This window comes from Glycine soja, chromosome 12 (assembly GCF_004193775.1).
Source record: "Glycine soja cultivar W05 chromosome 12, ASM419377v2, whole genome shotgun sequence".
Classification (NCBI taxonomy): domain Eukaryota; kingdom Viridiplantae; phylum Streptophyta; class Magnoliopsida; order Fabales; family Fabaceae; genus Glycine; species Glycine soja.
Window position 1 is genome coordinate 35,706,267 of NC_041013.1, and position 72,089 is coordinate 35,778,355.

General features: G+C 36.5%; 1 non-coding gene across 1 annotated transcript; it reads right to left on the reverse strand.

Annotated features, from left to right (window-relative positions):
• Positions 1-26,865: 26,865 nt before the first annotated feature.
• Positions 26,866-26,972, reverse strand: LOC114380644. The gene has a single exon (XR_003659818.1). It is a non-coding gene; the product is annotated as a small nucleolar RNA R71 (small nucleolar RNA).
• Between the last annotated feature and the right edge of the window lie 45,117 nt (positions 26,973-72,089).

Sequence of the window (72,089 nt, forward strand, 5' to 3'; positions counted from 1 at the left end):
CTCCTTTGGAAAGCGCACCCGTGAGTGGGGCCCTATCCACAGAGGCCATTGCCTCCCTCGCCCAATATTATGATCAGCCGTTGAGATGCTTTACCTTTGGGGACTTCCAGCTGTAACCCATGGTGGAAGAATTTGAAGAGATCCTAGGATGTCCTCTAGGGGGAAGGAGACCATACCTCTTCTCAGGGTTCTATCCCTCATTAGCTAGAATTTCAAAGATAGTCCAAATCTCGACGTAGGAATTAGACCATGGAAAGCAAGTCAGAAACGGGGAGGTTGGAATACCGAGAAAATGTTTGGAGGCAAAAGCAAGAACCTTGGCAGGTAGAGGCGAATGGGCCCCGTTCATAGACATTCTTGCACTGTTGATCTTCGGAGGAGTCCTCTTTCCAAATGTGGATGGGTTGGTGGGTTTAGCAGCGATCGACGCTTTTCTCGCCTATCATGACCACAAGGAAAGCCCAGTCGTCGCTATGTTAGTATATGACACCTTCGACCGAAGATGAGAGAAGAGCAGTACGAGGATTGTTTGTTGTACTCCAACTCTTTATGTATGGTTGGTTTCGCACCTTTTTCGCCAAGAGGTGAGGCATGCTTGCCCGCTAGAAAGCCACCGTTCATGCACAGAGAAAGGAGGGGCAAATTGGGACCGACTCTTAGCAAACAAAGAAGGAACGTCTGTCAACTGGTTCCCTCGATGGAAAGAAGGAAGAACCGGGGTTCTTATTTCGTGCAGAGGATTTCCGAATGCTCCCTTGATGGAGACATCAGATACAATCCCGTTCTTTCTATAAGGCAACTTGGCTACCCTATGAGAGGGGCACCACTAGAGGAAGAGCTCGTGCCTGTCATTTCACGAGGTTTCAATAAGACCAACGTGGAGACACTTCAGAAGGTCTGCAAGGCATGGGAGGTGGTGCAAAAGAAGGACGAAGAACTCAGGGGCAGTAACAATGGGCCCATCGGTGGCTACCGAAGGTGGTTGAAAGCCCACGTGCAAGGTTTGGATTGGCTCCCGAGTTTGAGAACCGCTAAAAGGGAGGAAGTTGAGGCACCAAAAGAAGACGAAGAGATGCAGGCCCTTAGGGCAGAACTCGAGCAAGCCCAAACAGTCAAAGAAAGGTTCAAATCAGCAGCTCTTAAAATCCGAAAGGAGAATGCCGAACTAAGAGATATAAATATAGCTACCACCAAGGCCTTGGAACAAGAGACCAAGAAGGCTCGTAGGAAAGAGCACAGTTGGAACAAGTTCCGAGGGGCTCTGTGGGGCAACAACAACGAGCTTAAGCTCCGGAGAGAGGAAAGAGACCAATCATGAGTACATAGAATGGTCTTAAAGGAGGAGTTAGCTGCTTGCTCAAGATCCAAGAAGAGTTTGGCCCAACACTTAGAAGCCACGGAGCAAAGCATGCTAGCTATAATAGGGCAGTACAAAAAAAAGTTAAACCAATCTTTGACCCATGAGAAAAAGCTAGTAGAGGACTTCGCACAAGCATACGCCGAGATGGAAGCAAGAGGGAGGGTGATTGATGCATTGCATCAAGAAGCGACCATGTGGATGGATAGGTTCGCCTTGACCTTAAATGAAAGTCAAGACCTCCCGCGACTACTAGCCAAAGCAAGGGCCATTGCCGAAGTGTGTTCAGCCCCAGAGAAAATTCACGGGCTAATCAATTACTATCAACACATGATAGATTTAATGGCCCATATAATTAGAAACCGTTAGGTTCTATTGTAACACTTTTGTAAAATCTTGGCTAGATGAAAACTTTTGTTCCTTTTTATAAAAAAAGAAGTTCTGAAACTCATCACGTTGTCTAAAAAGGCCTTGAGGTGGATCTAAGTGCTCTGATCATTCATTAGCATATTCATGATTTGGTGGCATGCTCACCACTGTTTGTTTCTTTAGGGAACTCACCATAACTAAAAAAGCGCAAAGGAACCCCTATAACACCCGATCCAAAAGTAAGATGGATAACGAAGAGGGAGTGCAAGAACAGATGAAGGCCGACATGTCGGCTTTAAAAGATCAGATGGCTTCTATCACGGAAGCCATGCTAAAAATTCAAAAATCAATAGAAGACAATGCTACGGCAGCCACTTCCAATACAGCTAGGGAAGCGGAACCGGTGCTACAGCCCGCAATAAACTTGGGCCGGGATAGAAGCGCGATGGGTTTCAATCGGAGGTATAGTCCTCAAGCCTACCTTTATGGTTTGCCTCTAGACTTCACTCCCCGTACCGCTCCAGACGATTTGAGCCAAGCCCTTACCTTCGAGGGGCAACTCCCCCCTCATGCCGACTATCATCTGCAGGAAGATGATGAAGGAGATGCCCATTTAGGCCCTCTACTTCCCCCAAGGGAATCGACCCCCCATGAGTTGCCCCAACCAAACATAATCCGCCATGCCCCGTCTCAATCCGCCCCTGTTAAGGAACTCATTCCCATTTCAAAAGACAAGGGAAAGATCGATCTACTTGAAGAGAGGTTGAGAGCAGTGGAAGGCCTCGGCAACTATCCTTTCTCAGATTTAGCCGATCTGTGTCTGGTACCTGACATCATCATTCCTCCCAAGTTTAAGGTACCAGATTTTGATAAGTACAAAGGGACGACATGTCCAAAGAGTCATCTTCGGATGTATTGCTGAAGGATGGGGGCATATTCCATGGATGAAAAGCTGTTAATACACTTCTTTCAAGACAGCTTAGCCAGAGCAGCAGTGGCGTGGTACACAAACCAGGAAGCCTCTCAGGTTCGGTCGTGGAAAGACTTGGCAACTGCTTTCAGTAGGTAGTACCAATAAAACACAGATATGGCTCCCGATCGGAACCAACTTCAGAGCATAAGTAAACGGGAACATGAGTCCATCAAGGAATCTGCTCAAAGGTGGAGAGACCTAGCAGCCCAAGTCATCCCACCTATGACTGAGAGGGAAATGATCACGATTATGGTAGATACGCTACCTACATTCTACTACGAGAAGCTGATAGGATATATGCCGGCCAACTTTGCAGACCTCGTCTTCGCCGGAGAAAGAATCGAGTCAGGACTGAGAAAAGGCAAGTTTGAATACGCCTCCAACGCTGGCCCCAACAGCAATAGAAGAGCCCCAGTGGTGGGCACACGGAAAAAGGAAGGGGATACCCACGCGGTCACCACCGCCCCAACGTGGATGAAAACGCCCCAAAATGCTCAAAACTCATACCAACACAACCACCCGAACTTTTCGATCTGAGCCGGAAGTTCCGTCCCAACTCAAGTAGAAGGTCCTGCCACAACAGAAAAAACGTCTGCACAACACGCGGCTCCAGCCACACCCCGGCCAGCCAATAATATGACTCCTGGCACAAGCTATGATAATTCACGACACTCCCCAAGAGACCAGTTCTCCCCTATTCCCATGGCATATTCTGAGTTATGGCCCTCATTATTGGAAAACCATTTGGTGGTGGCCATACCCAGAAAGGTCTTCCAGTCCCCATACCCCAAGTGGTACAACTTAAATGCCACGCGTGCATACCATAGTGGAGCCCTCGGACACAACATGGATTCTTGCCTGCCATTCTAGTATAAGGTACAACACCTAATAAATGCCGTCTGGCTATCATTTCAAGAAGAGGGCTCCAACGTTAAGACCAATCCACTAGCCAGTCATGGAGGAGCTAGCGTAAACGCCATCGATGGGGTGGAAGCGGTACTCCTATTTGAGGTAGAGGTCCCTTCCCAGAGGATACTAGCGGAATCGGGCCTAGAAGAATCAGAGTGGGCTCAAACACGCTACGACCAACTCAACCTTATTGAAGGTAAGCGTTTGACGGCCATGAGCCATGGGCGCCTGTATCAACAAAGGATAAAGAACGCGTTCGACAAGAAGGTGTGCCCGCGTAAGTTCAACGAGGGGGACCTTGTGCTGAAAAAGATATCCCACGCTATTAAAGATAATCGAGGAAAGTGGACCCCAAACTACGAAGGGCCTTTTGTTGTGAAAAAGGCTTTTTCTGGAGGGGCTCTGGTGCTCACCAACATGGATGGCGAGGAGCTACCCTCACGCATGAACTCCGATGTTGTCAAGCGATACTACGCTTAGGATCTGGGGCAATTGAGGAAATCACTGCATGTTCTTTTATTTTTGTGTTCTCCTTGGTTTCCCCCAGGGATTCCTGTCCGCTGTAATTTTCTCCTCACAGTTCTTTAAAAGAAGAGAACATGGGTTTGAGGCTTCAGTCCTCACTTTGGTTTTAAACCATGTGCAGTTTGTGATAACCTGAGCCTTTTCGCTCAGTTCATGGAGTGCCCCAAGCACTTAATTAAAACTGAACCTAACCAGCTTTCGCTAAAAAGATTGTTGCATTTGAAAACACTCATGTATATGCATACGCATGCATATTTTTTTATAACAGGGGCAGAATCGTCTTAGGCAGTGGTCAGATTCCGAGACAAAGCTGAAGGCAAAAACCAATCAAGGTAAAATGGTAATGCGGTCACAGTTTGCCGTGCAATGTCGTTTCCTATGTTCAGGTACTTAGGGACAGACGCAAGTAGAGGCTAGGGTCATGACCGATAGATCGTCGTCCCTTGCCCAGCTCTGGACAAACAGAAAGCGCCGCTGCAAGGCAACCTAGTATCCTTTAAACTCCCAGCAATTATTATTGTTGTGTCTTTAAAATGTTGGATGTTTAATCTACCCTGAGGGGGGTTCGAGTAAGAGAACGCCGACCCATAGGAAGCCACACTTATTTGATACCCAAAAAAAAATGCAGGTTAGCTCGCCTGGACGAGCAACCCCATCACAAAATGGGTTAAAAAAGGGGACGGGGAAGGTTTCTGCACCCAAAAACTCTCCCCCCTCATTCAAGAAACAAAGGCTCACGTGATTCACAAGTTTTGCAGCCCTTAGGTCACCATTTTTCGCGTTTTTGATTCCATTTTGCTCTATTATTCATCTCCAACAAGTAAGTACCTCATTCTTGGGCTCTCTAGCTTTCCATTAATGTATTTTGGTGCTCTAAGTTGCATGTATTTGCTCAAAAAACGTGAGGGATTTATCCTTGGATTGTTTCCAGTTTTTGATGAATTAAGGGGTTGTAGGGGATGGCCTTAGGCCTAGGTTGTATTCTGGAGTAAGGGGGCATGCCACATTGCCCCCATTCCTTTGATTTTCATGCTTAAACATGCGCCCACCAAGTGTTCGGTGAAATGCCTCAATGGCATTTACGCATTATTTTGTGAAACTTAGCTTGTGAAACAAATTGTGCACATATGGCTGCCATTGTGAGTGTGTGGGCAGTTTTGTAGAAGCTAGACTAAAGTGCCAAAAGCATGACTTATGCCTAGGAATCTAAGTTTTTGGTTTTGAATGTAAAAAAATGCATGAATATTAGAACATGTTTGAGAAGTTTTTGACTAGAATTTGAATTTGCTGCCTCATGAGGAATACCTTGCACCTAGGTAGCATGAAAAATACCTTTCAATAGTATGTATATATGTGAATATATAGCATGAAAATGCATTGCAAAGTGTGTAAATATATAGCATGAAAATGCCTTACAAAGTGTGTGAATATATAGCATGAAAATGCCTTGCAAAGTGTGTGAATATATAGCAAAAAAATGCCTTTCAAAATTTGTATATGTTGGATAGGTAGCGTAAAAATGCCTTTCAAAATATGTATATTTGTGAGTAGGTAGGAGCTTTTCAAAAAATGTGCATATATGTGGGATGTAGCAAGAAAATGCTTGTCAAAAACATACATGGATGTGTGTCATAAAATGCCTTTCACCAAAAAAAATTTATGTGTGCGTGTGTAAATGCATGTATATAGATATGTGCCATAAAATAGCACATGCCCCAATGTGATTATTTTGTAAAGCGCATGTTGACACTCGCGCCATATAAGTGTTGTTTGGCTCTTGTTCGTAATGATTGGTATTTTCTTGTAAACTAACTTTCCAAATGTTAGTCCTCGCAGGAAATGGCTCCGAAAAAGCTTTCCGCGAAGAGATCTAGGAGGGACGTCGCGGCTGAAGGGACCAGTGCCACCCCCGAGTTTGATAGTCACCGTTTCCGGAGCGCCGTGCACCAGCAGCGCTTCGAGGCCATCAAAGGATGGTCGTTCCACCGAGAGAGACGCGTCCAGCTCAGGGACGATGAGTACACCGATTTTCAGGAGGAGATAGCTCGCAGACATTGGATGTCGCTGGCTACTCCCATGACTAAGTTTGACCCTGAGGTAGTCCTGGAGTTTTACGCTAATGCTTGGCTCACAGAGGAGGGAGTGTGGGACATGCGTTCATGGATGAGGGGTCAGTGGATTCCCTTTGACGCTGATGCCCTCAGCCAGTTCTTGGGTGACCCGCTAGTGTTAGAGGAAGGCCAGGAGTGCGAGTTTAGTCAAAGGAGGGACAGGGCCGATGGGTTTGACGAAGAGGCCATTGCCCAGCTATTATGCATACCGGGTCAGGATTTTGTTCAGACCGCTGCAGGGAGGCGGGTGCGGATCATGCGCACCAGCATGACCACCTTGACCCAGATGTGGATGACATTGCCGCTCAGCAATGTCTTGCCTAGTGATCATAACTCTGACCTTCCTCTGCCGAAGTGTCAGCTGGTGTATGTCATCCTGACACGGATGAGCATCCATGTGGCTCAGTTAATTGTTGACGCCATCTATTTATTTGCAGGTATGCCACCCACCAGGCACCCTCTAGACCCGGATAAGTCTAACCGGGCCCTAGGGTTTCCAGCATTGATCACAAGCCACTGCCAGTCATTCGGGGTTCCCATCATACCTAGTAAGGTGATACGACCGCCGATCACCTGGACCTTCATTGAGAAGTATTGCATGCCTAGGCAGGCGCAGGGTGATGCACCACAGGCCGCAGACACACCGCCACCACCTCATCAGGCTGATCCTGCTGGGTCATTAGGCATGGAGCGGTATCTACAGCAATTGGTTCGCCAGCAGGCGGCCAACCACCGGGGGTAGGTGCAGATACATGAGTGTCTCTACCTGCTCAGCCTTAGTCAGCAGGGCCAGGGTTTCGTTCCTTTTGCATGCCCTACTCCAGATCAGTTTAGGGCTGAGGTCGCATGGCCCGGATATTGGCCCGAGGCCCAGGCAGAGGAGGCGCCTGCAGGATCCCCGGGCGATGCAGAGGAGGCCCGCATGGATGAAGAGATGACGGATTTTCTCAATTTCTTGGGAGGGAGCGGAGCCACATGACCATGGGATCCCCAGATTCATATTATTTTTATGTTTTATCCTTTATCATTTACATGTTATTTTATTTCTATGACTTGAGGGACTAACGTTTGTTTTTGTTGTTTCGATTGTCATTTGTTTTGTGCATACATTTTGTTTGGATTGTTGCGTTAGTGCTTACTTCGTTATTGTTGATAATGTTTGTTGAAATTCCGGAACCGTGTAGAGTTTTCATTTAGGAACCTCGTCCTAAAATAAAACGAACAAACATCATGATAACACCAAGAATAGAAAAAAGAAAAAAGTGTTGTGAACAAATGTCATATCTGTATATAAAGAAAGGAAAAGCGTTTTTGTATATAAAAAGTGTATGAAAAGGTTTTGTGTGTATAAATAATGTGTGAAAAATTCTTGTGTGTGAGCAATGAGTGTATATAAAGAAAAATTTTGTATAAAAAATGAGTGTATGTTGAAAAAGGGAAAAGAAATCTTTGAAAAGGAATAGAGGTTTTATATAGACCATGTTGATATAAAGAGAAAGAGTTTTTTTTAATGCGTGTGTATACAGAAAAAGTTTTTCGTGTATAGGAATGTAGGTGTACAGAGAGAAAGCTTTTCTCATAGATAGCGATGGATGTATAGTTTTTGCAAACATGCATAAGAAAAATGAAACAAAAAGGAAAGAGAAAGAAAGACCTTGAAGGTCGGCATGTTATGGTCATAGGAAGCACAGATCATTCATAGAGAGCAAACATATCTTTTGGAAACAAGAAACTGATGCTAAGAGTTTATTTTCCAAAATAACCGAGATAAGAACGGATGGATTCCTTGAACCAATGAAAGAACATAATTTGGAAACGTTGGGTCTACTTGCATAAATCCCAAGCCTTAGTATCATAATCCCATAAACTGGATGCTTGAGTACCCACCTAGCTGTATGCATGACTAATTTTGCATGTTGTTTCCAAATCATCATTGTTACGCGTGCCTCGTGGAAATGATATGGAAGTTTAACCCGAAACCGACACCCTACACATGAATTTGTTTCGCCCCAAATATCGAAATCGGGCATGCACAATGAAAAGACCATGTTGAGACATAACCTTAAGCTACTTTGAACCTCGGCCTATGAAGAGAATCCTCATCATTTCCCCCGAAGAGGAGGACAGAAAAATCTCCACGAGGGAGAGCGCATAACGAATGCTAAAACTCGAATTCCTAATCAAAGATCAAAAAAGGAGGAGAGAAAGAAATGGAGAGAAAGAAACAAAAAGGAAGAAATGAAAGGAAAGAAAAGAAAAGAAAAAGAAGGATTCCCGATCGAAGATCGGAAGAAATTAAAAAGGAAGGGATCGGAGGAAAACAGAATAATTCCCGATCAATAAAGGAAACCAGGAAAGAGAACAGAAGATCTTCGGACCAGATAAATTTTCGGCGAGGTAAAAGACCGACGGCAAAGGGAAAACCCATTTTTTTAAGTGGTTCTTCCTTTGGGATTGCCATTCAAGGTCCCTCCCGACTGGCGATGTCCTGCCCCACATAAACAAAGAGGAAAAGACCGAAACACCCAGCTTCCTTTCCAAAAACACCACCCTTGAGAAAATCCTATTGACCCGTGATCGCGCGTGTAATCTTTTGGTTCGATAGGAAATCATGTGCAAAATAAAGTCATGGTGCAACTATGGTTTGGAATTAGGGTAAAACACTTACCTGTGTGAGTTTTTTATACACCATGAGTGATTTTATTCCCAGTTTCGGTTTGACCCGACATTTCCCCTGAATGTTCATTTAAAAGCTAAACGTTGACATCCTACCCTTCATTTTCGGTTACAAGGAAAACTATTTTGGCATATGCATATTGTTTCTCTAAAATATGGTGCTCTTGTGAATGATTTATTTTTCCTTACTAAAGCATGTTTGCCTTTTAGGTGAAAGAACCCGGTGAACCATTCGGTCCCACCATCATATCTTAGTCGGAGCCCCATGAATTGATTGCCATTCATGCATCCTCCACCATCGAGTCCGGAGCCCCAAGAATTGATTGTCTACCGCTGTTCGTGCATCCTCCACCATCAAATCTTAGTCGGAGCCCCATGAATAGATTGTCATTCATGCATCCTCGACCATCGAGTCCGGAGCCCCAAGAATTGATTGCCTACCGCTGTTCGTGCATCCTCCACCATCAAATCTTATTCGGAGCCCCATGAATTGATTGTCATTCATGCATCCTCCACCATCGAGTTCGGAGCCCCACAAATTGATTGCCTAGCGCTATTCGTGCATCCTCCACCATCAAATCTTATTCAGAGCCCCATGAATTGATTGCCATTCATGTATCCTCCACCATCAAGTCCGGAGCCCCACAAATTGATTGCCTAGCGTTGTTCGTGCATCCTCCACCATCTTATTCGGAGCCCCATGAATTGATTGTCATTCATGTATCCTCCGTTATCAAGTATGGAGCCTCTAGTGAGGGGAAAATATGATTTTTTTTGTTATTTTCCCTATCAGTTCCTTCACCAAACATGTGTATACGTATATATCATGTTATTTTTGTTTTTTTGTTTGTTTTGTTTTGTGTTGTGCAGAGAAAGAAGAAGGAGAGGCGGGAGTCACTTATTTCAAATCGTTTTGGGTTGGGACTATTGTGATTGAGATCAATTAAATTCCCATGATGGGCAAAGGATGGCCTTCAGGGGTCATCATAGATTAATTACGGAAAAGGAATAAGACAGATGAAATCAGTGTTTTATCTTTGCTTTCCTCCTATCTCCGATAAAAGGTAAGTAAAGAGGGGCAACTGTCATACCCTAATTTCGTCCGGGGACCATTGTTTGATGGCATGCAACCTTTGCTTGACCGCTTCGAGGTACTAGGCACCCATTGTTACACAATACGTGAAGTTCCATAATGTGCCAGAAGTCAAAAGAGAGCATTGTTGCACGATCCGTGAAGTTCCGTAACATTCCAGAAATCAAAAGGAAGCATTGTTACACAATCCGTGAGGTTACGTAACATTCCGAAAGCCAAAAAAGGGATGATTACATAATCCGTAAGGTTCCGTAACATTACGGAAGGAAAACAAGTATCGTTACGGAATTCATAAAATCCCGTAACGTACGGAAAAAGAATCAGTAAAAAAAGGCAGGGGTGTATTTAGTAAACAAGGGGGTGCAAATAGCAATCAGGCAGGATGTTCCTCTCTTTTCCCTATAAATAGGGAGAGGAGGGAAGAACAAAAACGTTCAACCCTCCTGGTATCTAAGGATCACTTGAAATTAGTGAAAAAAAATCGTTTCCGTGAAGAAAATTCAAGCCGAGGCGCTTCCGTAACACGTCCGAAACATTTCCGTGGGTGATTCCGTGAAGATTTTTCGCCGTCTTTCATTCGTTCTTCGTCGTTCTTCGGTCTTCAACCGGTAAGTTCCCGAAATCGAACTTTTCAATTCATTCTATGTACCCTTGGTGGTCCCCACTTGTTTTGCGTACTTTTATTTTCATTTCATTTACTTTCTGTACCCCCTCTTGACGTGCTTTAGTCATTAATTTAAGTCATTTTCTCGCCTAATCAAAATATAAAATAAATTTCCACAGATCATTTGAATTGTAATATCTGTTAATTTCTGTTAAAATGAAATGCGACCGTTCGGTCGTGCCGTAACCACGTTGGAAACCAAAAAAGAGGTAAAATAATAATATAATAATCAAAAAATACCTTTTAGTAAAATAAAACAAAAAAATCAATCGGACGTTTCTCTTTGGGATTTTTCTTTCTTAATTGAATTGACTAATAACTAAAGTGAAACTAAGGCTAAAATCAACTCACAAAATCTAGCTTTGTCCTCAAAAATCACTGAAAAAACGTTTTAAGGTCCAACGCTGATGTGCCATCATTTTCTTCTATTTTCTAAACCCTTTTTGCACCATTTTAATTATTGATTGGTCTTAATTGTCAATTAATTAGGCAGTTTTATTATTTGGGCCCATTCAGCTAATTTGATGTTTTTAATCTAATTTCAGGAATTAATGAAGCATTGGGCTTGAATCTAGCATTGGGCTTGAATCTAGAATTGGGCTTGGACTTGAAGAGGGCAGACTAATTTATTCTATAAAATTAAATCTTATCTTATCTAGATATTATTTAGATTTGATCTCATCTAGATATTATTTCATCTAGATCTTATCTTATCTTATCTAGATTTGATTTGATTTTACTTATGGGCTTGGATTTAAAACATATTTGTAAGCTTTGGGGCTGAAAATAACTATATAACAGCACCAAGGTTCTAGTTTAGGAGCCCCCCCTCTCTCCCTCGCGGGAGACTCTCTCTCTCTCTCCTCTCTCTCTTCGATTATTCGTTTTTAGTTTTAGTCTCTCTCTCTCTCTCTCTTCTTCTCTTTCCTATTTTCGTTTTTAGTTTTAGGCTTTTCTTAGACACTTTTTTGTTTTGCAATTCCAGTTTTGACTTTTCATTTTAGCAATAAAATTTCGTTCTTCAATCTATAATTTCGTTCTCTATTGATTAATGGAAGGCTAGATTTTCTGGTGTTGTTCCTTTTGAGGACGAAGCCCAACTCTCTTTGAGGTTTCGCTTGCAATGTGGTTTCCTGGCAGTTTTCCCTTCACCAGTTATCCCAATTTCGTGAATATTAATCAGTGCACGCTTCGTGTTCGATTAATTGCCTCTGAGCCTAACTTGCGTTCATGCTTAATGGACGAAGGGCTAACTGGTGTATGTGGTGCCTAATCACGTATTGAAAACCCTAAGTTGATTTTCGCTTAGTAAATTGAAATAGGGTTGGATTAAGTGGTTGACTGTTAGGGACGAATTCTCCATAACCCAGGATGAGAGAGTGGCTTCTGAATCAGAGGAAACAACCCGTTTTTAGTATTAGTAGTTTCGTATTCCATTTTATTTGTTCTGCTCTTTAATTACCAAACAACCAAACCCCCCCCCCATCGTTACTGTTACTGTTACTGCAAGTATATTATGAACATTTGGCTTGTCACTGCTCGTTGGGAAACGACCTAGGATCACTTCCTAGTTACTGCATTTTCATGTTTATTTGATTCGGGTACGGCCTCGATCAAACGCCTTAAACGGTCCTCTTTGCTTTTTTATCGGTTAACATGGACCATTTGCAAGCGTAAAATCAACACATCACTGCCTTTTGAAAGAACTACGTAGGTCTGATTTCCTCTTTGATGGAGGGTACGTAGGAGCAAGAGCCCCGCTTTTGTTGACCTCAAAAATAAAAAATAAAAAAAGAAATAAAAGTTTAGATACATAATTTCACACAATTCTAATCTAAGGCTGTTGTCCTTTGCGACAAACGTGAGAGGTGCTAGTACCTTCCTCAAACGTAAAGATAACTCCCGAATCTGGAATATTCTTCATGACCAGTTTCCTTTGGTTTTTCTAGCGTTTTCCTTTCAATAAACGTTGATGGTGACTCCGTGCATTTTCCTCCTATGGAAGACGCACTCGTGAGCCTGGCCTTGCTCGCCCGCAAAAGGGTAGGTTGTGACACAACTTAACCAATGTTTAGTTCTAAAAGAACTACATAGGTCTGATTTCCTCATCGCAATTGAGGATACGTAGGAGCGAGGGAAACACCCTTGTCGACCACTACATGATAAAAAAATACAAAAAAAAACATAAAAAGCATAAAAACACAAAAAGACATAAAAAAAGGGAAAATAAAACATTTTGAAATCATATTTGCACACTTGATTAAAGGTTGTCGTCCCTTGTGACGGACGCGTGGGGTGCTAATACCTTCCCCATGCATAAAAAAAACTCGTGAACCTTTCACACTTAAAGTTCGTAGACCACACCTTTTTTCGATTTTTCCGATATTTTTCCTCAAATAAACGTTGGTGGTGACTCCGCACATTTTCCTCCCATGGAAGACGCACCCGTGAGCCTCGTGTCGCCCTCCTGTCGAAGGGTAGGTTGCGACAGCTATTAGTGAGGTCAATTTTAGTGCCACATGGACTATCCAACGTGACACTAAAGGATGACGTGGCATGGCACGTGGACATGCCTCTCAAAAAAATTATATTGAATTATGTTTACAAATGTTTTTTTCAACAATTATTTTTACCAATGCTCCAACTTTAATATAAATCTTTTATTCTAACTTTGTTACAAATAAATTTCATGAATAATTGTGAACTCAATAGTTACAATTATTTTGAAAATAATGATATTTTAATATTATTTTTGACAAAGTAATTTTTTATTATTGTTGTTAATTTGTGTAAAAGAAATGAAAACATTAGTCATTTTACAACAGATTATTATTGCTATGATTTTCAACATATTTATTACAAAAATCATGAAAATGATCATAGTTAATATAATATTTATTTGTGAGTCAAAATCAGATAGTTTTTTACTCATTAAAAACTTACATTAATTTTTTTCAGTATTTTGTAATTATAAATTTATAAAACAAATTTGCAGTGACGAAATTTAAAACATAAATTGATGATATTTCTAATTTATTGATAATAATATAAAATTTATATTTAACATAATATATAATAAATTGATATTATAATAATTTTTATGTTAATAATAATCATAAAATAACAACTCATAGGAATATATATTGAAGGCAATACTTATCGTAATTCGAATGGCTTTTTAATATTAAAAATAAAAGTAATATTTATAAAAAAATTAAAGTTGAAATGATTTTATAATTTTTAATTTAAAAGATACTTTTTATATAAAAAATGTTGAACAATACATCTTTCAGTTATAATTTTTTTGTCTAGACATGGCTTTCAGTTTTATGATTTGAAAGACACGACTAATATAGGTAAAAAAAAGTGTTCAAATAAAGTTGTTGAATTTTTCAAAGTATATAGATTAAAAGTTTTTGTATGCAATAATTGTTATAAGGCTTAAAAATATTTTTTGTAGACATAAATATAATAATGTTTGCAAGTTGTTCATATCAAATTTTGATTATATTTTTATCTTCGTAAAATTGAAATGGGTCATTTTTTTTAGGATAAGGTTTAGACGTATTAATCTACTTATATGTATTTTGTATTTATATTGAGTATATGGATAATGATCTAAAAAAATAATACGTTTATATCGATTATTTGTATAATGAATATAAAAAAAATTCATTATAAGTTCAAATTTATTGAAACTTAAGTTCGGATAAAAAAGTGATATATTTTAATTTTGTCAAGACGAAAAAATATTAAATTTTGTAAAAATGAATTGAAAATATTTGTAATTTATAAAGAATCATTAATTCTCTAAACTTTAATATTGCAGTCGTCTAAGTTTGTGACACAAGCACATAAAGATGTTGAAAATATTTTTTAACCAAATCGGTAAACGATATGTCAATGGAAATTTAATTTAATTGTTATACATTTATAAACCATATCTGTAGGGAAATTAAAGGTGTTCATGTTTCCTAATAAAAGTAAATGTCATACATTTTGAAAACTTATAAAATAAAAACATATTTCCTATATTTGATGTATTTTAAGAAAAAACGTAGTTAGTCCCACGAGCACATAAAGGTCTTGAAAATATTTTGTAACCAAACTCATAAACGATACGCCAACGGAAATATAATTTAATTGTTATACATTTATAAACCATATGTGTAGGGAAATTAAAGGTGTTCATGTTTCCTAATAACTAATTCCCATACATTTTGAAAAGTTATAAAATAAAAGCATATTTCATCTCCGGGCCTGTAGTTTCCATGCCTCAAGAATTCATACCATGGTGTAGTAATGCATGGTTAAGGACGATCATTAGAACGGCAGACACTAAGGTTCCATTGAAGACGATTTTTTTTGTTGACAATGGTCATGTGTTGAGTTGAGGTAACAAGATATCGAATATCACTTGGTGGTACTACCTACAGTGGACATGTCAAAGGGTATTACAATTTAAGGACAAGAAAAATGTATCGGAAAGAAAATACAATATGCTCTTACCAATGGTTGAGGGGCAGAGATCATAGTTTCTGTAATTTCAACGACCATACATATTGTCTATTATTTGTAAGAGGTCATCCGCATGTTTGTTTATGCAGTGGGAGCATAAAATTTACGCTGAAGATGGATTTTCCCTCACAAGCCGTGAAAGTAATAGTGACACTTTCGTGAATATTATAATCTTTTCTAAACAATTTCAATCCATCGGTAAAGAAGTATCTATTATGGTATTTTGTTACCTTGATTGGGTATATGGTTCCAGAACATACAAAATGGACATAAGATGGATAGTTAGGTGCTCATTGCTTGTGATAAAATGATGGTATTTGAATTATGTTCTGCACCAATAACAATAACGTTCATTAAGAGAATGCTAATGGGTTAATTTTTAACGAAAGTCGTGTAATGGAGTTGTATACCTTAACCAACTTACGTTGTCGTTGTGGAATGCTGCCATAAATTGGTAGTGTATTGGTGACCCCATTATTGTCGGTGGTTGCTGTCATAATAGTAAACATATTTTTCGTTTATGTGGAAATGCAAAAGGAAAGATGAATATACTATGAAAAAGTAAGGACGGAAAAAAAAGCCATCCATGGGTGGTTTGACATGTAAAGATTCAGAAATGTATGTTGATGAAGAACGAAAGGGTTACTTCGTTGTCATCTATTGAAGCAAAAACAGTTAAAAAAGGTTTTCATAGGAATAAAAGTTAATGGACATTAACATAGGACTTTACCGGGCAGAAGGCCGTTGACGACACCATACTCATATTTAGATCGTTGATGTATTTTTGTTCGTCGAGAAGAAGAAAAGTGTGAGAAAGGATTTTTGTATTTTGTTCTGCGGTGAGACGAAAACGATATTTGCACGATTAGTGAAATGTGGTTTTCATTTGGAATGCGTGTGGTTTATGCCTGTTGCAGTGTTTCGCAGATCGTGATGATATTTATGAACTTTAATGACATTTTGAAGCGTTGGCGGCTATTCGAAGAAATCATGACGCCCTATTCCAACCTATGAAAACCCTTAAAAAATCATCCATCACGACGAAACTGAACAGTCATGTCAGTAGTGGTGTTGCTTCCTATAGACACGGCTATTTGGTGTCTATAGATATTTTCAAATTTTATATTATTGAAATAATATAAATATGATATTATATACATATTTATTTTATTACTTTTTGAAATAATTTTTTATGAACATATTTATATTTTATATTTGGTAAACTTTTATAGGACTTTATTCATTTAATTTTTTTAATTTAACAATGATGTTACATATAATTATTTTCATTATATTATATAATTTACTTAACAATTTTTGTAGGTGAATATAATTTTTTAAAACTAAATTTTCTCTTGAAATATATTTACGTTAGTAAAAAATATAAATATGTTGTATATGATTATTTTAGTAAATATAGTTTGTTTATTTATGTGATGATAATTATTTAAAAATGATAACAGTTTTTGCTTAACAATTTATTCATAAAAGAATATTATACTATATTATTAGTAAAATATGTAAAGAAACATCTTTCACTAAGGAATAAGATAAGATGAAGACATCTTATGGCAATTATTTATGTTATGGTGGGAATAGGGCAGTCCACCCTACACGACCTCTAATTCTGGCATCTGAGTCCACATATAGGGATGTAGGTAAAATAATTGATGAATTTTGCTCTAAACTAAGCGAACAATATGTTGAACCTCTAATTAAGTTGTGTCACAAACATAATGTTAAGACAAAATTAAATGTTAATATTATTTAATAAAAATCTAAGAACTAATATGCAATCATTTTTTAGCAACTTCATCATTTATTTATTTTGTGTTTTGCTTTCCAGTAAGTAACATATATGTAATTTTTCTTTTTTTTTTTGAAGCCCGATAAATAAGTCATATAGATGACATGGAATTTTTGATGGTGTTGTCTGATTAGAAACGTTGCATGCTGCATTGAAATTGTTATGGTCATTGTGTATGATCTGCATTTCTGCATGAGCTAATGATGAAATGGCGTTACTATTAATATATTTGTACCACTACCAACTAAATTAACGTTACATTTAGAAGTAAGCCACGTTATATATTAAGCACTTGTTTATCGTATTATAGAATGTGTTATTTTTTTAAGGTTAAAACAAGTATCGAAGGAATATTAAAGCTTTAACGTCAACAACGGTTTTAGGTAGCCTATCAGGCTAGGGTAGGCTTTTAAAGGTGTTAGCACAATCCCACAAACGAAAATGTTTGTAATGAATACAAAAGTTGACTATTTTTAACAAATCAATAAGATAAATAGAAGAAGAAATGCATCATTCACTACATATTCTAGATTATTGTTGGTTTTGTGATATTTACGTTGCAATTCCATTTGGTAATATGTTTCATATTTATCGTCTTTGTTAGAACACTTTTAAATTTTTTATCGATTGTATAATAGATATGTATGAATTAGTTGTTTTTGAAATATTTATTTTCATTTTTATACTAGTAAGTAATTATTTGAACATTTTAATTAATAAACATATAAAAAAATACCAACGACAAATAAATTTTAAAATAAAATGCATATAATGTAAGTAAAGAGTATATTATAATTTTATTTTATTTTTTCAATTTTTTATGTATATAACTTGGTTAAAACATTGAAAACAATTTTGTAAAAGTTAATTAATAAAATCATATTTGTAAAACCAATTAACATAAATAATTATAAATAATATATGAACCTACGAAGTCGGGGTCAATGTGGCCAATCCCGACTTGGAACACCTGTTAGTCTACTTAAAGTTTTATAAAAATTTTATATTTGTTTAAAACGTAAACATTTTTAATATCATTTTTGGTACTGTATTTTGTAAATGTTATCATAATTTGTAAATAAAAGAATGGGTTATATTTAGCAAGTATGGTGAAATAAGGCTACACAGCAATTGTGCAACTTACACTATTGGATAATTATTGAACTAGAAATAAACCAAAATTTATGAACTAACTATGCACCCTAATTTATCAACTTAAGATCAAACCCTAATTGGTGAAGATGACAGAAAACCCTAATTACTGAAATACCTCCATATATATACATTTGTTAAATATAAATATAAATATAATATTATTCAGGTAATTTATGAGATCCTCTATATGGCTACACATTTCATGTACATCCAGGTGAATAAAATGATAGTGTAACCAATAACCTCTAAACGAGACTGCAACCAAGCTTACTAAAATTACATTGTTTGAAACATTATTGTTAGGGACATTAAAATCAACCTACAAAGGACAAAGCTAGACTCCAATTGAATAGTATTTGACATTTACAAACTTTCATTCGCGTAACATTTAACTATTAACTTTTTCGTAATTCAAAAATATAGTTAATGTTAATTTTATTGTCTATACATGAAAATTGAACTCCATATAAACCATGAAGTAAAATAGAAAAGAAACCTTTAATAATAGTTATATAAGTTGTTTTTATGATTTTGAACCATTTAATTGTCATGTATTCTTATAAATTAAATTTTTTACGTGGTTTGTATTCTTGATTTATATGTATATATATATATATATATATATATTTGGTATAACAATACATTTATTCCAAAGAGAGGAGACACACACACTTTGTAAAAGTTAAAAGTTACTTTGTTAAATAAAAAAACCGTGCATAATATGTTAAAAGTTTTTAAAGAAGATTACTGAAAAATAATAAGCACACAATTACTTTCAATAAAAAAGAAACGAACAAATTCTTTTTTTGGAATTCGTTTCCTGTCATAAGTCCCTGACTTCAATCAGTCTAATGACCCCTTGCATTGAATACATCCGATATTCATTTATTTTCTCCTCATCTGTTCACCTCCTCAACAAGGGTGGTGCTGTTCTCCGTCTCCTCCTCTGAAAAAGGTTGGTGGCGTCTCCTCGTTCCTCTCTGCTTATTCGTCTTCTGGTGTTGCCTTGGAGGTTAGTAATCCTCTTGCTGCTTGTTCTTCATATTTTGTAGTTTTTTGGTTAATGTTGTTGCTTGTTCTTCCTATGTTGCTGTTGTTGTTTGATGGTTGGTGTTTTTTGGTTTATGTTGTTGTTGTTTTTTGGTGTTGTTGTCTTATTTTTGTTTATGTTGTTACTGTTTTTGTGGTTTTCCTTTTGGCTTTGTAAAAAAAAAAAAATAACCCATAGGGTCTCAAATATATTTTAGAATGTCACGCTCTAGACGTTGGATCGACATTAACCCCGAACTGGAACACCTCCTGGCGAATGCGCCCAGTAAGAACTATCATATACTTCAATGTTAATTTTGTTTTGTGCTGAATTCTTGGTAATTATTTGCAAGTTAATCATGTAAGAATTAACACCTGAAGAGAAACGGGAATGGAAGGAATTGGCAAAAAAAATATAGGATACTGCGGCTCCACCCGATGCTATTTTCGTCACCGTTAGCGTCAGAGACCAGGTGATTTTTCTGTTCATTTTGATTTAATTAGTATTTTATTTTTTTGTTATTTGCTATAACTAAGCAACCTTATTTTGTAGATTTTCGGTGAAGTTGGTTAAGTATATGCTGTCAAGTTTAAGGACATGCTGGAAGGTTTATGGCATTTGGTTGATAGAGATGGTACTTATCATACCGTTGTCTACAACCGCGATCTGGACCAACTAGCCATTGTGGCTGGGTGGACAGCACTACGCCATTTTTACCACCTAACCGCAAATCATCTCGTTTCGTTGAATCATTTTGGTAAGAGTGTATTTTTTATTAAAATTTTGAGGGTTCCTTGCCTGCCAAAGTCATTCCCTAAGTGGCACTCTTTGTATCATCAAGTGTCAGGTTCTGTGACCTTCAAGGTTTTTCTTACTGAGCAGAAAATTTCCTGCAGCAATCTGGTGAGCAAATTCCTATTTTCCTTTATTTTCACTTTTTAAATGTCATAGCATAATGATGCAATCCTCCCTAGGAAGGGACCAATCACTAGAGCCATGAGATGGAGGCTCCAAGAGGATTGGGCTAGAGCTGTTGAAGAAGGCCTTAGGGTTCTCATGAACCTCAGGGTAGATTGCTGAGCCCATGGGCCAAGGTTGGGTCCAATTATCTTTGTACATATTAGACTAGGATATCATAATATTTGATCCTTGTATTTAGGGCTCCATAATGTAGGTAGGGTATCCTAAAAATAAAGGATTTTTAGCCCTTGTATTTTAGGATACCTAGACTAGTTTTTGTTGTATTAGGGGTAGTTATGTAATTTCACATGCACTAAGTGAATATTTGATGTGTGTTGGGAAATAAAATTTAATTGAATTGGTAGAAGCCCAATCCAATTAAATTTTAGAGGGGGAGGTGGGCATTTGCTTACTACACCCCATTGCCACATCATATAGTCACACTTTGTACATGTCCTTCATGCTTTACGTGCCTCATGACACCTAAGCACACTTAGTGGAGAATCTTGGCATTGATCTTGGATTAGTGGGCTGAACCATAACTAAAATTCACTAATCATAATTAGTGAAATTTTGGCTCCAAAGTTTGGCTCCACAAATTCAATTTCAAATTCAAGTAAAATTTGAATTGAAATTCAATTTCCCTCCAATTTTGTGTGACACTTAGGCTATAAATGGAGGTCATGTGTGTGCATTTTTTTCAACTTTGATCATTTGAATATTAAACTTCAGATTTCAGAGCTCTTTCAGAGCACAAAATTTCGTGCTCTTCGTTTCCTCTCCCTTCATTCATCTCCTTCTTCCTCCAAGCTCTTATCCATGGCCTCCTATGGTGGTGAGCTTCTTCTAGACTCATCTTCTCCTTGAAGTGGCGTCTCCTCTCTCTCTCCCGTCTCCATTCCACTGCCATTCATCTTCCAAGAAGCAAAGGAATCCATTGATGAAGAAGATCCTAGGCCTACAAGCTCCAATGGAGCTTACATCATGTGGTATCAAGAACATCTTCATCTAGGTGGTGTTCTTTTGCTTCTTCTATCTTTTTGTTCGGTGAATTCTCTTTAATTCCTTGTTCTTCATATTATTCTCCATGTATATCCTCCATTGTCTTGTGGTTTGGTTCTGTTTAGAGTAGATTAAAAAAAAATAAACCGATTAAATCTTAGATCTACACTTGTTCTTGCATTTCTATGGTTCAAATTTTGTAGATCTACTCTTGAATCATGTTTTTGTGTTGATTTTAGGTTCTATCATTTTTTATTCATAATATTCTGGTGTTGAACCTTAGATCTAAATTTTCTTTCAAAATATTGATTAGAAAAAAACACAAAAATCTAAGTGTAAATCAGTTAATCCATGTTGTCTTAGAGTCATGTTTAGTCATAGTAATTGTCACATTATGTTCTAAGTTTGTGTTGAATTTTTATTTTGTTGATTGAATTCTAGATACATTTGCTCATGTATTCTTGTCATTCTTAGCCTATCTTTTGAATTTTGAGTCTAATTCATGCATGTTATTTAGTTCATAACATGTTCTAAATCAATTCCTAGAAGTAGTCTTATTGTTGAACTCTTTGTTTTTGTTTTCTAAGTTTCCTACATGATGCCTATGATGAAGTTGAGTTGTGGTGCTGAGTTGTGGCTGGATTTGTGAAACAAATAAGTCTTAAGCTCTCTTGAATTGTGTTATTCAAGATAATTGAGCATAAGCAAACAAAAATTGTAACTATCCAAGCCTTAAGCAACATAAAACACTACTCTTGATTTCTAGGTTAAAATCGCTAGTGTTGGTAGCTTGAACATACGAACTTGTATAAATTACTGGGAATTGGTAACTACATGTTTTGAGCTGAAATTTTTACTGAATTTTCTAGAGATCTGGACCAAAATTATAAAAAAATAACCAAGCGATTTGGATTAAAGTAAAAAATAATAAAAATCACACAAGTTGACAGAAAAATCAGTGTCCAGGAAAAAAAAAGTGAAAGGGAAGTGTGCTTGTTGTTTTGGTTCAAAATTTGTTCTATAATTGGTGCCTAGTTTATACCAATCCTAGTTCTGAAACTTCAATTGAAAATTATTATGAAAACAAGTGTCAAAACTAGAGGTTTCTTGAGTCTTTTTTTCATTTTTTGTTTTAGTTTTTCTACTCTACTCTAGAGCCATTCTATCTCTTTGAGTCCTAGCTTGCTTTTGTGTGCTTTTCATTGCTTTAAATGTTGAATAATCCTTGAAAATTTGTCTTGCTAAAACTCTATTGGTTTAGCTTTCATTTCATTTTTTTTTGGTCTTTGGTTATTGCTTGTCTCTTTGTTTCCTTGCTTGTGAGTTGCCATATAGGGAATTGGAAAGGAGGATTGGTGCCATACCTTGAAGAATTTGAGTCAAGAAGCAAGGGGCCAACTACCTTAAGAGCTATTGGACTAAGAAGCACTCCAAATTGAGTGGAACACCAAAGAGAGAATAGCCACCACAATTAAGGACTTTTTTTTTGTAATTTTGTAATTGGCAATTTGCTTTGCTTTCAAATTTTGTAACAAAAAGGCCTTTCATTGGAAGTAAGTTGGGAGCCTCCAATAGGTCACCCTACTTCCATTTGTGTGTAATAATTTTAGGCAATTTTTCCTTAGGATAGTGAGTGTTTTGTTGGGAACCTTAAATGAGGTCTTCCAAACACTCTTAGGATCCGCCTAGTTTGCATTTCTTGCACTTTAATCTCTTGCTTTTTACCAATTAGTTTTTACCTTATCTTTCACACCTCTTTTAGTGTTTATTTTGGCTAGTTTCAACCATAGTTTCTTTTACCTTTTGTTTTCAAACCCCCAACAAGAAAGAACCATAACTTAGGAACCAACATGAGTCTTCATTCTTCATCTAGTGTTAATGGTGAGGGTTCTACTCCTAAGGACCCCTTGTATTATTAGATGAGTTGAGATCCCTTAAGTTGTGAAAAGAAAAACAAGAGAGAAAAGAAAAAGGTAAAAAAAGAGTGGAAGAAATAAGTCAAGATGAAAGAAAGAAAATAAGAGAGGAAGAAAGAAGAAAAATAATGAAAGAAATAAAAAGAGAAAAACATGCCTCCTATAGTAGTCATGACTCTTGCAAAAGTTTAAGTGAAGAACTTAGCGACTATTATAGAGGGCACCATAGTTCACATACTAAATATCACTCCCAAAGAAGAGAAAAGGATAGAAGGCCTCAAGAGGTTAACATTAGCCTCCCATATTTCCATGGAAAAGATAATATTGAGGCCTACTTAGATTGGGAAATGAAGGTTGAACAACTCTTTGCTTGCCATCATATTAGCGAAGAGAGAAAAGTTCCATTGGCTACCCTTAGCTTTCATGGGTATGCCCTCTATTGGTGGACTTCCCTTGTTAGGGAACGAAGGATTCATGGGGATCCTCCAGTAGAGTATTGGAATGATCTTGAGAGTGTCCTTAGGAAGAGGCACATTCCCTCCTACTATGAAAGGGAGCTTATGGACAAGTTCCAAAGGCTTAAACAAGGGAGTATGAGTGTTGAAGAATATAGACAACAAATGGAACTACTCCTTTTAAGAGCTGGACTTAGGGAGGAGGAAAGAGCAAGCATAGCTAGGTTCCTTAGTGGGCTTAATATGGAAGTGAGGGACAAGGTTGAACTCCTTCCATATAGGGACCTAGATGAGCTAGTCCAACTTTATATAAGAGTGGAGCAACAACTTAAAAGAAAGCCTTCTTCAAAATCTTATGGCTCTCACTCTTATCCAAGGAAGGACCAAGCCCATGGAATTTTAGGGGCTGCACCTTCAAAACCCAAGGAAGATAAAGGTAATACCATTGAGAAATACACCCCTAAGACTAGTTCCTAAGAAAGGACTAGCAACATTAAATGCTTCAAATGTCTTGGGAGAGGTCACATTACCTCTCAATGCCCCCACAAAGAAAACCATGATCATGAGGGGTCAAGACATTTATAGTAGTCAAGAGGAGACTACTTCTTGCCATTCCTCTAGTGGAAGTGAAGATGAAGTAAGGGGTGAAGAGTCTAGTGAGGAAGTCTACCCCCATGAAGAAGGTGACCTCTTAATGGTTAGAAGGCTCCTTGGAGGTCAATCTTGTGATCTATCTCAATCCCAAAGAGAGAACATCTTTCATACAAGATGCAAAATTTTAGATAAAACTTGTTCTCTCATTGTGGATAGTGGATCTTGTTGCAATTGTTGTAGCACAAGATTAGTTTCCAAGTTGAACCTCACTATCATTCCCCACCCAAAACCTTATAAACTTCAATGGCTCAATGAGTGATGTGCCATTATTTTATCCTATTTCTTAACCCTTTTTGCACCATTTTAAATATTGTTTAGTCTTAATTGTCAAATTTATGAGGCAGTTTTATTATTTGGGCCCATTCAGCTAATTTGATGTTTTTAATCTAATTTCAGGAATTAATGAAGCATTGAGCTTGAATCCAAAATTGGGCTTGGACTTGAAGAGGGCAGACTATTTTATTCTACAAAATTAGATCTTATCTTATCTAGATATTATTTAATCTAGATCTTATCTTATCTAGATTTGAATTTAATTTATGGGCTTGGATTTAAAAGAGATTTGTAAGCTTTAGGGCTGAAAAACTATATAACAGCACCAAGGTTCTAGTTTAGTTTTCTCTCTTTCTCCTCTCTCTCTCTTCTATTTTCCGTTTTTTTACAATTCTAGTTCAGACTTTTAATTTTATCAATAAAATTTCGTTCTCTATTTGATTAATGGAAGGCTAAGTCCGCAGCGTTGTTTTCTCTTGAGGATCAAGCACAGTTCTCTTTGAGATTCTATTATTACTGTTAAATTCTGTTCAGTTTTTCCTCTTCACTAATTACTATGAATTTATTGCTATTAATTCATGCATGCTTAGTGCTTGATTAATTGTCTTTGCGCTTAATTTACGTTCATGCTTAATGATCGTTTATGAGTAATTGGTGTGTGTGATGCTTAATCACATAATGAATGCTTTATGTTAAATTTCGCTTAGTAATTTAATTTAGGGTTGGATTAAGTGGTTGAACTGATAAAGGATAAATTCTCGCAACCTAGGATAAGAAACTTGCTTGTGAATCAAGGGGAAGCAACATATTTTAATTCTGATAATTTCTAATTCAATTTTACTCGCTGTTAAATTTACAAAAGCAAACAACCCCCCCCCCTAATTTGTTACTATTTCCTACTATCTGTTATGAACATTTGGTGTATCATTGCTCGTTGGGAAACGACCTAGGATCACTTCCTAGTTACTACATTTTAATATTTATTTGATTCGGGTACGGCCTCAATCAAATTTGGCACCGTTGCCGGGGAGCAAGTTCCAAAGGTTCATAATAGCTAGTGTCGTGTTAGTGTTTAATTCTTTCGTGTTTTATGTTTAATTGTTAGTGTTGTGTTAGTGTGTGTGTTAGTGTTGTTTAGTGTCTTAGTATTTTGTTTAGTGTGTGTTCCGTTTTAGTTTTTCTGTTAAGTGCTTCCCCTGTTTCAGTTTTGGGTGTTTTTCTGTGAATAGTGTTTTGCAACGGAGTTAGCGACCACTTTTGCTTGCGGCAAAAGAGAGTAGTAGTGGAAATCATGTAGCGACGGATTTTAGCGACCACCCTTGCTGAATTATGTGGGATTTTTTGTTTTAGTAGCTAGAGTTGTTATTTTTGGCTGATTTTTTTTGTGGTAACTTATTTTAATCTATATTTTGTGGGAAAAATAGCTAGAGCCTTTAGTTTGGTCAGATTTGAAAGTTCCAAAAAAGTAGCAAATTTGATTTTTGTCAAAACTTCAAATGGCCATAACTTTTGCTCCGGTTATCAGAATTGCAATTATTATATATGTATTTGGGGTAGAAAAAAATTTCCAACATTGTGGAAGCCTTCAATAGGCCAGCTGAGGTCTCCATCATCCAAAAAAAGTGATTCTGTCAAAAGTTTTTTATTTTTCAAGTTTTATTCTCTTATTTTTCTTAACTTATCATTTTTAGCTTATATAGTTACACTTCGAATTTTCATTTGAAATTTTTTGTGCTATCTTATCATCATTTTATAAGGTTGCTCACAAAATTTCAAGTCATTTGGATATCATTTAATGATAGTTGTAGTTCAAACCTACACTGTTACTTGCATAAGAAGGCAACTAATTGTGCATGCTGAATTTAGTGTATGACTAGAGGAAATCCATCTGACTTACAACCCTTTGATCCTGAGATAGATAGGACATTTCATAGATTAGTTAGACATCATTTAGTACCTTTTGAGCATCCTGAGCATTCTGTTATTGGTGATTTTGAGCATTATAGTTTTGAGCATTCTGATTTTGAATATTCTGAGAACATGGCACACCCTCCACCCTGTGAGAGGACTCTAAGGGAATTGGCTACACCTGATTTCACCTATGAAATCTTATGCATCCAATACCCTGATGAGGATGTTCCATATGTTCTTAAAACTGGACTGATCCATTTGCTTCCAAAGTTTCATGACCTTGCAGGTGAAGACCCACACAAGCATCTGAAAGAATTCCATATTGTCTGCTCCACCATGAAACCACCAAAAGTCCAGGAGGATCACAAATTTCTGAAGGCCTTTCCTCATTCTTTAGAGGGAGTAGCAAAGGACTGGCTATATTACCTTGCTCCAAGGTCCATCACGAGCTGGGATGACCTCAGGAGAGTATTCTTAGAAAAAAATTTCCCTACTTCCAGGACCACGACCATCAAAAAAGATATTTCAGGCATTAGACAACTCAGTGGAGAGAGCCTATATGAATATTGGGAGAGATTTAAAAAATTATGTGCTAGTTGCCCTCACCACCAGATTTCAGAGCAGCCCCTTCTCCAATATTTTTATGATGGACTCAGCAACATGGAGATAAGTATGATAGATGCTGCCAGTGGTGGAGCCCTTGGAGACATGACCCCTGCTGAAGCCAGAAATTTAATTGAGAAGCTGGCTTCCAACTCCCAGCAATTTAGTGCCAGAAATGATGTTATTGTCATTAGAGGAGTGCATGAAGTAGCCACGAATTCATCTTCATCAGGTGAGACTAAGAAGCTTGAAGGTTAACTAGATGCCTTGGTTAACCTGGTAACCCAACTGACCATGAATCAAAAATCTGCACCTGTCGCCAGAGTCTGTGGTTTATGCTCCTCTGCCGACCACCACACAGACCTTTGCCCTTCGGTGCAACAATCAGAAGCAATTGAACAGCCTGAAGCTTATGCTGCAAACATCTACAACAGACCTCCTCAACCTCAGTAGCAAAATCAGCCACAACAGAATAACTATGACCTCTCCAGCAACAGGTACAATCCCGGATGGAGGAATCATCCCAACCTTAGATGGTCGAATCCTTCACAACAGCAGCAACAACAACAACCTTATTTTCAAAATGCTGGTGGCCCAAGCAAACCATACGTTCCTCCACCAATCCAGTAGCAAAAACAATAAATAGTTGAGACCCTTCCGCAACCTTCCCTTGAAGAACTTCTGAGGCAAATGACTATGCAAAACATGCAGTTTCAATAAGAGACCAGAGCCTCCATTTAGAGCTTAACTAATCAGATGGGACAATTGGCTACATAGTTAAATCAACAACAGTCCCAGAATTCTAATAGATTACCTTCTCAATCTGTCCAGAATCCCAAAAATGTGAGTGCCATTACATTGAGGTCAGGAAAGCAGTGTCAAGGACCTCAACCAGTAGCATCTTCCTCATTCGCCAATGAACTTGCCCAACCTCACTCTACTCCAGAAAAAGATGATGACAAAAATTTAAAAAGTAAGTTACCTAACAATTTCTATGCAGGTGAATCTAAAGAGAAGCAACATATCTCTCTTCCATTCCCTCAAAGAGCAATTTCCAACAAAAAAATGGAAGAGGCAGAGAAGGAGATCTTGGAAACATTTAGGAAAGTAGAGGTAAACATACCTCTGTGGGATGCAATAAAGAAAATTCCAAGATATGCTAAATTCTTGAAGGAGTTGTGCACTAATAAGCGGAAGCTTAAAGGAAGTGAAAGAATTAGTATGGGCCGAAATGTCTCCGCATTGATTGGTAAATCTGTTCCCCAAATCCCTGAAAAATGTAAAGATCCAGGTACATTCAACATACCTTGTATTATAGGGAACAATAAGTTTGACAATGCCATGCTAGATTTAGGAGCTTCTGTTAGTGTTATGCCTATGTCTATTTTTAATTCTCTATCTCTAGGTCCTTTGCAGTCAACTGATGTGGTAATTCATTTAGCTAATAGAAGTGTTGCCTACCCGGCAGGTTTCATAGAGGATGTCTTAGTTAGAGTTGGTGAACTGATTTTCCCTGTTGATTTTCATATTTTAAATATGGAGGAGGGATTTTCTAAATGATCAGTTCTCATCATTCTAGGCAAACCTTTTATGAAAACTGCTAGAACTAAGATAGATTATATGCAGGCACACTATCTATGGAGTTTGGTGATATAACTGTTCATTTTAATATTCTTGATGCTATGAAACACCCATTTGAAGATCTTTCTGTATTTCGTGTTGAAATAATTGACCATATTGTTGATGAATACATGACTAATCTTCATTCAAATCTGCATGCCTGTCACTCGTCATGCATTGAATCTGAATTTGTACTTGATCATATGTCTGAATTTGATGTTGAGAGTGAATCTGAATTTGATATTGATTACATGTCTGCTGATGTTTTACCTCTTGAGATTGATTTTATAGAGTCAGATAGAACTAACCATGTTTCAGGAAGTACACATACCTCTGACTTTCTTTATGAGGTACAGGCTGAGAAACCATCTCTTTCTACCACTATCCAGCCATCCACACCAGAATTGAAGCCTCTGCCATCAAATTTAAAATATGCTTACTTGGATGATAGCAAAAGTTTTCCAGTAATTATATCTGCCTCCCTTGTTGATGAGCAAGAGGAGAAGCTGTTATCAGTTCTCAAGAAGCATAAGAAAGCTATAGGCTAGACCCTGGCGGACATTCCTGGTATTAGCCCATCCACATGTATGCATCGAATAAATTTAGAAGATGGGGCTAAACCAGTAAGACAGCCACAGAGAAGACTCAACCCGGTGATTCTTGATGTAGTGAAGAAGGAGGTAACCAAGCTTTTGCAAGCTGGAATCATTTATCCTATCTCCGACAGCCAATGGGTGAGACCCGTCCATGTAGTCCCGAAGAAAACCGGCCTCACCGTGATAAGAAATGAGAAGGATGAGCTGATTCCTACTCGAGTGCAGAACAGTTGGAGAGTATGCATCGACTATAGGAGGCTGAACCAGGTTACGAAAAAGGACCATTTTCCACTGCCATTCATTGACCAGATGCTTGAACGCCTGGCAGGTTAATCTCACTACTGTTTCCTTGATGGTTTTTCTGGTTATATGCAAATCACTATTGCTCTTGAGGATCAGGAAAAAACCACATTCACCTGCCCCTTCGGCACTTTTTCCTATAGGAGGATGCCTTTCGGCCTGTGCAATGCCCCTGGTACCTTCCAGCGGTGCATGATTAGTATTTTTAGTGATTTTTTAGAAAATTGCATAGAGGTGTTTATGGATGATTTCACTGTATATGGATCCTCTTTTGATGTTTGTTTGGATAGTCTGGAAAAGGTTTTGAATAGATGCACTGAAACTAACCTTGTTCTAAATTTTGAAAAATGTCATTTTATGGTTGAGCAAGGTATAGTTTTAGGCCACATTATTTCCAATAAGGGCATTGAAGTAGATCTTGCAAAAATTTCTGTTATTTCACAATTTCCTTACCCCTCTTGCGTGCGAGAGGTGCGATCTTTTCTTGGTCATGCAGGATTCTACAGGCGCTTTATAAGAGATTTTAGCAAAGTAGCCCTTCCACTATCCAACTTGTTGCAAAAGAAGGTGGAGTTTGACTTTAATGATAAATGCAAAGAGGCTTTTGATTGCCTAAAAAGAGCACTGACTACCACCCCCATCATCTAGGCACCCGACTGGACAACCCTTTTTGAGCTTATGTGTGATGCATCAAATTATGCATTGGGGGCTGTCCTTGCTCAGAAAATTGATAAATTGCCTAGGGTGATATATTATGCTTCTAGGACTTTAGATGCTGCCCAAGCGAATTATACTACTACTGAGAAAGAGCTACTAGCCGTAGTTTTTGCTCTTGAAAAATTTCGTTCTTATTTGCTTGGCACTCGCATTATTGTTTATACTGACCATGCAGCTTCAAAGTACTTGTTGCAGAAGGCTGATTCAAAGCCTAGATCCGATGGATACTCAGGCTCCAAGAGTTTGACTTGGAGATCCGTGATAGAAGCGAAGCACAAAATTTAGTTGCTGATCATTTGAGTCGGATCGAACATGTGTCTGATGAGGACTCACCCATTCGGGATGACTTCCCGGATGATCATTTATATATATTGTATAGTATTTCTAATTCTCTTTCTACTCCCTGGTTTGCTAACATTGTCAATTATTTAGTTGCTTCTGTTTTTCCTCCCTTGGCATCTAAGGCTCAAGAAGATAAAATTAAAAGTGATGTTAAGCATTTTATTTGGGATGACCCCTACTTGTGGAAATTGTGCAGTGATCAGGTCATTAGACGATGCATTCCAGATCATGAGACTGACTCAGTCCTGCAGTTCTGTCATTCTTCCGCACTGGGAGGTTATTTGGGTGTTCAAATGACAGCTCGCAAAGTGCTTGACTGCGGCTTTTACTGGCCCACCATCTTTAAAGATGTGTGGAAGATTTGTAGCACTTGTGAGCAGTGTCAGAGAGCAGGAAATGCACTTACATGGCGACAACAAATGCCTCAGCAACCTATGCTATTCTGTGAGGTGTTTGATGTCTGGGTATAGATTTCATGGGCCCTTTTCCTGTATCTTTTGGTTATGTTTACATTCTCCTTGCAGTTGATTATGTTTCAAAATGGGTGGAAGCCAAGTCCACTAGAACTAATGATGCTAAGGTTGTTGTAGATTTTGTCAAATCTAAAATGTTTTGCAGGTTTGGAGTACCTAAAGCAATCGTTAGTGATCAAGGAACCCATTTTTGCAACAAATCAATGCATGCCTTGCTTAAAAAGTATGGGATTGTCCACAGGGTATCCACACCATACCACCCCCAAACCAATGGACAGGCAAAAATTTCTAACAGGAAGATCAAGAGAATTTTAGAGAAGATTGTGCAGCCAAGCAGGAAAGATTGGAGTACCAGGCTAAATGATGCTCTTTGGGCACATAGGACTGCCTACAAAGCACCCATAGGAATGTCTCCTTATCGGGTTGTCTTTGGAAAGGCATGTCATCTTCTAGTGGAGATTGAGCATAAAGCATACTAGGCAGTGAAGACCTGCAACTTCTCTATGGATCAAGCTGGTGAGGAAAGAAAGTTGCAACTGGGTGGGTTAGATGAAATCCGCCTAGAAGCGTAAGAGAATGCCAAGTTCTACAAAGAAAAGACCAAGAAGTTCCATGATAGCATGATAATTAAGAAGGACTTCATGGTTGGGCAAAAAGTGTTATTGTATAATTCTAAGCTCGGACTCATGAGTGGTAAGTTGAGGTCTAAGTGGATTGGTCCTTTTGTTGTTGCTAATGTTTTTCCTTATGGTACAGTTGAGATCAAAAGCGACTCCACGAACAAGAGCTTCAAGGTCAATGGACACTGACTTAAGTCATTCCTCACAAACCCTTCTTTAGTGGACGTAGTGGTGGAAGAGACTTCCTTACTCCACCCTACCCTTCCTCCACCATGACTTAGGGAGTTTTTCTTTCCTAACTCCTTCTTTACTTTTATTACATTTGTCCGATTCTATTTGATGGTTTAATTTCTTTTAATCTTGTACTTGTGCTACATTGAGGACAATGTGTTGTTTAAGTAAGGGGGGAGTGTGTTCTTTGGTTTTGGTTTTGTTAGTTGTCTTAAATTAGTTTAATTTTGTTAGTTTTGTTGGGTTCTAGTTTAATTTTGTTAGTTTAGTTGTGTTAAATTTGCATGTTTGTCTTTGAATTATAGGATATGTTCAAGTAATGGGTAATTGTTCTAAAAATAAAAGCCTCTTGACATTTTGTGATTTGAAATCCTTGTTTTTCCTCTACATGTCATGATAGTTTTGAAAGCTCAATTTGAAAGTGATAAGTTTACCTTTGTGAGAATTTGAGCCATCCATCATCATAATCTTTTGGTGTGTTTTGCCCCATTGATTGCATGCACAATAGCCTTGGCTTAATTCTTGTTGATGCTTCCTAATTCACATGCATATTTGGAAATGATTTAGGCAATTTTGTTCTTATAAGCTTCTAGCCAAATGGACTTACCTTGAATTAATTCCTTTGATAGCCCCTTTGAGCCTATGTTCCCCTTTCTTTGTTTTGAAGCTCATTACAAGCCTTAAGTGAAAAACCATGATATCACCTTACCCTTAAGGAATTTTGGAGCTTTGGAATTGTTTTTGGAATAAGCTGGGAATAAGTGTGGGGGTATGTTTCATTGGAAGATATGATTTTTGGCCATACTTGATGTATTTGTATATTGCCTAGTTCTTGCTTTAATCTTCAAATTTGTTCTTCAAAAAAAATGAAAAATGAAAAAAAAAAAATTCAGTTGCTGCAAATTCTGCAATTTCGTACTATTCAAAAAAAAGAAGAAGAAGAAGAAGAAAAGTGAAGTTGAATAAATAAGGTCTTGATATGAGAACTTGATTTGGGAGCCTTGGTTGATTTTGTTGATATTAGAGGGTTTGGGTTTACTACTTGTGCTTAATTTCCACTTATTCCCCATTGCTCCTCTATTCCTTTGGGATTTAGCTACTTATTCCATATTTTTTCCCTACCTAGTCCTTGGCCCCATTACAACCTTTAAAGACCTTTTGATCCTTATATGCATGTGTTGTCAAGTCGTTTGTCAATTTTAGAATTTTGCCAAGTCTATGTGGTGTTTGTTTTCATGGGTGCTTCGAGAGTAAACAATAGCCTAGACACTTGAGAGATAGAGTGTATATCTTGTGAGGCTTAATCATTTTTCATTATTGAGCTGATTAACTATTTTGCCATGATTGGGTTGCTTGGATGATTTTCACGAATGTCTTGACTCTTTGGATCTCTTCATGTTAGATGTTGCCCATTCATTTCATTCCTTGATGTTCATTGAGAAATATGTAAATGTTTTTGTTTGTCTCTCTTTGATATCCTTTGATTTTGTTCTTTGATGTGACATTATTTTATCCTATTTCTTAACCCTTTTTGCACCATTTTAAATACTGATTAGTCTTAATTGTCAAATTTATGAGGTAGTTTTATTATTTGGGTCCATTCAGCTAATTTGATGTTTTTAATCTAATTTCAGGAATTAATGAAGCATTGGGCTTGAATCCAGAATTGGGCTTGGACTTGAAGAGGGCATACTATTTTATTCTACAAAATTAGATCTTATCTTATCTAGATATTATTTAGATTTGATCTCATCTAGATATTATTTAATCTAGATATTATCTTATCTAGATTTGAATTTAATTTATGGGCTTGGATTTAAAAGAGATTTGTAAGCTTTGGGGCTGAAAAACTATATAACAGCACCAAGGTTCTAGTTTAGCTCTCTCTCTCTCTCTCCTCTCTCTCTCTTCTATTTTTCGTTTTTTTACAATTCTACTTCAGACTTTTAGTTTTATCAATAAAATTCCGTTCTCTATTTGATTAATGGAAGGCTAAGTCCGCAGTGTTGTTTTCTCTTGAGGATCAAGCACAATTCTCTTTGAGGTTCTATTATTACTGTTAAATTCTGTTCAGTTTTTCCTCTTCATTAATTACTCTGAATTTGTTGCTATTAATTCAGGCATGCTTAGTGCTTGATTAATTGTCTCTGCGCTTAATTTACGTTCATGCTTAATGATCGTTTATGAGTAATTGGTGTGTGTGATGCTTAATCACATAATGAATGCTTTATGTTAAATTTCGCTTAGTAATATAATTTAGGGTTGGATTAAGTGGTTGAACTGATAAAGGATAAATTCTCGCAACCTAGGATAAGAGACTTGCTTGTGAATCAAGGGGATGCAACATATTTTAATTCTGATAATTTCTAATTCAATTTTACTCGTTGTTTAATTTACAAAAGCAAACAACCCCCCCCCCCCCAATATGTTACTATTTCCTACTATCTGTTATGAACATTTGGTGTATCATTGCTTGTTGGGAAACGACCTAGGATCACTTCCTAGTTACTACATTTTAATATTTATTTGATTTGGGTATGGCCTCGATCAATGAGCAAGGGGAAATGATAGTTAACCAACAAGTGAAGGTACCTTTCTCCATTGGGACATATAAGGATGAAGTTAATTGTGATATAGTTCCCATGGAGGCAGGACATATTCTTTTAGAAAGGTTGTGGCAATTTGATAGGCAGATCATTTACAATGGCCTAACTAATGAGATTACCCTCACCCATCTTGGCACTAAATTTGTGTTGCATCCTCAAACACCTTCATAGGTGGCCAAAGATCAACTAACTATGAAAGATAAGAGGGATGAGGAAGAAAAACTAGAAAAACAAAAGAAAAAGAAGGATAGTAAGGCCTTGTCTTCAAAGGCCAAGGAGAAGGAAACAGAGGAAAATGATTCCTCCAAGAAGATTGTTAAGAAGGAAAATCATTTTGCAACAAAAGGTGATATTAAAAGAGCACTCCTTCTTAAACAATCTTGCTACCTTCTCCTATCAAGGGAAACATCCCTTAGCACTGCCAGAATTCCTACATTTGAGACCTCACCCCCAAAGGTCCAAGAACTCTTACATGAATTTGGTGATATATTTCCCAAAGAGATACCCCCTGGGCTACCTCCTTTAAGGGGAATAGAACACCAAATAGATTTAGTCCCAGGAGAAAGCCTTCCTAATAGGCCAGCCTATAGGACTAACCTTCAGGAGACTAAGGAGATAGAGTCTCAGGTTAAAGAATTGTTGGAGAAGGGCTGGTGATGCCTTTTGGGCTCACTAATGCACCAAGCACCTTTTTGAGGCTTATGCATCATATCTTAAGGGATTTCATAGGTAGATTTGTAGTTGTTTATTTTGATGATATTTTAGTGTACAGTAGGAGCCTAGATGATCACTTAGGACATCTCAGGCAAGTTCTTTCTGTCTTTAGGAAAAACACCCTCTATGAAAATAAAGAGAAGTGTACTTTTTGTGTAGATAATATAGTTTTCTTAGGGTTTGTAGTTGGTAGAAATGGGATCCAAGTGGACCCTGAGAAAATCAAGGTCATCCAAGAATGGTCCACCCCAAAAAGTGTGGGAGATATTAGGAGCTTCCATGGGTTAGAAGGCTTCTATAGAAGGTTCATTCCTAATTTCTCTACAATTGCATCACCTCTCAATGAGCTAGTGAAGAAGAATGTGGCATTTACCTAGGGTGAAAAACAAGAGCAAGCCTTTGCTTTGCTCAAAGAAAAGCTTACTAAGACACCTGTTCTAGCTCTTCCTGACTTTTCTAAAACTTTTGAGCTAGAATGTGATGCCTCTGGAGTGGGAGTTGGAGCTGTATTGTTACAAGGTGGGCACCTTATTGCTTATTTTAGTGAAAAAATTCATAGTGCCACCCTCAACTACCCCACCTATGATAAAGAGCTTTATGCCTTAATAAGAGCCTTCCAAACTTGGGAACATTACCTTGTTTCCAAGGAATTTGTCATTCATAGTGATCATCAATCACTTAAGTACATTAGAGGGCAAAACAAGTTAAACAAGAGGCATGCAAAATGGGTAGAGTACCTAGAGCAATTTCCATATGTTATCAAATACAAAAAGGGAACAACAAATGTGGTAGCTGATGCCCTCTCTAGGAGACACACATTGTTTTGCTCCCTAGGAGCCCAAATTTTAGGATTTCATAATATTAGGGACTTGTATGCTTTAGATGAACATTTCTCTTCCATTTACGAGAGTTGTGGGAAAAAGGCCCAAGATGGATTCTATTTGGCTGAGGGGTATTTGTTCAAAGAGGGAAAGCTTTGCATACCCCAAGGATCCATTAGGAAATTACTTATGAAAGAGAGCCACGAGGGTGGGCTCATGGGCCACTTTGGGATAGACAAGACCCTTGTCTTACTCAAAGAAAATTTTTATTGGCCCCATATGAAGAAAGATGCCCATAAGCATTGCACTAGGTGTGTGGCTTGTTTACAAGCCAAGTCTAGGGTGATGCCTCATGGGCTATACACACCCTTACCCATCCCCTCTGCACCTTGGGTAGACATTAGTATGGACTTTTTCCTTGGGCTTCCTAGAACCCAAAGAGGTGTAGACTCTATCTTTGTGGTGGTGGATAGGTTTAGCAAGATGACATACTTTATACCATGCCACAAGGTGGATGATGCTTCCCACATCTCAAAACTCTTTTTCAGGGAAGTTATGAGACTCCATGGTTTGCCTAGGATCATTGTGTCAGATAGAGATGCTAAGTTCCTTAGCCACTTCTGGAAAACCTTATGGGCTAAGCTAAGAACTAAACTTCTTTTCTCTACCACATGTCATCCATAAACTGATTGGCAAACAGAGGTAGTGAATAGGTCTTTATCCACCCTTTTAAGGGCTCTTCTGAAAGGCAACCATAAGTCTTGGGATGAGTATCTTCCTCATGTAGAATTTTCCTACAACAGGGGGGGTTCATAGAACCACCAAGCAGTCCCCTTTTGAGGTTGTCTATGAGTTCAATCCCCTAACACCGTTAGACCTCATTCCCCTCCCACTGGACACTTCTTTTATACATAAAGAAGGGGAATCTAGGTTAGAGTTTGTAAAGAAGTTGCATGAAAGGGTTAAGAACCAAATAGAGAACCAAACAAAGGTGTATTCAACTAAAGGCAATAGAGGAAGAAAAGAGCTAGTTCTTAATGATGGTGACTGGGTTTGGCTCCATCTTAGGAAGGATAGATTCCCTACTAAAAGGAAATCCAAGCTTATCCCTAGAGGGGATGGATCTTTTTAGGTTTTGGAGAGGATCAATAACAATGCCTATAGGTTGGACCTCCCAGAAGAGTATGGAGTCAGCACCACTTTTAACATTTATGATTTAATTCCTTTTGCAGGTGGAGCTGATATTGAGGGGGAGGAACTAACAGATTTGGGGTCAAATCCTCTTCAAGGGGAAATGGATGATGCAATCCTCCCTAGGAAGGAACCAGTCACTAGAGCCATGAGCAAGAGGCTCCAAGAGGATTGGGCTAGAGTTGCTGAAGAAGGCCCTAGGGTTCTCATGAACCTCAGGGTAGATTTCTGAGCCCATGGGCCAAGGTTGGGTCCAATTATCTTTGTACATGTTAGAATAGGATGTCATTATATTCGATCCTTGTATTTAGGGCTCCATAATGTAGGTAGGGTACCCTAGAAATATAGGATTTTTCAGCACTTGTATTTTAGGGCACCTAGACTAGTTTTTGTATTAGGGGTAGTTTTGTAATTTCACATACACTAAGTGAATATTTAATGTGTGTTGGGAAATAAAATTTAATTGAATTGGTAGAAGCCCAATCCAATTAAATTTTAGAGGGGGAGGTGAGCATTTGCTTACTACACCCCATTGCCACATCATATAGTCACACTTTGTGCATGTCCTTCATGCTTTACATGCCTCATGACACCTAAGCACACTTAGTGGAGAATCTTGGAATTGATCTTGGATTAGTGGGCTGAACCATAACTAAAATTCACTAATCATAATTAGTGAAATTTTGGCTCCAAAGTTTGACTCCACAAATTCAATTTCAAAATTCAAATGAAATTTGAATTGAAATTCAAATTTCCCACCAATTTTGTGTGACACTTAGGCTATAAATAGAGGTCATGTATGTGCATTTTTTTCAACTTTGATCATTTGAATATTAAACTTCAGATTTTAGAGATCTTTCAGAGCACAAAATTTCGTGCTCTTCTCATCCTCTACCTTCATTCATCTCCTTCTTCCTCCAAGCTCTTATCCATGGCCTCCTATGGTGGTGAGCTTCTTCTAGACTCATCTTCTCCTTGAAGTGACGTCTCCTCTCTCTCTTCCTTCTCCATTCCGTTGCCATTCACCTTCTAAGAAGCAAAGGAATCCATTAATGAAGAAGATCCCAGGCCTACAAGCTCCAATGGAGCTTACACCACATAAATTTTTAATATACCATTTCTTTATTTGTCAGGACGTTCCAAGTACAATGTATTATTTTTTGAAAGACAAAGGATGGTATAATTTGCACTTGGGAAATGTAGCAGAATGTCAGTTGGTGTTCAATCATCATAGGAAGTCACTCAAAACTGGAGCCGGATGGAAACAATTCTGCCAGATCTTGTCTTTGGATGCTGGGATGGAAATAGTGTTCGAGTTCATTAATCCCCGTGTTAACCGCATTCTGTACTGGCTCTGCTCTATTGATGAAATGTGTTACGATTAAGAACAATCTTTTTAGTATGCACTTTTAAAATATGATGCACTTTTTAATTATCTGGGAATAATTTTTTTATATATAAGTTGTTTTACAATAATTGTTTTATCATGTGTTGAGTATCACGGTTTTTTTGTATGTATAATATTATGCGATTGCTCTTGAAAAAATTTAATCATGTTTTTTAAATAAATTAATTTAAATAATTTAATGAACAACGGAAAATTGATGCTTGTAGTACTTGAGATGAATCAAATGATACTTGTTTTTCGAAATTGGACTCCTTCGGTAATGGCAATTTGCCAATGACTTCCTTATGTCACAGAATCAGTGAATTAAATGCAGCAATATTTTGTTTTTGAAACATAAAAAATTATACTGCATAAACACTCGGTGCGTTTTTCCTTAATACAAGTTTGCAAAATTACAATTCCTAAATTTATAAATTCTGAATTTCCAGGAGACTCAATTTTATCATCAAATTATTCGGTTTTTTAAACGGTATTCTTAAAATAATTCCATTTTGATGACCATTTCGAGGACGTTGCAGAATGCCGCCTCCTGTTGAAGGAGTGCAGGGAGTGAATAAAAATTGGAGCCTGTTGAATGAGTGCAGGGAGTCAATAAAAATTGGAGCCGGGTGAAAACATTTGTTTGACACCTTGTTGTTGAACACTGAAATGGAGATTATTTTCGAATTCATTGATCCCGATGTTAACCGCGTGCTTTATTGGCCGTCTGTATGAATTGCCTTGGGATTGTCAACATGTAAAACATTTCTACAATTTTATTATTATGCACATTTTAATATTTGTCAACATTTGAAGGTTTTTTTACCAAGTTGCACGTTGTCTCTCCTCCAAATGCTCAAAATACACCTCTTTCAAATTTTATTCCCAAACTACAGTCGTTTAGGATGCTTCACGGAAGTCGGGTTTGGCCACCCCGACTTCCCTTGCTGATCTTTTATTATTTATTTGTTATTTTTATAAATTAAAATATATAAAAAATATTTATTATATTATATCCAATTAATTTTAATTGATTTTATAATGACTTATTTTTTAAATAAATTTTTGAAGGGTTGATTAAATTAATTTTGTTGTTAACAAAATGATATTATTAAATTTAATAATTTTTGTTACATTATTTAATTTATTTATGATACTTTTGGTTTAATATTTGTTTTAAAATCTGAATTTTGTATAATAATATATTTATTTTAGTAAATAATTTAAAATATTTAATATAATAATATTACTTTTTTTATGTCATTAGATTTAATTAAAAATGATAAAAGTAAAGGTTTTAACAATTTATTTATAGAAGAAGATTATATTGCATTATGAATAAAATATTTAAACAATTATATTTGGGTAAGGAAAAACTTAACATCATGATATGTTAGGATAATTGTTTCTTTAAATGTTTGCAGTTTCACTTACCGCAAACAAACTTTTCTGCAATGTGGCATAACAAAAAAAATCAACCAAAACATAAATTTAACAACACAATTACTATTAGAGATAAAATTAATTTAGTTAGTTACTAGAACTTATTTGAGTAAGTTAGCTGGTTACTCAAGTTATAATTATTAGAAGTTATTTGAGTAAGTTAGTGTTGGTTACTCAACTTAGTTATTTTCTATCTTTGTATAAATACATCAACTTTGTAATAATTTGATGAATGAATGAATTGAATGAATTCGAAAACTATCGTTCATTTCTTTCATTCCTAATAATTGCATGTAATATAAATTAAAAATTATACTATAATTTTATCCAATTTTCATATTTTTCTTTATATGTATATTTCTCTTTAGAAAAATTATAAAACAATTCTTGGAAAATTAATTTAATATATAAGTAATTTTGAAATCAATTATAATAAATTTTATATAATATAATATTTAATTTTGATAATATTTTAATTTATAAAAAAAAACAACAACAAGTTGTGTCCAACAAATGAACATGAATATTCAAAAAAGTTAAACGACAGATGAGTAAAATATATTCATTAACAAAGACGGAAAAAATAGTATGACATATCTTAACATCGGTTTTGTGAATATCCGATGTTAACATGAAGTACTTAACATCGGTTTTCAGCAAACCCAATGTCAACAAACCGATGTTAAGTTTATAAACCTAACATCGGTACTTGAAAAACGATGTTAACAATAGGTACTTAACATTGGTTATGTTTAACACATCGATGTTGTGTCATTCATAAGTTCAAAGCCCGAAAATCCTTTTTCCCCCCACACACTGCATGACCTAAATCGCTGAGGTTGTTTGTCCTCGTCAGCTCCATTCCCGTTCGAGTTGGACTTGGAGTTCGAGTTAGCACCAGTTCCTATTCCAGTTCGGCAATTTATTTGGTTGTACACTTGTACCCACATGTTTAATGTACCAATTTGTTTATTCTTCCACCTTATGTGTTAAGACGTGCATATACTCATTCTACTATAGGACATTCCAATTCCGATGGCTATCTTTTTGACTCACGTTGTTGTAATGTCAATGTTTAGTAGTTTGGATTCGGGAAGTTGTGGTTAACCCAAGGACCTTTTTTCAGTTTGTGCTGCCAGTCTCGTGAGGGGCGTTTGACTGCCATTGTCGCTATTGGGTTGGATGTAAGTTTGATGTCTTCATTGTATATTTACTCACTAAATTTGTGTCTTAATTAGTCACTCAATGCCTTTATTTGTTGACGGCCATTGTCGCTGTTGGGTTGGATGTAAGTTTGATGTCTTCATTGTATATTTACTCACTGATAAGTAGTCATAGGATTTTTGTGGTATTTGTTCATGTTAGTTTTTTCCTTTCACAAAGGTGGTACTGACTAAAGGAAACTGTTTAATTCCACCTGCTTCCATGGAAAAAATTACATGTCAAAATAGTTTATTTGCTGAATTGGTCTATAAACGTGTATTCCATCAACAAAATTGGTCCTTGAAATTGGTTTCGGTGGTGTCATTCATGATCATTCAAACAAATGCACATTTCAGGAGGTTAGCCCAAAATATCACCCTGAAGTCATTGTATGGTAAAAGTTATGATTCAACAATGGTTAGTTTAGCAACAGATTGGCATGCTCAATTATAAAAAGGAGGAAATACAACATTAGATTCCACCCAATGATAATGTTGTTTGAGTAGGATAAATATTAAAAGTCAACAGGTTCCTTTTCGACCAATATGTGTACGTACACTTTACTTTAGTGATTTTTCCAGAATAACAAAGACATGAAAGGAAAATGTTGTCAAGTTTTGTTGATAATGTTAAGTAACTGAACTTTATTTGTGAAAATTCCAATGGATACTCCAATTGCATCGCCTCCTCCTTCTCCTTGTCCTAGTCCTCCCTCTCCTCCTGCGTTAGCATCAGAGTCTATGTCTTCGTTGAAGCGGACACGCAAACCCACACGAGTAAGATCCTTTGCCACTAGAACATCTGTGGTAGAGAGACCGGTGGTCCACGTGGATCCTGCGACCAGCAAGGCAGAGGGTCCCCACAGGAAGAAATTAAGGACATATTTAGGGATTGTGGCTCGTGATAAGGTGGACGTGACATTCGACAATTGGAAGGAAGTTCCTGCTACTCATAAGGATTTAATATGGGAGAATATTCAGGTAATTTAGATTTGATGTTGCATTTTGTTTATTAGGCAAATTTTAGAATTAGGTAACAGTGAAACCTAATTGACTGTCTGTTAGGCTGAATTTGATATCCTTGAAGCATGTGATGGTAGGACAAAGAAGAAAATACTTCAGACTGTCGGGGAGCGGTGGAGACAGTTTAAATCTGATTTGACGAGGAAATGAGCACTTGCAGCCGACAAGGACAATGTCGATGACAGTATTTGTGAAAAATACAACATTAGCATGGACAAATGGGCCCAATTTTGTCAGAGCCACAGAGACCCGTCATGGGACGTATGTAATTTTTCATTTTTAATGTTTATGTGTAAAAATTCAGTTATTATAATACATTGTGTCATAAGGTGTTGATTAATGTTTCAATATTGTAGGATGTGCGGAAAAAGGCACAGGCCATCCAGAAGCAAAACAGGGCCCCCCACGTGTTGTCTCGAGGGGGTTATCAATTGTTAGAACAGAAGCTGATGGCTGACAAAACAAATAAAAAATAGGAGGAAGTTGCTCAATCCGGAAGCACTGAAGCGGTGTTTGATCCTCCATCTCCCATCAGCCGACACGTGAAGTGGAAGATGGCGCGCACCAAGAAAATAGGGCAAATGTCGTCTACGGCAACAAAGGAAATTGCTGACAAAATTGTAAGTGACTTATAAGTAACAATGTAAATACTTATTTTTATTTTGGACCACATGTTTCAGACGCACATTTGTTATGTACAGGATTCGTTGGAGGAGTAGGCGTCCCAAGTTTCTTTTGTCCCACATGGGCATCAGGATGTCCTGACCGCTGCCATTGGGCGACCAGAACACGGTGGTCGTGTGCGTGCTGCTGGGGCCGGTGTCACCATCAAGCATTTCTTTGGACCGGCTAAAAAAACCTACTGCAATTCTTCGTTTATTGATCCAAAAGAACTAGAGCAGCTGACTCAACAAATCAGGGACTAACTAGAGGAGTCGATCACAGAAAAAGTCACGCGACAGGTGATGGCATCCTTCAGCCACCTGTAGTTCCAGTTTGAGTCACATATGCAATCACAGGGACTTCAACTTCCTCTGGACCATGAGGTTGGTCCCTCCATTGCTCTTGTCAGCACTAAGGACAGTTGTGTTGAACGCTCAGGGAACCATCCACAGACAAGTGACTCAGACAAATGCGGGCTATACATTGAAGGCAAGCCTTCCTGCCTGGTAGCCCTAGGAAGACTTTATGAGGGATCCGCAACGGTTCACAACATGGCTTTGTTGCATGGCCAATTGAAGGTTGTTGTTGAGGAGATTATACAAGCAGATGCTCTCGTGCCTGTACCCACTGACCAGGTTATTTTAGTGTGGCAGACACTTAACATAAACCTAGATTGGCCGACAAATCTCATAAAGTGTTTATCAGAACAGGTTTTTTTACTGTCATAATATGGGTTTTTTTCAGTCGTAGTGATCAATGTAATTAAATTATGTCAATTAATTATGTTTGATTAACAACATGTTGTGCCTCCAGCAAAACCTCCATATACGGTCGATCCTCAGGTACATGATCCCCTATATCTAATGACATTGACCATCCCGTAACTTTTTTTGAAGCCGTTGAAGGTTATGTGGGATGCTTCATTGTTTGGGCTGTTAAATTCAGACTTTCCATTGTACATAAAGCATGAAAGATCTGTCCGAAATTGCCCACGGTGGTCAATGTCTCAACATCTCTATTATACAACCGTGGATACTGTAAGTCAATTTACATTGTTGTTAACGACCTAAGTTATTCTTTACAAATGCGTACATAATTTACTTTGTCTTAACATCAATAGGCATCTGACTAAGACAAGTATGCGATTGGGGAATTCAGATGTGTATTCATTCCTCGAGCCACAGTCAATCTAGAGATTTGGCCAATCGTAGGTGGAAAGTCAAACTTACATCAACAATTGGATCCACAGTTCAAAACAACATGTGTACCTAGGAGCATACCTCAATGGGTTAGTATAACTTAAATATGAATTTAAATAATGTATAATATTGATCTTATACTATAATTGTGTACACTACAACTCACACTGGCAATTGGTCATCATTTTGCCTAAGGAAAATGTTGTTGTGTGGTTGTGTTCGTTGCATCACAGGCCAGACAACTATTTGAAAGGAATAATTTATAGGTCAGGGTTGATTTGTCAATACATTTGCATCCCCAATATCCAAAAATTAGTTCATATTGTAATGTTTGTTGTATTCAACAGTGCATTGAAAGGAGTTGATGGTACTCCACAACCTAAATTGAAGGCTGCGGGTCCTACCTGGATTGTCGTTAAAGTAAGTAATTTAAACAATAATTTTAATACTATATATTTGATGTTTGTGTTCTGTGAAACGCTAGAATTGTTTGAATATTTAAATTTCATTGTCTTTAGTGTAATAAACAAAAAGGAAACACTAAGTGTGGTTATTACGTCATGTACTGGATGTCAACTATAATCTTAGCAAGTTTCACCAATAATTGGAAAATGGTAATTGTTAAATTGAAAGTTATTTTTTTTGTTATCATTGATATTAAATTATTAACTTATCTTTTATTACATCATGCAATATTTTAATGATGTTAGACCATTGGAATCAGACACATTGAAGACACTTCGCATCTAGTGGGCAAAATATTATCTGAAAGTTAGAAATGAAACTTAGTTTACTAGCTTCTAATTTCAGTTACCATGTTAGGCAACTTAGGATGTTAGGCATGTTTGTAATTTTACTTTAATTCATTACTTTACTACCTTGGTTTACATTTTTTTACAATTGATGTCATCTTTTAACGTAAAATGAAAATTATTTATTCGTAGTTATTAATAAATTATTTATTCATTAATAGTTATGAATGGATTTTTATAATTGTATTAAATAAATAAGCTAATACATTACATTACATGATTTACAAACATTTTTTTTTACAAATGGACTAGAAACATGAAAAACACACAATAGTTACCATATTGCTGAAGCATGATTATTATTATGTTAATTGCTATGTCAATCTACCCAATAAATATTCCATTAATGGAAAAATGAGCAACATCAAAATGTTCACAAACTTACGCATTTTCTACTAAATTCTCAACGTCGTCAACATCACATGCTTAAATTCTGAGAAGACATTGGCTACATAGAAATTACTCATGTTTCGCAAAATACGTATTTGAAGGGTGAAAAAAAAAATTATGACCAAATTTAAACACCCACTAATTCTTCTTTGAAGGTATTGTAGAGCGAAGTCAGGACTTCCAAGTTTGCTACCAATTTGACATAATATGACTCTGTCATTTGCTAACTGTAATGATTTTAAAAAATTACATTTACATCGTAATATTTGTTTAATTCAATTTTATTAATTACATTTTAGTAAACATCATTTTTTATATTTATATGATGTTAGGTATGTTTTGTTATTTATATGTTATTATTTATACTTGCATCATTATATTTTTCAATTGATATGTTATTATTTATACTTGCATCATTATATTTTTCAATTGATATGTTATAATTTATATATTTCATTTATAAGTTTAATATTTTATTTTATTTCATGTTTGCTTTACGGGTGTTTGCGTGAGTCGATGCGAGGTGATGATTACAAGCATTTAATGACGATTGGAAGTCTGCGAATACGTAAAGCGAATAATTTATATATTTCTTTTATATTTTTAATAATGTAATTGATTTTATTTTATTTCATGTAAGGTTGACGGGTCTTTGCGTCAGTCGATGAGAGGTGATCATTATGCACATTTAATGACGATTGGAAGTCTGTGAATACATAAAGTGATTTTTATCATTTTTAAAATTGGCCATGTAAGTAGGCGTCTTGGTTCTTGTACACTGCCATATTCGAACTGATTTGATGTCTTCAAATGTGAAAAGGCATGTTTTGGACGCATGGTTCTTGGATTGGAGGGCTTTATGGACGCGTCTTGGCTCCAGTAGTGGTGTTCATTTAATGTAACAGTCACTTGGACCGCTTTTTATCAGGCCACGCGTGCTTCTTCCATTTCCAATGCAATTAGCAATTAATGAAAGGGTACGTCTCACCAAAAACATTTTTGTATATCCCTTGGACATGACATAAGAGGCACGGTTCCATTCATCTAAAATAAAGGTTTGTAATAAACCACAATTAGTTAAGTAGACATTAACCCTGCTTTATAAATTGACTATAAACCCTAACTTGTCAATTACACATTAACCGAACTTAGTTAGACAACAATAAACCCTAATTCATAAAAGTAGGGTTTAGTTGTTTGAATAATTTAATTTTTTTGTAGTTGGACAACTATAAACCCTAATTCATAAAAGTAGGGTTTAGTTGTTTGACTAATTTAATTTTTTCATAGTTAGACAACTATAAACCCTAATTCATAAAAGTAGGGTTTAGATGTTTGACTAATTTCATTTTTTCCTTTGAGTGACTGTGTCATGTGTCAAGTACTTAAGTTAGTGCTTTCTCTTAAATAGTGGGTACTTAAGTTATTGGTTCAAAATATTGAGAACAAAATTGCATATTATAAGAACCAATGTTGCCACAAAATCCACGTTTTATCATTTACAAATTATTGCTATGGTTACACATTTTGAAAATGTCCCAATGCTATCTAAGACCAAATTAGGTGTGCGACCACAAAAGGATAATAATCCATGGACATGTCTAGGTATTTAACATGCTAGAAAAAAAAAACAAAATGCAAGGTATTATCATTTACTAATAAACAGAATAAAAAAAAAGGATACCGTATTAACTAACCATGATTGTCTATGTGTCATTGCTTATTTGAGATATAAGGTTGACTGAGTCATAAAGAAAAAATAATTATCATTTTATTATGGAAAAGTTAATATATAATCTCATTTTTTTATGCAATCGTTGAATTATTCATATTGTACATGTAAATGTTTTGTGTACATTTAAAAACATCAAAAAGGTAATCAAATAATTGATACTTTAGGATATTGTCAGAGAGGTGCGAAATGAAGTTAGATTAATATTAAATGTTTGGGTATATAATTTATGTGAAATAAATATTCAATTTAATGAGGCCGTTAAACAAAATAGTAGCATGAAAGTTATAGAATGATGTAATAGTTTTGAAACCAATGGTGCTGAAGTAAACAAAAACCCTAATTAGTAAATTATAGTTTATCCGTCATTTGTGAAGTAATGGTAATCCCTTGTAAATAAAATGCATGTAAACACTAAGTAGTTAACTAAGCTTAACATGTACTATGTCGAATAACCCTATTACCGAATTGTTTAGGTCAAACAAACGACTACATAGTAAGGTTTACATAAACCGTAATTGCGTCAATATTAATTTAATTGTTATATTTTTCAAATGCATAATGATGAACATATTATCACATAATTTAATGTGACTTCGGTGGGGGGTGTTGTGTGTGTGTGCACCTCAATAATAAATAAAGTTTACCATAAATTTTGATATACAATGACCAATAGTTTATATGATAAATAATTTTAACATTACTGTTTGAAACAAAATATTCCAAAATGAAAATAAATTGATTGTAAAATTCAACCGAACAAAATGTTTGATGCAATTAGTCAAAATTAAAAAAACATTACTAATTAATAAATTAAAATTTAATTGTCATATTCTATAAATTGTAAATGAAAATACATTGTGTAAAAAACTGGATGAAATGGCGTATAACGAGGCGACACTGGTAACACAGACACAACTGTGTACCAAAGACAAAGAAAACAAAAACACATTGATACCTGGTAAATAATTGTACTTTAATAGAACAAAATCAACCAAAATTGTCTTTCAAAATAATTATGTAGCACTTATTTGCGCTTAAATATTAAATAATTGATGTTTTGTTTAATTTTGCCTGCACATATAAAAATGGAGGTTCTAAAAGCAAAAAGTGGGGAATAACGAACAAAGAAATAAGACATGAGCAAATGAAGGTATGCTTTCATTAGTTTTCGGGGTTAACTTCTAATAGAACAACAAGAAAAACATATCATAATAAAATCATTGCTAGACAAAGAGTGATTGCATTATGCCCATGCATCAAAGCAAAAGTCTAGAATTACAACTTGATGCATTTTATCTATTGAGTGTTAGCTAGGACATTTGGGACATACATAGGTAAAATAGGATTGTCATCGTGAGCCATAGGGGCAAGTAAATGAATAGATGTGGGTAAGATAGAATCACCTAAATTGGTAAACAAAAAAAATCATAAAATCATACATCATAGACAAATAGGAGATGACAGCTCCGAACATTATCATATGTTATGTTGTTTTTATGTCTTTTATTTATGTCATCTTTTACTTTTGTTATCTTATATTTTTTTAGCTTTATCATATTTTAATTTTTGTCTTCTATTTTTATCTTTAATATTTATGTTATCTATTATCTTTCTTTATCCTTTAATTTAAATTTGTTATGTCTTGCTTAATAAAATTATATTTACATTAATCTAAGTACAAACAAAGTAGTTGTGGATTCGACAGTCGGACTTATGAATACTTTACTACTTGTGACAATTTCGTACACTTGCCAAAGGCCTATACACACATTTTTTAAAGTTAATTTATATTTTGTTAAAATAAAACAGCAGTAATATTTTTACACATATTAAAAACATTAATCAATAAAAAATTAAATTACAATTGTGTATCAGGCTATTACGAAACAACAACAAATGGAATTTTCGATGAATAAAACCTCCAAATTTTATTTGTTGGATTCCATGTCATGTCGTAAGTGGCAGACTCAAACCACTATAATGAGCAGTGACATTCATTAACTCTGAAAATGATATAAGTTGATACTTTGGATGTGGGATATTGTTTCCGTGCAAAAATGCATTTTGCTCTTTTTGGTGCTACCCTCGGCACAGCTGCATTTACATCAATTTACCATTGCTTGCTAAAAATTAAGAAAAACCCAAATTACACACGGTCATCAGTCCCTTTGCAAAATCATTGAACCCCCTTCATCGCTGACAATATATCTCTACGTGCAAACAAACCAGTGAAACCACCGACGACAACCAACTGAGTAGGAAACATCGTCAACCTTCGAAATTTTATATTCATGGATTTGGACATGTTGGCGAGTCATGACACAACGTGAGTTACATGCTGGTTGTTTAATGTTGTTGCCGTTATTTATGAAAAAAAAACCACATTATACCGCCATTGTTGGTTGTGTGAATGATACTAATGAAAGTTACTGCATGAGTACAAGGAATTATGACAATGAGGCTGAAACATCACTTCAGACCAACGACGCAAGTAGCAAACAACATTATTTCGAGGTACACAATCTACCCTTCACTGCCTTATTTCTTTACAGGTAGACAACATTGTTCATATGTAGCCACGTATGATTATGAAGTTGTATTGGTTTTTTCTTCCCTTAGGTACCATTGCCAACAGGAACAGTCGCTGTTGAAAAGGATGAAGAGGTAGTTAGGGATACATCTCCTGCTACAACCTTGAATGATGTGGTTGCTACAATAAAGGTGCAAACTTGTCCTTGCGTTTAAAACCACAAGTTTTATCTTTTAATGTCAACTAAAAAATATGACAAAAACAACAAAGTAAATATGGACTTAATGATAAACGAATCTTACATTATGACAATTTACACATGTATGTTTGACATTTGCATGAAGCATTTGGCTCAACAAATGGAAAACATCGAAAACCAAAACAAAAAAAGACTCAATGCCATTGACAAGACGAACACATCAATGCTGAAGGCCATCTACACGTTGGCTAAACAAGACTACAAGGACTCAATGAAAGATGGTGACGAGGATGTGGCAATGAGTGGGACTCATGACAATACTTCTGTCTATCGTGAACCATACATTGTCAAAATGCGAATAAGAGGGTGTCCTACACGACTGTGAAATGTACCACAAACCAACCATACGGAAAATCGGACACAACTTTGAACAATATTGAAACCATCTTCATCCCGGGGGACGATGATGAGTTTCTAAGGCCGTTAGATAGGGGAATGAAGGGCAAATACGTTCATGATGAAAACACTACCACCTACTCCTCTCTGAAAACAATCAGGCTGTCAGCACCCAGTGACAAAAAGACTACGGATGACTCCTCCCCGCAACAGCCATTCACAAGCAACTATGTTAGAGGACTGAAAGCTAAGGTGAAACATTTACTAACCCTTACTGCAAACACTTACATATTAAACATTACTTTTGTCATAGGCTGAAACCGTTAAGGACTCCTCAATATGGCCTAGAAAGTTGTCGTTCCCCAATGATAAGTCTATTAGTGGGAGTTCGAAGAAGCAAAAAATTGACAACCAAGTTCAACCTACTTGGAATGCTTCAAGATACCAATACAGTAAAGGAAGTTCAGTGGGAAACATCAACAGCAACAAGGCAACCCAGATGTTTCATAGGCCTCGGCCCAATTCCAGTAGGGGATACACAAATACTATTCCTAAGGTCTTGCAAGTAATACCAGTTATATTTATTCAACCATACTTTTGCGTTATATAACATGTTTTACATGTACAGGATATGCCTTGCACCTTCAAGCCAACTGTTGACATGAATCTTAATTTTGAGGAGACACAGGTTTGTGCATATGTCTTCAACCCTAAAGTGGACCCGAGGTACGTGCGGTCAAGTGTTACTCATAAAAATTACATAACTTATGATTGATATATATTCATGGCCATGGGTATTTCTTTGTTCGATGTTGACAACTAAAATTGTTTTTTTTTTGTGCATCTTTATATTAGCGGCAACAAAATTTTGTTTGGCTTAGGAAACAACTTGGGCACGCGAGCCCACTTTCAGTCGTTGTGTCCCAATAAGCCAATTAGGGAGGAGGTATATGGTTGTTTGTACTGAAACTATCCTATTGTATGTTAGGCTACAAATTGGCGTCACACTTTATGTTTCAAAATTTGTTATGCAATTGCTGCCAGATTATACTCTTCATGGCTTTGAAGGTTGCTTACAGCCAATTATACTGCACTAGGAGTGTTTGGTGTATGCCCCCAGCTTTTGCGGTATGCAATACATTATGTGGTAATTTAATACAAAACAAATATGAATTAACGTTTTTAATTTTTGTAATTAATTGCAAAAACTGCCCTTTGAATTTCATTATAGCTGGATGTAATTGATGGGACTCTCGTGGAAACAGTCATGCTGCATTATGGAAAGAATTGTATGCCTTCATTTGCAAACTTAAAGCTGGTAAATAATGTTTTCAAGTCAATGCAACTAATCATTAAGGGGAAAAAATGTAAATAATTGTGTACAGATACTTGTAATGAAACTAAAATGATGTTCGCGCTTGACGCATGGAACAAAATGTAATTATTATTACGGGGTATATATTAATTTAATCATATTTTATTTTGTTCAGATATATATACCCATTCTTGAAAATATGGCTCATTGGTATCTGGTGGTCATAGACTTGGCTAGAAAAAAAATATATCATCTCGATTGTGACCTGACAAGTCAAACGGAATATGATCGGAAAGATCATATTAAAATCATGGTTTGTTTATATTGTTTCAATTTATTAATTATCAAATTAATGACATTTTCATATGTACATTGACTAACCATTACAATATATATGTGTGTGTGTGTGTGTGTGTGTGTGTGTGTGTGTGTCTGTATAAACAGGCCAATGCGATGCTGAGTGTTTTGGAAAGTGTGTTTGAAACAGAAGATTTAATTTTTGGATGTGCTGGAATGGATAACTGGGATATTGTGGAACCCAGGGGAATACCTAATTGTGGATCCAGGTGAATTTTATAAACATAACCCATTCACTATAAATTGATGTTATATTTCAGAAAATTTGAAATGCAAAATATGGTTATTGGTTAATTGCAGTGAAAAGTCAGCATTATGGGTCCTAGAATGGAGGATTCATTTCAGACTCTCTTGCATGGAGTGGTAAGAATGTTCGAAATGTTAATCAAATTTGTTAACTTTTATTAACATATTTATACAAACCACATATTTGGTTTCATGTAGTCCATAATGTACATAATAATCGTCTTAATTTATGACCTAAAACTTCAGCTAGATGAAAAGGCCGTCAGAATGAAGGTGGCAATGATGCTGCTTTTAGGGACACACAACCAGTACAAAGCAGAGTTGATTACAAATGTAGAGCGCACTTGGCATGACTCTATTCATGGAAAACATTGAGGATCCATATCTTTTTTTATTTTACTAATTTTGGGTGAGGATCGGTATATTTTTTTTACAAATTTTTTGTGGTCAACAGCATGGCCAATCATTTAATATATGTTTAATATTGCATATGAAAGGCATTATTATAAAATATTCATTATAAAATGTAGGACATGATGGACATGTGCGGGACCACATTTGCAGGTCAACAAAGAGATGACACCACCAATGAAACTGACATTGGCCAAAACAATGTTATACCTGCTTTGGTTTCATTATTTATGGACTATGGCCTACTTTAATTTACGAAGCTGGTTCTCTGCCAATCTTTGTCCATGAGCCATTGTAATGCACTCATTAAGTTTTGACCACTTGTTGTAATTAAAGTCTGCAGAATATCAAACAATGTAACATATGTCACTTCTTTATTGCAATGCTTATAGGGGTTGTTGCTTTCTTCGTTTATGTCATTACCCCACAAATTATCTCCTCTGTTTCCAATGTTTGTTGTTCATTTTGGTGTCCTCTTCACTTCCACTTTTTGGTTTTCTTTTGGGTTGACTTTAAAAGTTGTTGAGGGCTTCCATCTTCATTTTATTTTATGCCATTTTGGCTAGCCTTATTTGTGTATCATTGCTTTGATTTGTTGTGGACTTGTGCTTTAATTTTTGTAACAGGCTAGAGCAACAACGTGGGTTTTACCAAACAACTTGTCGGACAAGTTAACATCGTCGAACATATAGGTTCTTCTATTTTTCTTTTATTAAAACGGTGTTTATGATTTTTTGTACTGCCATTTTATTTGGTTTTTATGGATGCTTCGTTCATATTTCCCCTTGAAACTCATATATTTCATAAATTAAATTCGTTTCTAAATAATTGCCTCAGTCGACATTACATGTAACAAAAATATTAAATTAATTTAACCAACATCAACGTATTTCAAACATAACCAAAATAATATTTAAAACTATGTAAAACATGTACATGCAAAAACAAATAATTTTAAAATCTTTCAATTATTTTAATTAATAAAGATGAAATGCATGTTTTTTTATTAATAATAATAATATTATTATTATTATTATTATATTATTATTATTGTTATTATTTACTTATACTTGTTTCTATAATGTTTTTCATTGTACTGGAATTTAAACAACCAATACACATTAATTTTACAACAAAATTCGGTAGCCATTACCCAAAAAAAAAACACTTTAGCTGCTTGCACCACCACAACTCCACAATTCCTAGGTTCCTTCGTATTCCCCCACCTACATCTTTTCGCGAACTACTAACTCACCCACACGTGCCCAGAAAAACATTTATTCTTCACACAGCACACATCCACGCCCCATTCCTTTGGGGAAAAAACTGAAACAGATGCCACCATGAGTTCAAACCCATCTTCGAACTCAACCGACACAACCATCAGTTCAGACGCATGGGCCGAGTCGACCGACACAAACGTCGGTTCAGACTCTTCATCTGTTACAAGCAAGGCAAGTTTAAAACGAATGATTGACTTACCTTGTCCATTTCTTTTCTATTTAATATGTTAATCGAAGTTTTTATGTGTCGATCGGTGTTGTCAGTATATGGTTAGGCATTCGTCTTGTCTTCTGCTATTATGTTATGAACCCGAACTTCTTGCTTAGTTAATGTTTTCAATGCATTCATCCATATCTTTTGACTCAATAATTGTTTTATCAACATTCACTTCAAAATTTAAAACCAAACAATATATAATTTATTTTTGCAAATTTACTTTTGTTTAGCTTTCACTGCCACACCGCAAAAAAACAATCTTCTTTTCCGGTGTTTCTTCTGTTCTTTGATATTACATTTGCAATATTCCATTCATGCATGTTGATTCAATCTAATGCACTCCTGCTAGGATCCCTACCAGATAGCATTATGTTTTTTCTAATTTTTCACTTACCAACATTGAAGGACTGATATAGTTCATATGTAAATTAATTACACTTTAGTTTAATTTACACCATATATGAATTTCGTTGACTTGCATTTTTCTGTTGTTATTCAAAACTTTGTATTCCAATTGAATGACACTTTATCGGAGTAGCCTGTCTGCATCAAAACCTTCAACTCCAAAATACAGTTTATATTACCTGCCAACTTAACAACAAATTTAACCATCAACATTTCATCCACAATATTATATGAGCATTTAAGGTTGTAAAAACACTGTTGAAATTTGCAATTTCTTGAGTTCACACCTATTTGCTTTTACTCATTGCATGATAGCCTCATTAATTTCATTTTGTTATTGTCATTGTCAACATATTTTTACATACTTGGTTATAATTATTGCGCTCTATCTCACTGCAGATTCAATATCCACTTAAAACAAAACCCTTAATCATGCAGTTCACAGCACCATTCCACAATGATACAGTTATCTTATAAGCCCAATTTGTTTTTATTTTTTGTTCTTTAATATGCATAATCTGATTTACTTTTTCTCACCATGGGTTTTTGTAGGACACCATAGAAGTGCCTTCTTTTTACCACCAACAATGGCCAGTATACCCTAGGTTTGTCCGGTTTAGATATGATGGAACAACGTTCTATATCAGACTAAGACAACATCGACAGAAAGTCTACTTTGCCGATGGACTAAAGCTCTTCAGAAAAGATTTACAAATTTTTGAATCTGTGACCATTAAATTCTTGGCATGCGAAAACACCTCCACTTTTGACCTTTATTTCATTCCATCACTACAGCACCAGAGCTGCGCAAGGCCTTTCCTCTTCTCAAGAGAGCATATTTGGACAATTGAAATTACACAGTCAATGCTTGCTGCACCGGAACCGCTGGTAACCATGACAACCTGTTCCAACTTCTTTATACAAATTGTTGCTTATATATGACACTATTTTTTCTGCCCTCCAGAGACTTCCAAATTGTGCCATGACACATGTTAATGCCTGTGGTAAACACATGACCATCCTCAGAAGAATTGGACCTCCATTACAGTGGAATGCTGTGGTCCTTCACATTGGAATGAGCCAGAGATATGTTGTACAACCATGGTATCAATTCCTCATGGATAGTGATTTCTCACACGGCGATGAGGTCTCCTTCTATTACATGACCAAAGATAAAATATGGGAAATTGTCATCCGCCGCAACAAAAATTGGGATTATTAAAATCATTTTATGTACTTTAACTTGTGGATCTTTTTCACTTTCCTGAACAATTTGCTTATTTCACTTTCAACACTAAATATATTATTAATATTGGATCTATTGTTATTTGCACATTACCTTTTATTTATGGCCGCTCTAAAAAAACAATTAATATATATGCAAATGTATAATGATTTAAGTGGAATATAACTATAGCTTTCTTTTCATTCATTGGGCCCAAGTCAACGGTTCCAAATTTCATATATCTGCCATGTTATTGAAGTTTTTTGAACTACCCATTCTTACCAACTTTCGCAACTCTACAAATTAACAGCCCACAAATTTCTTAATGGTACATCAGTATATAAATACCATATAACTTTTTTATAATAATTATATAAAAGTCACAATTATCATGATTTTTTATTGATTGATAATAGAAGTACAGATTTTTACTATCTATAAATATTAAAATTTAACAAAACTATGTTGTTATTAAAAAAATTATTTATTGACTACTATCTACACATATTAGTTACTTAGTCGGTATTATGGCAAAGGGACAAGTTCACCTATAGATGGTTGAAGTGCTTTTCCTAAAATGCTTAAGCTATAGATGCCTTGTCCTTCGAATGGGCCTTGTCCTTCAAATGGGCCAGCCTCTCCTCCCCCTAACTTTTTATTAACCCAAATAATAAAAAATGCTTATGTTTCATCGCGACAACCCGCTGCCCACTAGGGTATGTTACTTACTTAATGATAACATTGTTCTTCAATAATTCCTCTAACACAAATCAGATGACAACCTCAAATTATTTAAATGTTCCAATTACATCGACTTATATGTAAGTAACTGCCCCTCAATGATTGATTTCAACACAAATTTCTTAACAGTAACAATAACATTAGAATTTCCGGTTCATCACAAATGAATATATCATCATTAAGGAATATATCATCATTCCTATGTCAGTCTGCCCAATAAATATTCCATTCACAACATTACCAAATTTTAACACCAATTATATCTTCTTTCATTAACATTCCAATTCAAAAAATAACCATTTTCCAAATTACATTCCCCCCGCTACATCATCAAATTACACTCTTCTGCTACATAATAAACACACTAACAAGCAAATACAGACCCAACAAACAACCAATACAATCCATATAATTTTTTCCTTCATCTTCATGTCACTCATCCTACTTTGCAAATCCTTTTCCCTCAACTTCAATTCATCAACCTCCTTCATCAAGGCTGCAATGATATTCTTTTAACGATTGTTGCCAACTAGATCATGCCACTAAAAAAAATTACACCCTTTCCTACCTGTATCCTACATGCCCAACATAACCAAAAACAATCAACAATTAACACATAACATAACCCCTACCAAATTAATATTCCTTACCTTGTATAGACCACAACCATAAAAACGTCTCCCTGGATTTTCCTCAGTCCACGATGTCACTAGTGGAGCCTCTATGTTATAGAGACAAAACACGCGACTGCGGGCCTCGGAGGTGTACGAGGACGAACTCCTTTCCATGGTGCCGTTTATGGAGGACAACAACACCTTTTAAACAAGAGTTCCTTACCACAATTTCAGCCCCAATGACAACTCTTTTCACATCTCTGTCAATGTAATAGCAACCATAGCCTAATATCATAAATACTAATAGACATCATGTGCAACTCTATATTACAACAATTACCACATAAAACATGTCAAATTACATGAATGAACAAATGTTCCAAAGGATTGAAAAAGGTTATTCATAACTTTATCACTTGTTCCACTTCTTGCACTTCTTCAGCTTATTCCACGAACATGTCCACTCAACAAGGTTAATCATCCAGATCATCCCATATTCATATAAACATCATACAACTAACTTAATCTTCCTTTTCCTTAAAAATTTCTCCATCCAAATCCCCCATTTTCCAAAATCCACACCTTGCAAACTAACACCTATATTGCAAAACTACTACTCATATAGACCGCATGCATCTTCAAAACTACAACACATAACATAACACAGAACATAACAACACAGAACAACATTGAGGCAAACCATTTTGCAAAATGAAAATCAATCAAAACACCAATGTAACAACGAAAAAATAACTAATAGGGACAACTGAACAAACTGCAACACTAACAATAAAAACCGATAAAAGAGTGGAAATACCTTCACCAAATACGGACTTCCTCGAAGTGATGACCAGATTTTACATGACTCCTCACAGCTGCCTTAACCCTGACACGCTTTCCATTTGCATCACCAATCACTAACTAACACCAAACAAAGTAAAACAAACGTTAAAACCCAAACATGGCAGTAAGCCAAACCCGACATTGAAACTGTTGTTTGTTCACGACTAAGCCTTACCCTTCTTGAGGTTTTTGACGTCGTAGGACGAAACCCTCAATGTTAGTTGCGGATCTAGCCCCGAAGCTCCCCCAACCTCGGTTTTCTTTCATCTTCTCTTTCAATCCTGCTCAACGATCACAACGTTCACCTTCGATAGTTTTACCGTGACCAAGCCAATACTCTACTCAATAGTGCTGAACGAAGACATGGCTCCACTTCAATTGCAAAATCGCCACCTCTGCTAGGGCATGCAAGGTTCTACATTTCGCGATAGGGGAAACTGGAGCGTTCTTCCTCATTACAACCTGTTACCCTACCCTCAACAGATCCCAACAAGGCTTTCTGGAAATTCCACACTAGATAATTTCGGATGCCACAAAATATACAGACAGAGCAAAATTGATCTAGTATTCAAAATATGATTCAATAGTTGACCTTCTATTCATTTCACAGTGATCTAGAATCACATGATAAGGTAGGAACAACAAACTAAAAAATACATATAACCAAAGGAAACCAATATTTTCTCTTTTATATCCTTCTTTACACGCTCTAGGTCTTGGAGAAAGGGAAAAGGAGACAAAAGATACATGAATAACTAGTGTTTCTTCATTCAGATCAATGGCACAAACAACCACAGGAAGAAAAAAAACATAAAAATAGAAACATAAGCCTAAGGAGAGATTCAGCCTTTTTAAAGTAAGCTTCAATCGATTACGGCATACCCTTCTCAAGGTTATTGACGTCGTAGGAGGAAAGAGTGAACGGTAGTTGCAGATCTGCCCCCGTAGCACCACCAACCAGGGCTTTCTTTCATCCTCTGCTTCAATTGCTAAATCACGACCTCTACTGGGGTAAGGTAAAGCGAAAAGGGAGGGCGACGAAGACAATGGGGCCGAAGCTTACACCAGAGGGCTCTGCTAGGGTATGCGAGGGTAAGCTTCAATCGTGAAAGGGGAAAGCTCACACAAAACTCGAGGGCTCCTAAGCTTCAATCGCAAAATGGGGAAAGCTGACACAAAACTCGAGGGCTCCTGTTACAACAGGTAGCCCTAAACACATCTCCACTATTTGATTTTCTCGTTTTAAAAATGGACGACAATGATTTCCTCTTTTTTTAATTAGCAACTAGCGTAGGGTGCGAAAGTAGTTTCACTTTCGCACCCTAGACGTTGTCTTCATTTCCATATCATTCTTAACATAGACATCATCTCGTCTCAATGACGTTATCAACAACAACAACAACCTCATTTCATATTCACATAATCATCAACAATAACATTAATTCATGTTGACACAATCTTTATTAATAACGTCATCTCAAATCAATATCGTCATAATTATCAATATCACCACATATCAATTAAAATCCTCAATAGTGACATCAACAATAAATCGCATTCCGCACATATATATTTCTTTCATGCCTAAGATTCACACTCCTAGGTCTTTAAACAACACAAATCAAATAAAGACAACAATATCACTCATCACAATATATATATATATATATATATATATATATATATATATATATATATATATATATATATATATATATATATATATATATATCGCATCCCATTCGTCAAAACATAGTCTTTCCTGAAAAACCAGCATGCATATCAATAACAATTATATCGCATTCCATTAGTTAAAAACATCATTTTTTATAAAAGAAAAATCAACATGCAACAGGGACAGGCAGTTATCCTCATAGCTTGGTTCCCTGACCCTAACTATGGTGTTAAAACGGTAAATTTTATAATAAACTCCCATCACCTATTTTGAGCTACCCGCGGGTTCCTCGTCACGTCACTTGGAGATTTCTTTTTCGTCTCCGCTCGTCGGTTCCATGCAATCTTCTACCATACCAAAACGAAGGAGACTTAATATGGATTTCAGAAAACAAAGCTAATAACAATACTCTGGGTCAAATACCCACGTCACTACATAAAAGTGCTGAGAGCATTTCGGGTTTTACAAAGGGACATCATTTGGAAATTCCGACCACGCCAATGTAACCGAGATTTAGTGTAGGTTACGAAAATAACATGCATTTCATGAAAGGATAACGCTTACAAAGTCTCTTTCTCTAGGGTTTTTCAAAGGAAGCGTAAAACATGCAATGGCGGTTCCAAAGTCAGAAAAGATGCACAGACAAGTTGAAACTAACAAGGAAAAATCATAGAACCATGGTTACCTCGAAGGAGAATGAAAGGTCAGATTAGGGTTTCGTTCTCTACCGAAACCGCGAGGCAAGATGGAAGATTTCACTTCGGTTGAAGGGTTCCTCTCGGTGTGGGGTTTCAACAGAGAACAATGGCGGTTCATGGTGGCTAATGGTGGCTGTGGGTGATGGAGAAAGATCTTGGAACGTTGGAAATGGTTTTGGAAGAAAGAAGGAGAAGAAATGGCATTTTTCCAAAGCTACTTGGACTACAAGGCTCAAAACGCACAAGTGAGCAATGCTCTCGGAAACGGAAACTTTGCGCACACTTCCGACAATTTCTCAAAGATCCCAATGGTCATATTGTGGACACTTGTTCTGTGAAGCTGCAGACCAAATTTCGAGAAGATCCAACGGTTAACGAAGGCTGGGCAACGTTTTTACCGAGACAGCTTCATGTAGCTTCCTTGAGAAGCTTCATTAAGAGGCTTCCTCGAGAAGCTTCTTCGTGGCTTCTTTGAGAAGCTAACACTTTAACTACTAACACCCTTTTAATAACTAAACTCACCTCCTTGAAAATAATTATGGATAAAATAATACAACAAATATAATCAAACATCAAACATAATTACTAATAATATATAGATATATATCAAGGTGTTATAGAAAGCAAAAAAGCAAACTTCGTCCATCGCAGAGATTGAAGTGTTTCTCTATGGACATGAAACTCAACTCATGCGCTACAACAAAGAAGCACAAGTGATGAACTCTGCTTCGATAAATTACACGTAAGGCTGTTTGTATCCAAACACCTATAAAATGGGTGATTCTGGTGGTTCTCGTGATGCGTATGGTCATGGTCAAGAATGTTTATTCCTAGGGTATTCCTCTTCTCACAAGGTTACAAATTCTTATCTTCTTCTTGTAAAGTGTAAATTTCTAAAGATGTTTTGTTCAATGAATTAAGGTTCCCCTATCCTAATCTATTTCCCACTTCTACTAGTTCAGTCACTAACCTTGATTCCTACTTTAGTCTCAATCCAAATATTTCTCCACCCTCTATCTCTTCCATTTCTCAAACATCTCAAGTGTCTGATACAACTTTTGTTCCCCTTATTCCTCTTGGATTTTCTCCTTTATCAACTCAGTCTTTTGACAACATTGAGCCTGTACCTCAAACTTCTACTTCCACTATATCTGCCTCTGTTCAACTTGTCAATTCAGAGTCTACTACCCTTGCTTCATCCTCTTTAGAATCTATTTATGTACCAAATTCTATACCAGTCAATACTCATCCTATTCAAACAAGGTCTAAATCTAGTATTTGTAACCCTAGGTTACATCGTTTCTTACTTATTCTAAGCCTAAAATTGCAAAACAGGCTTTGGCAAATGCAGATTGGCTCACTGTTATGCGACAAGAATATGATGCCCTGCTAAAGAACAAAACTTGGGACTTGGTATCATTATCTCCTAATAGGCAAGCTATTGGTTGTAAATGGGTTTTCAGGGTAAAGGAAAATGTTGATGGTTCCGTTAATAGGTTCAAAGCTCGATTGGTAGCCAAGGGATTTCATCAAGTACCTTGGTTGTTGTGTGCTTTGTGTCAATACCCATAGGTTATTACCCATGGGTCCAAGCAAGGAGCATTGTCCATTGGATAAGTGCTTGTTTATGTCACTTTCACATAGTGTTTCCCTTTGACCACACCTTTCTGCCCGGTGCCTTGGTTGTTGTGTGCCTTGTGTCATCACCCATAGGTTATTACCCATGGGTCCAGGCTAGGAGCATTGTGCATTGGATAAGTGCTTGTCAAAAACACCTTCTCTCAGCTTTGCTACTCCATTTTCGCTGTTGTTGATCATTGGAAACTCAGATTCCAATAACTCAAACGCCACCATTAATGGAAACTCCATTTCGCTGTCATCAGAATTGATTTCCTTTGACAACCCCACCATGCTCGTCGATCGACATTTACATGTATCTGCACTATAGCGTGTCTCCTCCGTCATATGAATCGTAAACTTTTCCCCATTAATCGAAGCAGTTACAACATGATGAATGGTAAGGTGTCGTGGTGTTTAGATCAGCACCCGAGCCTTGTCCAGTCTTCGAAGATCAATAACCTCTTCGTCCACCTTAACTATTTCCCCTACCTCGGACACAATCTTCTTAATATTTTCTTTTTCCATGCATGTGGAATTCCCCAATAGTGAATCCACACTAGCCTATACCCAGTCCTCATACTTGGATGTCGTTTTTCCAGCGAGTAGAATAGTGTCATTCCATTCACAGCACTTTCCCTGCATATTTCTTTAGCTCTTGTGTCAGTCAGCCGCATCAGTAACACTATATCCCCACCTAGGTATTTAGGCGTGATGTCTTCTCCTCCAACCCACATGATTTTGTCCTCCATTTTATTAAATAACTCTAGGTTCCTTAGTCTTCCAACCCATGCATTACTGTACCATTTATTTCCTTCTATGGGTATATCAAGCTACATTGTCGAACGGGAGATTGGTCTCGCTGGGATTGCATGCCTTGGGAACCATCTCCTCTCCATGGTGTTGCTTCCTTTCACCACCACTGTTGCATATGAGACTGGTGCTTGTATTCGATGTGGATGTTGTTGTTGGTTCAATGCTCCACCATTCTAGAACGTGTGGTCTGTTTCCATTTTGCCCTTTTGCAACTCATCATCTATTATCTTGGTCGTGACTAACCCCACCTTGTATTTCATGTCACTGGTAGATTCTCCCTTTTTCGTTGGCTCCCTTACATGCTTTGGGCGATTGACGTGCAATTTCAAACCCCTAATGATCATGTTATCCAATTGGTGTTCAAGCCTTCCCACATCGTCCACTCCCTTGAACCGAATAAATCCATACTTCCGCCCACCTCTATTTCTTCTCTTTGCAATGCGTACCTCTCTCACATCCCCCCCATTTCTTAAATTCAAACCACAGATCCTTCTCATCCATCTCCTTTGGAAATCTTATGAAGTAGAAAGAGCATACATCCGGTGCATCTCTCCAATTTTCCCTTCCATGATCCCGTTGTCATACTGTCAATGTCTTCGCAGATTGTTGGCCATGCCTATTTTCAGCGTAGTTGTGTTAGGATCCCTCTCTCACCCTCACTTTGTTTCTCTCATTCACCCACATTCTCTCTCTTTCTCTCCCTCTCTTGCTCTCTCTCATTCTCTCTCTCTCTCTCTCATGTTGGTCTTGTTGATTCTCGGGTTGGGATCTTGTTGTCTTAACTCCTAGTCCAATCAAAACAAATAAAAATTTGTGACTATTAGGTTGATCTTTTCTCTTGCTATTTCTTACAACTGGCCTCTTCAATAGCTTGATGTCAACAATGCTTTTCTCAATGGCATTCTTGAGGAAGATGTTTACATGACTCAGCCACCTGGATTTGTGCCATATAATAAGCTTCAAGTGCGTAGATTACATAAAACTATTTATGGCCTAAAGCAGGCTCCTAGAGCTTGGTTTGACAAATTGAAAGCTACTATTCTCAATTTAAAGTTTTCTTCAAGTAAATGTGGTCGTTCTCTATTTGTTTTTTCTGATAACAAGTTTGTTGTCTACATTTGGGTCTATATAGATGATATAATTGCCATGGGTAACAACACCAAATTGATTCATTCTCTTGTTTCACAATTGAATTATGTTTTATCTCTCAAAGATCTTTGTGATTTGGACTATTTTTTGGGTATTGAAGTTCAAAGACTGAAGGATGGTTCTCTTATTCTGACTCAATCAAAGTACATTAGTGATCTCTTAGCTAAAACTAAGATGGATGAATCAAATCCTATATCTTCTCTTATGGTTGGAGGCTATAAGTTGAGCAAAATTGGTTCTGAAGATTTTTCTAATCCTACCTTATATAGGTCCATAGTTGGTGCTTTGTAGTATGCAACAACTACAGGACCAGAGATTAGTTTCTCTATCAACAAGGTCTGTCAGTTTATGTCTAAGCCCTCTGAGCAACATTGGTTAGTTGTGAAAAGAATTCTAAGGTATCTTAAGGGTACTATTTCTTGGGATCTACACTTTCAGCCTGCTTCTCTTCTTTCTGAACTCTAAGTAGCTTACACTACTTCAATCATTCTGTGTGATAATACCAACATTGTTCCCTTGGCTCATAATCCTGTTCTTCACTCTCAAACCAAGCATATGGGGTTGGATCTAGTTTTTGTAAGGGAAAAGGTTCTCATAAAGCAAATAAATGTGGTTCATGTGCCTGAAGTTGATCAACTAGCTGATATTCTGACCAAAGCAGTCTCTTCTGCTTCTTTCATTTTGTTCAGATCCAAGCTCAGGGTAGTTGAAAGACATTCCTCCAACCCCTCATGAGCTTGTGGGGGGGAGGGGATAAGTGTATAAGGAGTATACATTACTCTATATGTGTCTTTTACTTTCTAGTAATAAGCTATTAGTCTAACTAATGTAGTTAGTAGTTAGTTTGTTATTAGTTAGTAGTTAAGTCTATTAATCAGTGATAGTTGTATCAACTAATCAAGGTTAGTTGACAATTAGTGTAGTTGACTGTTATCTCAACTATATAAACTATTTTGTAATCAGTTACAATTTGGGTTTAATAATATTGATTTCTCAATCTCAATTCCTTCTCAAATTCTCTCAACTCTATTACTCCCCACTTTGTAATAGACTAGTCCTTTCTCGAATGATAAGATGATTTTTCTCCCAAGTCCCAACCTCCCCTCCCCTCTTTATTATAGGCAACAATAATGTGTTATTTCTTCTACTCTTGAAAAACCACTAATGGGTATCTATCATTTGGATGTGATTTGGTAACCTACGTCTTGTCCTTTTTTGTACTTTAGGAACATTAATTTTAGTTGGTTGATTCCTTAGAATTTTTTCCATATTATTTTTTGGAAAAGATGTTGCTTTGCTATAGTAGCAAAGACTACCACTTATTGCTAAAAATCAGGCTAAAATTTATATTTGCCTATGCTATGTGGTGGGGATATCTTGATATATGCTAGAGATTAACACGTAAGTTCCTCAGATGCTCCCAGACTTCTATTTTAATTTCTTGTTTTCCATTTCTGTCCTTTCCTTAGACTTATGATTCATTACTAGGAGGACTAATGAGGCATTTCATCATCTTTTTGTGCCATTCTATTGTTTTAACCTTTTTTTCTTTACTTGCACAATGTATTTGTTTATCTAGAGTGTACTAGAATTTTCATATTTGCAACTTATTTAAGTTTATGCCTTTTATTTGTGTGTTGTAATTCAGATTTTATTTTAATGTCATTACTTTCATTTGGTAGTGTCTTAATTGTGTTTAGGGTTTAGGGAAGGGGGGAGAGGGATCAAGTTACTTCAAAAGTAACTTTAAAAGAGTTACTCTCTATCCCCACCCTTCATTTTCTTTTAATCTAACGGATAAAGATAAGTTACTTGTTTAGGGTTTAGGGAAGGGGGGAAGAGGGATCAAGTTACTCCAAAAGTAACTTCAAAAGAGTTACATTTTATCCCCACCCTTCATTTTCTTTTAAGCTAACGAATTAAGATAAGTTACTTGTTAGAACCATTAGATTAAAAGAAAATGAAGGGTAAAGATGAGGAGTAACTTGGTCCCTCATCATATATATATATATATAATACTAATTATACTAATATTCATATTTTGGCCCTTAACTTTTCAGTGCCAAATCGATCAACATCATGAAGAAGTTCATTATCTTCTTAACAAGACAATACGAGGTAACCTTTATCCATCTATCTATCTATGAAATTCATTTTCATCAAGTTGTTAACAAATGAGATTATGTGGCAGCAGCATTCCAGTAATATTAGTGTATCTATATTTTAATAAAAACGAAAACATTTTGAAAAATAAATTGTGGATGATCTCGAATTTTTTGTTGGGTCAGATTTTTTCACTGGTGTAGCCTGGTAAAATATGATATATAATATACTTATTTCCAATAAGATTTCATCTTTGCTAAATTATAAATTTGGTCCATGAAAAATACATTAATTTTTCACCAGGTTCCTGGAACTCAATCATTACTTTCAGTTGGGTCCTTAAAAGTTTTCGATCCAATCTTTGATGGAAGTTGGCAGCCACATTACCTAAGCTTTGTGCCATGTCAAAAGAGTTGCTATCACATCCACATCTTCAATTATGGACTTGATTGTTCTGTCTGATCTGCACTCATATGTAAAATAATTTAATAAAGTTTTGATATTAAAACTCATGTTTTATCTTTTGTGCAAAGTAAAACAATAATTTTTTTGTTAGAAAAGTTACATTATATTGGAGTATGTAAATGCATAACTGTGTAAACAATTTTGTTTCATATTAGACAGCAGTGTATATGTTGTAAGGGCTATTAGTTTTCACTAAACTACACCCAAGTAGTTACATTCTGTTAGAAGTTAGTTAGAGGTAGTTAAAGTTAGTTTACATTTTGCTAGAAGTTAGTTAGAGGTAGTTAGAGTTAGTTATGGTTAGTTTCTCAAGTCAGAACTCTTTAAATACCTCTGTTGTATCTAACTCTGTGGGTTTTTTCTTTCTGAGAAATAATATCAGTTTTATCTTTTTCATTTTCTCTCACTCTCACTCAGTTTATCAAAAATGGTATCTAGAGCCATTTTTTCGTAAGCTTATTCTTCTGCAAAGCTTCCTACTGTGCATCCATGGCTTCCGCTCCTTTCAATTCTATTTCACAATCATTTCCCAATTCAGTTGCAGAGAAACTTAATTAGTCCAATTATCTGCACTGGCGTTAACATGTAGATCCAGTGATCAAATCACACAAGTTGCAGCGATTTATGGTTAATCCCGTCGTTCCTCCACATTACCTCATCGAAGACGATCGCATCACTGATCGAGTTAATCCAAAATATGAAACCTGTGAGGTTCAAGACCAAACGCTTCTTGTTTGGCTATAATCTACACTTTCAAAGTCCGTATTGTCGAGAGTTCTTGGTTCTAATCACTCATATCAAGTTTGGGAAAATAATCCATGAGTAATTTAGCCTCCACAACAAATCTCGTGCGTGACAACTTTGATTTGCTATGCGTGTTGTCAGCCTTGATGGAAAATCAATTGAGGAATACTTACACAAAATCAAAGGCTACGTTGATGAATTAGCTGGCGTGGGCATTCCGGTTCGTCAAGAGGAGTATGTTGATGCGCTCCTTGAAGGGTTACTGTTAGATTATGCGCCAGTCATCTCTGTTATCGGGAGTAAGAAGCATACTCCCTCTATTGCAGAAATTAAAGCTCTTCTCTATGGCTATGAGACTTGTCTTACAAGCTACAATCGAGATGCTCAAATGACCAGTTCTGTGTCACTAAACTACACTCAAGGCTACTCACATCCAAACACCTACAAAATCGGTGGTTATCGAGACTCTTATGGTCGTGGTGGTGGCCGTGGTGCCTTTTCTGATCGAGGTTCTGGACATGGGGGTGGTGGCTCTGGCAGAGGCCGCAGTGGTGGTCGTTTTGCTAACTTTTAGTGCCAAATTTGTCTCAAATATGGGCACACTACAAATGTTTGTCATTTCAGGATTGATGTTAGCTTTCAACCACATGAGTCCCTCACTCTTTGATCCTACTACGATGCAACCCATTCCTTATTTAGCTTGTCCACCTAGAACCTCCAGTGCCATAATCAGTAGTGATGGGAGAATCCCAATTCTAAGTCAACAAGCTCAGGTCATAATCAGTCCAGTGCCATGCTAACAAAGTTAGCCTCTTATGGTACTACTCCAGCTGGCTCTACTTGGATACCAGATTTTGGAGCTAGTTTTCATGTTACTGGTGATTCTCAGAACATTAAGCAGTTCACCCATTTTGATGGCCTAGATCATATCTTTATAGGCAATAGTGAAGGTTTAAGTATCTCTAAAACTGATTCCTCCACTTTTATTTATCCTACTAATACTGGTATGACTTTAAAACTTCATAAACTATTACATGTCCCTTCTATTTTGAAAAATCTGTTAAGTGTGAGTCAATTTGCCAAAGATAACTCGGTGTTTTTTGAATTCCATCCTCATGTTTGTCTTGTCAAATCTTAAGAGACACGTAAGGTCCTCTTTCAAGGATTTGTGGGTGCTTATGGCCTCTATAGTTTTAACAGTCATCAACTTCAAGGCAGTCCATCACTACTGATGTCTACTTCTATTACAAATGCTTACCTCTCTTGCTCAACTGCAAATGTCAATAGTAGCTCTAATATATGCTCAAAAGTTGTTGTTTCTTCTACAAATGTTGCCAACCTTTGGCATGCTAGGTTAGGTCATCCAAATGATCATCTCATGAAAATTGTTCTTAATCATTGTAACATTTCCCATTTGAATAAAAATTTCATAGAATTTTGTTCCTCTTGTTGTATGGGTAAAGCTCATAGACTACCTTCTCACAATTCCACTTTTGTAAATTCACCTTTAGAACTTATTTTCACTGACTTATGGGGACCTTCACACGTCACCTCATATGTTGGTTATACATATTATATTTCCTTCATTGATGCTTTCTCTAGGTACACATGGATTTTTCCTATAAAGTCCAAAGTTGAGACCATTGTTGTTTTCAAAAATTTCAAATCTATGGTTGAGTTACAACTTAATACCAAGATAAAGAGTATTCAGTCAGACTGGGGAAGTGAATACAGACCATTCTCTAATCTCCTAGCCTTCTTTGGCATCTCCCATAGACCAATTTGTCCTCACACTTGTCATCAAAATGGTATGGACGAGAGAAAACACAGACACATAGTTGATTTTGGTTTAACCTTGCTGCATCATGCTTCTTTACCTCTACAGTTTTGGGACTATGCTTTTACAACAGTTGTTTACCTAATTAACAGGCTACCTACCACTACTCTTAAATTTGTTGTTCCTTTTGTTGCCTTGTTCAATAAATAGCCTGATTATCACTTTCTCAAAACCTTCGGGTGTGCCTGTTTTCCTTTGCTAAGATCATATCATACACACAAACTTAATTTTAGGTCTCAAGAGTGCTTGTTTCTGGGCTACTCTTCTTCTCACAAAGGCTACAAGTGCTTGTCATCTTCTGGAAGGATTTACATCTCTAAGGATGTATTGTTTAATGAGTTAATAGTTCCTAAATTTGATCTTTTTCCTTCCTCCTCTAATTCCACAAAAAGTCTGGATTCCTACTTTAGCCTCAGTCCTAACCTATCTCCACCATGTGTTGCAACTATACCACCCACTAATTCAAGTTTTGTTCCTCTCATTCCTCCTGGTTTTTCACCTTTGCCCACTCATTCTCCCATCACTACTGTGTTTGTAGCTCCAACATCTACTTCTACATCCATTTCTGTTGAACATCAAAATTCTGAGATCACTACCATTTCTACATCCACGTTAGACACTATTACTCCATCTACCTCTCTCCCAACTAACACTCACCCCGTGCAAACAAGATCTAAATCTGGTATTCACAATCCCAGACTCCACCCTTCACTGTTTCTCACTCATTCTAAGCCTAAGACTATGAAACAAGCTCTAGCAAATAATGACCGGCTCTCTGCTATGCAGCAAGAATACGATGCCTTGAAGAAGAACAATAATTGGGAATTGGTACCATTACCTCCTAATAGGTAGGCTATTGGCTATAAATGGGTCTACAGGGTTAAGGAAAATGCTTATGGTTCTATTAACAGATTAAAAGCTAGGTTAGTTGCTAAGGGGTTTCATCAAGTTCATGGCTTTGATTTTCATGAAACTTTTTCACCTGTGATCAAGCCTGTCATAATAAGAATTATCCTTACTCTTGCTTTGTCCTATGGGTGGAAATTGTTTCAGCTTGATGTGAATAGTGCCTTTCTAAATGGGGTTCTTGAAGAAACTATTTTTATGAAACAACCTCCTGGATTTGAAGTTACTGACAGTTCACTTATCTGTAAACTCAATAAAGCCATCTATGGTTTAAAACAGGCTCCCAGGCAATGGTTTGATAGACTTAAGTTCACTTTACTACAACTTGGTTTTGTTAGCAGCAAGAGTGATTTCTCTTTTTTTATCTATCGGCATCAATTTCATACTGTTTATTTGCTGGTTTATGCGGATGATATAATTTTGATAGGCAGCTCAACCTCTTTGATTCAGCAGCTTACAGATAAACTTAATATTGTTTTTTCTCTTAAATAGCTTGGTCATTTAGATTACTTCTTGGGTCTAGAAATCAAGTATTTGTCCAACAAGTCTATCTTAATGACTCATAGCAAATACATTCGAGATTTACTTCATAAAACTAATATGGCTGAGGCTCACTCCATTTCTTCTCCAATGGTCTCTAACTGCAAACTGTCTAGACATGGGGCTGATGCTTTTCATGATCCTACTTTATACAGGTCTGTGGTTGGTGCATTGCAATATGCTACCTTTACTAGACCTGAAATCAGTTTTGCTGTGAACAAAGTTTGTCAATTTATGGCTGCTCCTCTAGATTCTCACTAGACAGTGGTGAAAAGAATCTTAAGATACCTCAAAGGGACCTTGTCTCATGGTCTACTACTTCATCCCACCTCTATTGCAAAGCCCTTGAATATTAGAGCATTCTGTGATGCTGACTGGGAGTTTGATGTGGATGATAGGCACTCAACCTCAGGAGCTGCCATCTTTCTTGGTCCAAATTTGATATCTTGGTTGTCTCGTAAACAAAAAGTTACTGCCAAGTCCAGCACAGAAGCTGAATATCACAACATAGCTCAAACTTACAGTGAGTTAACCTGGATTTATGCTTTGCTGACACAGTTACAAGTCTCCTTCACTACTCTTGTTATTTTTTGTGATAATCAGAGTGCAGTCTCTCTTGTTCATAATCCAGTCTTTCATAGCAGAACTAAACACATGGAATTTGATGTGTTTTTTTTCAGAGAAAATTTTTTGGCCAAGCAGTTCACTATTGTTCATGTTCCAGCTCTAGATCTGTGGGCTGACATGCTGACTAAGCCTCTCTTTGCCTCAAGGTTTGAAGTTCTTCGCGACAAACTCAATGTGAAGAGTGTTTCTTCTGAAAACTCTTCCCCTTGAGTTTGAGGGTGGGGGTATTGGAGTATGTAATTGCAAAACTGTGTAAACAATTTTGTTTCATATTAGACAACAGTGTATATGTTGTAAGGGCTGATAGTTTTCACTAAATTGCGCCCAAGTAGTTACATTTTGTTAGAAGTTAGTTAGAGGTAGTTAGAGTTAGTTTACATTCTGTTAGAAGTTAGTTAGAGGTAGTTAGAGTTAGTTGTGGTTAGTTTCTCAAGTCAAAACTCTTTAAATACCTCTGTTGTATCTAACTCTATGGGTTTTTTTCTTTCTAAGCAATAATATCAGTTTTATCTTTTTCATTTTCTCTCTCACTCTCACTCAATTTATGGAAAACATTATGTCATGATCCATAACATCCCAGTTTTCTTGTTACATGTATTCTTTCTTTTTCTGGTCAAAATGGCAGATCCAATTTTCTCAATTTGACCTAAATGCTTATTTGTTTGGATTTCAGTTATGGCAAGAAAAATATACATGGAGGGCAAATATAAGCAAGCTTCTGATAGTCGATATTGGGACCTATGGAATAGGCAAAAGTTGAATTCAGAACTTAAGCTAAAACGACATCATATATTGAGTCTGAATCAAGTATTATGGGTTATAATTTTCCAACAAAGGATTTCTATGGCTTGGGTTTTAAAAGGTTATCTCAATTCTTATTGCAGGACTTAACCTATCAGTTAATTGTATTGGAGAGGCATTTCAATGCCCTTGAACTGAATAAATTCAGTCAATATGGTGGTTAGTGCATAGGTCATAGACCTTACCAAAATAGATATGGACCTTCAAGGTATAGTAACTTGTAAATTTTATATTGTACTATACACTTGCATGTTCATGCAATTTCATTGGTAGAGATGTTGTT